Source organism: Silene latifolia, chromosome 2 (assembly GCF_048544455.1).
Source record: "Silene latifolia isolate original U9 population chromosome 2, ASM4854445v1, whole genome shotgun sequence".
NCBI classification, from domain to species: Eukaryota; Viridiplantae; Streptophyta; class Magnoliopsida; order Caryophyllales; family Caryophyllaceae; genus Silene; species Silene latifolia.
This window is the reverse complement of record NC_133527.1, coordinates 118,407,628-118,464,563: the sequence shown is the minus strand read 5'-3', so window position 1 is coordinate 118,464,563 and position 56,936 is coordinate 118,407,628. Positions and strand designations below refer to the sequence as shown.

Genomic DNA, 56,936 nt, shown 5'->3' with positions numbered 1-56,936 from the left:
ACGTATCCTATAGGTGTGACTTTTAGGGACCAGTTGATCACCGCCATCACTATGACAATAACGTCAAACTTATCTAGCAAGCCAACCGTTATTGATAAACGTGGACCAACTGATAATAATACAAAAGTATACCCTTTGATCCTTTTAGAGATTTAAATGTTATTGCACTAATTGTAGAGGACACCAGCCCTAACAAGCTCCCACTTGTCCGTACAAGTGTATGTGCAATAACGTTATCCGCACTAATCGGAGGACACGTCTCCAACAAACTCCCACTTGTCGTACAAGTGTATGTGCGATAACCGATTCTCATATTCATTTAAAATTTCTCCCACTCAATGTAAAACAATTTGCGGATCCGGATCCGCAAAGGTCGTATTTTACAATCGATCTCTATCAAGAGTGGTTTCCCCGACTAGAGAGTAACTCAACCGATAAAACGAATTCGTATTCGAGCATGGCCATGCATTTCGATTCTGACTCCTCGAGTGGCCCCGAGAAATATCGAGTACACGATAAAGGCTGAATATTTCCTTCAACTCGACTCCTTCCGATCTAAGCACAGCATGAAATGACCCAGAAAAAATCTACTTGGCCCCCTGTTACGGATGACCGTGAGAAAGAAACCAAAGTCACCCAAAATCTGCCTTAGTCTCAAGAGACAGTCGATAGTCAAAAGAATCGACTCTTAGGATCACCATGGAGGTCATATCCACGACCTGGCACCGAATGTTATAAAACATTTAGGACTCCACGTCGATGTCACAATTGTGTCCTACGAGATATCCGTATAAATCGCCTCGTGATTGGTGGTCAACCTTTTGACTTATGGCTCGTTGAACCCACCATCAACCAACGTCACAAAATAATTGCCGAGTTATCAGCTCATGTGGGCAATTAAGGACCAAAAATATAATGTTTGTTCAGTTCACTTTGTGGTGTTCAAAATTGTCGTACAAATCCACATGAAAAACAGAATATATAAATATCAAAACGATGATGTCGTATAGAGTACAAAGTGAATGAATCTAATCCATAAAAGAGTACTACAACTCAGGAACACGTTTAATTCCCATGGAATTAACATGCCCTTCATGCTTATCTTGTCGTAATGGTTTAGTGAGAGGATATGCTATGTTATCATCTGTAGCAATCTTTTCTATCACTACCTCCTTTTGCTCCACGTAATCTCGGATTAGATGAGCTTTCCGTTGTACATGTCTAGACTTTTTGCTAGACTTAGGCTCCTTAGCTTGGAAGATGGCACCTCTATTGTCGCAATAGATGGTGATCGGGTCATTCGAACTAGGCACTACAGATAGTCCTTGTAAGAATTGACGCATCCATATCGCTTCCTTTGCAGCTTCAGACGCGGCATAGTACTCGGACTCAGTCGTAGAATCTGCTGTAACACTTTGTTTGGAACTCTTCCGGTGATCTGCAGCGCCATTAAGAGTAAAAACAAATCCGGATCGAGATTTCGAGTCATCACGATCCGTTTGGAAGCTAGCATCTGCATAACCGGTTGCGCATAGCTTTTGTTCGCCTCCATAAGTCAATGCCCAATCTTTAGTCCTCCGTAGGTACTTAAGAATATTCTTGATGACCATCCAATGTGATTCACCTGATGATCTTTGTTGGAATCGACTTGTCATACTCAATGCATATGCCACGTCCGGACGTGTGCATATCATGGCATACATGATTGATCCTATAGCCGAGGCATAAGGAATCCGTGTCATGCGCTCTTTCTCTTCCGGTGTCTCTGGTGCCTGAGACTTGCTCAAATGCACCCCTGGAGCCATAGGAAGAAACCCCTTTTGGAGTTAGTCATCTTTGAATCTCTCTAGTATCTTGTCTATATAAGACTCTGATCGAGAGATAACATCCGATGTGATCTATCTCGATAGATACGGATGCCCAAAATTCTTTGTGCCTCACCCAGATCTTTTATCTGGAAATGGTTCTTCAACCATACTTTTACCGAAGTTAAGACAGGTATGTCATTCCCAGTCAGGAGTATGTCATCGACATAACAATATTAGGAAGACAATATTGCTCCCACTCGACTTGATATATAGACATGGTTCCTCGACCGATCGAGTAAATCCATTTTCTTTTATCACTTGGTCGAAACGATGATTCCAACTCCTAGAAGCTTGCTTAAGTCCATAAATGGAACGCTTAAGCTTGCACACTTTCTTAGGATGTTCAGGATCGATGAAACCTTCGGGTTGTACCATGTACAACTCTTCCTCCAAAAAACCGTTTAAGAAGGCAGTTTTCACATCCATCTGCCAAATTTCATAGTCATGAAAAGCGGCAATCGCTAAGATAATCCGAATGGAACGCAGAATGACTACGGGTGCAAAAATTTCATCGTAGTGCAGACCTGGCACTTGGGTGAAACCTTTAGCAACTAGTCGTGCTTTATAGATATCTTGTTGACCTTCCACAGAATGCTTTATCTTGTAAAGCCATTTGCATTGAAGGGGACGAACCTTAGCAGGAAAGTCAACAAGATCCCATACGTTGTTCTCATACATAGAGTCCATCTCGGATTGCATGGCCTCAAGCCATAGCTTTGAGTCGGAACTAGTCATGGCACCTTTATAGGTTGCGGGTTCACTACTCGTTAAGAGTAGAATGTCATCTAAGTCATGTTCCTCGACCATACCAATGTATCTGTCCGGAGGAATAGAGACTCTTCCCGACCTCCTAGGTTCCTCGGGAATATTAATCTGGCAAGGGATTGAAGGAATTGGTTCCTCCAATGGTTGCTCGGTATTTGGTTCTGGAATCTCCGACAGTTCGAAGGTTCTATTACTCTTTGCATTCTCGAGAAATTCCTTCTCTAAGAATGTCGCACTAGCCGCAACAAATACACGTTGTTCGGTTGGCGAATAAAAGTAATGACCAAGCGTTCCTTTAGGATAACCTATAAAGTATGTCTTGACCGATCGCGGGCCGAGCTTATCCTCGTGTCTCCATTTGACATAATCCTCGCAGCCCCAAACCCGTATAAAGGACAAGTTAGGGACCGTTCCCTTCCATAGTTCATATGGAGTCTTGTCAACAGCTTTAGACGGACTTCGGTTAAGTATTAGAGCGGTGATGAAGAGCATAACCCCACAATGAGTCGGCAACACGGTGTGACTCATCATGGATCGAACCATATCAAGTAGTGTTCGATTTCTCCGTTCGGACACACCATTCAACCGAGGTGTTCCGGTGGAGTTAATCGTAAGGCAATCCCACAGTCTTTGAGGTGTTGATCAAACTCGTGAGAAAGATACTCGCCACCACGGTCCGATCGCAGTGTTTTAATATTTCTACCCAGAGGTTCGTACCGATTCTCGGTATTCCTTGAATTTCTCAAAGGATTCACTTTTGTGCTTCATTAAGTAGACATAGCCATATCTACTTAAATCGTCCGTGAAAGTGATGAAATACCTATAGCCTTCTCGTGCGGTGATTGACATAGGTCCACACACATCCGTATGTATGAGTCCTAATAGGTCGGCAGCGTATTCCAATACCTTTGAAGGAAATTCGAGTCATCTTTCCAATGAGACATGATTCACACGTGCCAAATGATTGAAAATCAAAGGCCGAGATAGCTCTATTCTTTATGAAATGTTTTACGCGTTTCTCATTAATGTGTCCCATACGGCGAGTGCCATAGGTACGCGTTTGATCTTTATCACCAACCTTTAACTTCTTATTCATTACGTGTAATATTTTCGGTGGTCCGATCTAAAACATAAATTCCATTCATGGAGACTGCCTTGCCATAAATCATATCGTGTAATGAGAAAATGCAAGTATTATTCTCTATTACAAATGAAAAACCAAGTTTGTCAAGTGCGTAAACCGAAATAATGTTTTTAGAAAGATGGGTACATAATAGCGATTATATAAAAATAACTCAAATCCGCTAGGAAGTCGGATCACGTATGTTCCCCTCGAGACGGCAGCCACTCGTGCTCCATTCCCGACACGCAGGTCCACCTCACCCTTTACGAGGGGTTCGATGTTTTGAGCCCCGCAAATGATTACACGAGATGAGAACCACAACCAAGTATCTAGTACCCAAGTTCCGTAACTTGCGTGGTTAATCTCAATCATATGAATAAAAGTAGAAGAGGAAGAAGACATACTAACAGGTTTAACGCGACCTGCTTTTATGTCCTCATGGTAAACAGGACATGTACGCCTCCAATGCCCAGTCTTGTGGCAGTGATGGCATTCCATGTTTTCGGTCTTTCTCTTTGTCGCGCCTGATGAGTTGCTTGCCTCACCAGGCCCACTCTTACCTGATCCCGACTTCTTAAACTTCGGTTTACCTACCGCTAGGTCTGCCTGAGCTTTGCCCTTACCCTTGCCCTTGTTTGACACAACGAGAACATCCTATTTCAAGCTCCCACTGAACTTCATATCCTTCTTGGTCTGTACGAGTAGGGAGTGTAGTTCATGAGGACTTTTCTTCAAATCATTCATATAGTAATTCGCTCTAAAGAGCGCAAAACCATCGTGGAGTGAATGAAGCATGCGGTCAATCACGATGTTCTCGCTGATTTTACAATCAAGGGACTCCAGTCTCTCGACATTCTCAATCATGGTGAGAATGTGTGGGCTAACCGGTTGGCCCTTCTTGAGTCTCGCATCAAAGAAGCGAGTGGTATGCTCATAGGTCACGATTCTCGGTGCTTTCGAGAATTCCTTAGTGAGCATGGTGAAAATCTTGTTTGCACCTTGGGATATGAAGCGTTTCTGCAAATTGGATTCCATTGCAAAAATGAGTACGTTTTTAATCGCACCCGCTTCCATGACGAAATCGTTATACTTGGCGATCTCGTTAGCTCCAGCCGTGGGGCCTGGGTTTGACGGGATGGGCTCTGTCAGATATTTGAGCTTCCGTCCGTCAGCGGCAAGCATTCCGTAATCTTGCCTCCCGATCCGCGAAGTTTGATCCATCATTCTTCATTCGAGTAGACTGATTCATCTGATTCATGAAGATCCGAAGCCAGGACTCACGGTCCAATGTGGCACTTGGCATTGGGTCGTCAGCACGGCCAGCCATTTTGTTATTAGCAGTTTAAGTGATCGTGATCTACACTGAAAAAGAAAGGGAAAACAAAACGAAATAAGCAACTCATCGAGGTGATTTAAGTCTATTTAAAATTCATTTTAATCGTGTAGACTCATTGCACTTGCATAATTGATCTCCCTCAAGAATAATACAAGTGATCCCAAGACTCAATTTCCGTAAATTGATAAGCCAACTGTTTAGCTAGTTCTATCGTTAGAACTCCTGGTCGATAGATTTCCGTAAATCCTATCTATAGTCCACCATAATCACAGGATCGTACGAGTGACCATAGTGTTGAGATAAAATAGGTCAATCAGTTCCAACTTACCCGACGTAGAAGGGGTCATATTATGCCTACCGACGAAGAAGGGATTCATTGGAGTTTGACCTATAAAGACTATTCTCAATTTTGGTTATACGAGGAAGATCCCATCAACTTAGTTTTAATTCATTTTAAGTGAACGAAAAAACTAGCATTGCGTGAATGAATAAATTTAGGTGATGGCTTATAAAAACGTGTGATATCTGTATATCAAAGAAAACTAACGCGTGACCTCTATATGAGTCAGTTTTCATGCAATTATTAGGTGGTTTGGTTTTAGGCGGAATATGATGCAATCTATCGTTACGATAAAATAAATAAAAGAATGCAAAACGTAAATAAAAATTCCTAGTGTGGCCTATCCTAGTAAAAAGAACATAATACAACTTTGGAATCCACCGTTGGACCCGAGAAGCTTGTCTTGATGTTCCATCTTTGTCCATGCAGCGGGAGTGAGCATCCGATCTCCATCTTTGGTCTTCTCAAAATTACAATTAAAATTTACAAAAATAAACCTATTTACATTCTAAATAAAAACTATAATTACAAGGAAAAATTAAAATGGAGATGCGAGATCTCAAAATACAACCAAGACCGTGTTCCATCATTACGGTAACACGTTCTACTAAGGCCACACTAAGTTACAACTGTTTGTAAAAATTAAATACGTAATAAAACATTCAAGGCATTCAAAATAACGATAAATAAAAATGCATCAACTAAAATAAAAATTATTCGTGACATAATTCCGTAATTATGTTAAATTTATCCAAACCACCTTTTAACAATTAAAATTATGTGACAAAACCGCTTCTATCAACTTAATTTTAATTCATGATAATCCGTTACTTTAAATCGCTTTAAAATAACTAAATGGTACGTGAGTGAACCGTTTCACTATCAAGCGAATGCATAAAATCCGTATTATGCATATGTTAAGGCCGAAAAAAATGAAAAAAATAAATTTTTTTTTTCTTTTTCACGGCTGAACCGTGAACAGTGCAGCAAAAAAAAAAATTCTTTTTTATTATTAGCTGCTGATTGCCGAGAGCTCAAAAGAGCAAAAAAAATTTTCCAGCGGCTCAAAATCAAACAAAAAAGATTTGATAAAACCAATTGCAAATAAACCTAATCCGTATAGAAATGAATTTACAATTGATAATAATTTAACATATTGCCATGATTATCGTTTAAAATAACAATATGCAAAGGACAAATTGAAAACAAAACATCGTCTGATCAGCATAAAGCCGTGTGGCACGATTACCAATGCAAAAAAATGTCACGGTTTGCTAAAAAAAAAAAAAACAGCCGAGACAAAAAAAATTCTGCCGCACGGAATTTTATGCAAAAAAAAAATATCGATTCAATTCGTTTAATGAAAATCACAATGAAAAAATTACGTGGCCTCGCTCTGATACCACTTGTGGGGTAATATCCGTATAAAACCCTTAAATTTTAGGACTATAACGTAAATTTAACATGCGATTTATGGTCATAAACGAAAACAATAGAGAAACGATAAAGAACAAGAATCAACCTCGGGTCCTTTGAAATGCGGCCTAAGAACAGAAATCAAAGTAGATTTCCTCCTAATCGTTGCACCCAAGACCGTCTGAGACTATGCCCCTTGCGCTAGAAATACTCTCTAATTGACTTGCAATATTGAGAGAGTTTTGTGTGAATTTTGGTAGATGTGAGATCTAGGTTTTTCAGAGAAGAATGCTCTCAAAAACCTAATTTTTTTTCAAATGAAAATGAGTTAGGGCCAAAAGGAGAGAAAACTCTCCTTTTGTTCTCTTGTGTTCGGTCCGTGGGTTCTCAAGGGGAGGAAGTGGGCTTTCCACTTTCTCCTCATTTAACTCGTGGTCCGACTCGTCTCGCTAATATGTATACGACGGGTTTTTAATTATAAATCGTCATCGGTTATCGGTTATTAAAATATCAACTAGTAACATGACTTAGTCGAAATATTAATACATGTCCGACAAAGACAATATTGTATAATTAATTAAATATACATCAATTAAATATAATCGTTTATATTTAAATTACGAATTAACCGTTTAATTCGTTTTAGCCATTATTATTTAATCCGTATTAAATAATTATCTCAACATCGCGTTTGACTAATTATTAGTCAATAACTCCGACGAACTGCTTAGTCAACTTAGGCATCAACATGACTGTATTTTCATACCGTCACATCTCTCAAACGTATCCTATAGGTGTGACTTTTAGGGACCAGTTGATCACCGCCATCACTATGACAATAACGTCAAACTTATCTAGCAAGCCAACCGTTATTGATAAACGTGGACCAACTGATAATAATACAAAAGTATACCCTTTGATCCATTTAGAGATTTAAATGTTATTGCACTAACTGTAGAGGACACCAGCCCCAACAGTATTCGTGACCGTAGTCGCATGTGTTCCGGGCTAAAGATAAATATTAGTGTAATTTTATCGACCAAGAGTTCTAAAAGTAGAATCGATTAAAGAGTTAATCCACCGAGTTATATTGATAAGGGATTCATCGGCCACACCGTGCCCAAGTTAATATGAATTTGGATCTTGGAATCATTTATCATAGTTGGGTAGAGGTCACTATGTAAATGCTTTACTTGTTATTTACAAGTATTAATAAAACGATAGATGTTGAGTTTTCCACTATTCCGTTATCATATTGTTCTATTTCTCTACCGCAATTCATATACGATATCATTTCGATTTTTGATTCAAATCTCCATTAAAACATCGTAACTAAAGACAAAATTTGAATTTTTCTTCTAAAAACCTCGTATTATCCATTGTAAGGATCTCTTGTGAAGAGTATAGATAGAATTTATTCGTGATTAAAAGGGTTTTTTTTTATTCTTGACTAACATATCTACTTACAATGAATTGTTTCTCATATGCTTAATTAAGTTAAGTACTTTGAAACGTTAAATCATTTTGGTAACTAGATTTGTTGAAAATCAAAATTGACCAAAATACCGCAACCACTTCAATGAAAGTTTTAAGACTAAACGAACGAATGAAGAGTAGTCTTCATGAAATTAAATTTTGCTTCTCTAAGCAAAAACTCATTGAAATGAGTGGGAGCATTCTCTTAAACCGTTAAGAAAAGGATAAAGTTCTAAGAAGTAAAATTAGAATGGAATTGATACAAGGTAATGTTAAAAGTAACGTTATTGAGAATAGCAATACTAAACCTATCAATCCCGACCGATAAAGTTTCCATTGTCTTAATTGTTGGACGCTAGAAAGGAAACTACCCCAAATTATTGAAGAATCAACAAGTTAGTTGTGGGACATCTAATGGGACCTTCTTCTTTAAATGTTTATTTGATTGACATAAATTTTGCTAATACTACTTCGTCAATATTAGAAACCGATGGTGGTTTTCATCATTGTATTTGATACATAGAATGATTAAAATATGACGACTAACAACAATGATGTTGAGAGATAGAGTAATTGTGTACTTAATCTAGTTTTTGGATTTAAAGTTGTACTTAATTGTGGCTATTAAGTGCATAAACTCTAAATAAGAATATAAACTTGTTAAGATACAAAAGAGGTCTCACTTTTGTGACCCTATACACCATGATTTGATGTATGGCTAGCCCATTATCAAGGTGAATATATATTCTAAACCAAACTAGAATGATACATCATGAAGATGATGCAAGACTCAAATTGGTATCACAAGATTAAACCTTAGATTTTGGAATGATGAACGCAAAGAGTTATCAAGTACTCTTGAAACCATTAGATCTTATGGTATATGCGTATCTTGTATTCAAAGCAAGATGTCTCGTGCCTTTTGGTTGAAAAGGAGATCGAGGTTGTAAATCATTGATTCAAAATAGGTTGATTATTTTCTTTTACCAATGATTTAAGTTGACGCTAATGTGTTCACTTAATAAGGTAAATAGAGAAATCTTTGAAGAAGTTCAAAGAGTTCAAGGAATCAAGATTTAGTCGTGATGGGATTATCAAAGTGAAGACTTTGATATAATCCAAATGAAATGTGATATAGTATCACAAGTTAATCTCTCTTAACACACATTATGGGATAATGTGTGGTTGGATAAGAAATCAAACGCTATTCGATATGGTTTGGACTTCGATCAAGTTACTTTGAGTTACTTGATCCTTTTGGGGATTTTATCATTTTGTCTAAATTATTTTTCCACTAAATCTAAAACGAATCATATGAGATATGAAATGGTAGGGTACCATGGTTGTAAGTTTTCAAAAGAAACAAATGCTCATTTTTCCTTATTATAATCACGAGTACAACGGGTTTGTGGCTCGTGAAGCTGTCTTTCTAAAATACAAGTTTATTTCTAGAAGACAGAGTGGGAGAAATTATTCAAAGAGCCACAAAGAATGTTATGTCACAAGAAACTGGTCTTTCTTGGCTACACAAACTGGTCTTTCTTGTCTACATGAGACGTTTTGTGTAAGACATTGTTTCTTCAAAACCTAGGAGGTTAAAGTCATCACTTGTTGAAGATGATGAATTAGTGTTACTTTTAGAAAGTAAAGAGCTTGCAACTTACAAAGAAATTGTTTGATTCAAGTTGATTACTTCTGGAAAGTAATGAACATATGACTTACATGAGAGTGTTTAAGTCACAACTCAATACAAGGCTTAGTGCCATGAAAATCCGAAATAAATTCCAAGTGAATTGTTAGATATCAAAGCTTGATTGGCAGCAAAGGGTTTTGCACTAGTTGAAATGCTTAAGTCTATTTGGATCTTCTTAGAGATTGTATTTCATTATGATGATATACATATAGCGAGTGAATCTAAAACCCACTTCTTCAATTAGAAGGAACTAGGTTTGGTGCCTGGCTTCGCTCGGGCTACCTCTATTTACCGTTAAATTTTATTTTTAACGAAATAAACTATGTTGGAGTTGTCTAACTCACACGTAAACTATTTGTAATATATTTTTCTACGGCATATCTTGTAATTATGATGAAATGTAAAATTTATTTTCAAATTATGAGACACGTTCACTACCCCGTTATTAATATTATTACTTTCACGACATTCTTTCTTAATATCATTACGTTCACTACTCCAGTGGTTACTATTGTTTCTTTTACTAATTCCTCTATTTTTTTTCTGTTAAATTCATTATTCCCGTTAATTTTATTCGGCCTATATTTAAATAAATAAAATATTTCCTTGAGTCGATTGGTTATTTAATTGTTCATACTTTTCTCATTTTTACCGCTGTTACTCTCACTACATTCGTAGTTACTTTCACTACTCCCACTATCATTATTATAACTGTCACTACTCCCACATTAATACCGTTAATTTTATTAATCTCGTTGCTGCTACTATTACTTTTACTACATTTAATTTAATGTATAATTCTATGATGATACTAATTAATTCCATAAGTGGGGCATGTTAATTTTAAGGAAAATCACTATATTCTCGTGTTTTCTAAATTTAATTACTTTAATATAATGTAATTTCCATAAATATTCTTCATCAAGGCATCTTTATATTATACTTTTAACCAAAACTATATAATATTTACAATGAGGTCCCTTTATCAGGTCCATCACACGGTGCTATCAATCTAAAACTATATAGTATAATTAATTTGTATAGATTTCTTTAATTACATTGAAGTCCCTTGGTTTCTGGAATTAATATATAGTATTGATGTATTCAATACATGTCTTGAGTTTTGTAGATTCTTGTCATCCTAAGATAAAGTGAAACTTAAGAGAGAGTCTTAAGTAGGACATCAATGAGTTGGAATCAATGTTTTGATCATGTTATAAAACTTTTTTCGATAAGTCGAGAAGTTGTGTTTATACATGGAGTTTAGTGGGAGTTACGGAAATTTTAATTAGTCTTATATGTGGATGACATATTGATTATTGGGAATGATTTAAGACTAGGAGAAAAATAATACATCTTAATATCCGGATTTATGGAGATAAATCCACATGATATTAATGTCAAATAAGGAGTCTTATGTTGATAAGGTTCATAACTAGTTCAATCGAATTGAACATATTTGATTGATTCTATTTGCTTCCGCTGCCAGATCAATTAAATAGGAAATGATGTATAACACTTCATATACTTTGAGTATGATGAATTGTTTCAAATCGAATTTAAGTAATAGTTACCAAGTAAGCCGTAAAGATTACCCTTAAGTGCTTGCAGAAGCATTAAGGATGTAAAGCAAAGTGTTTTTGATGCAATTTTGTGTAAGAGTGTTACACAAATGACAATTGACAATTGAGATTGCGTATGGTTTCCGACAAAATCATAATCAAAACACATTAGGATGGTTAGGATACCATTGTGGCTATGTTATTTAAGAAATAGATTTTCTAGAATCGTTCTAGGCAATAAAGAACAATGAGAAATATTTACAACGGAAATTGAGTACACTTGCAATCATGGGATGTGCAAGAAGGATGAGTCCCGCATTAATCGTGAAAACAGTGGGAGCTATTCTAAGGCTAGAGGGCCTATGTCTTGATTGGATCTCGACACGTACTCAGAAAGTTTTGTAATGCAAATGTATACATTATAAAGGAAAACGAGTATCTAGTAAGGTTGAGTAAGGTACAAGAAGTTGATAAAACCTACTAACCAAAGCCTTCTCATAGGCTTAACATGATGAGTCATGTCATTTCAATTGAATTGAGATGAACAATTACATACAAGATCTAAATTGGATATGAAGTAGTAATCAAGTATTGACTACTCATATGATAATCACATTTGTCGTTCGAGTTTTTAAAATCTATAAACTCCTTTTATACTTTGTTATATCCAAACGGGTTGTAGAGACAATATTGAACCTCGTTAAAGTGAACCCGGATTAACATGGTATTTGCCCATAGTCACTTGTATGAGGTGACGTCTCGAAGTGACTAGAGTGTGATGCGATTGATGGCAAGTTCAAATTCCATATAGTCATATGAGATGACTAGTCGATCACATAGGCAGACTGTTAGGAACACTTTGTCGGGCCTTATGACCGCTTATAGAGTTCTGGCAAATTTATATAGCCTGGTCGTGGCGAGAGCTACTATAGTATTCTAATGAGTCAATTCTTTTGACTAAAGACTGTTCGCCTAAGATGGCACAGTTTCAGATTAACTTTGATTTGTGTTACTACGACCTTCGTAAATGGGGTCAAATGGGCATATTTTGGGTTATGATGGCTGTGGGTAGTCGAAGGGAATAAGTGCAATAGAAATTGTCCACCCCTTGTCAGGGTTATAACAATATCTCAGGGCCACTCGAGGAGTAATGAACTGGAAATGCGTGGCCACGCTCAGAAGGTATCTATGGTAGATAATTTCGGTCAATTAGTTATTCTCCAGATCGAGGAAACCACTCTCGATATGATCACTTGCAAGTACGACCTGAAAGACACCTTGCATTGAGTGGGAGATAGTAATAGGACAAGAGAAATGGTGACGCACACTTGTCGAGGACAAGTGGGAGATTGTTGGAATATGTGTCCTCCGACAATAATGCGATCACAATGATCATGATGATCACATGTTTAAGTCTCGTTTAAGAATACATGTGGGATGTAATATTTTACAGATCAATGGTCCACACATATCGTAATGATTGGTGACTAGAGTTTGACATTACGTCGTGCGACGGTGGTGATCATTGATCCCCTTAGGTCATACCTAAAGGGTAACACTCTTAATTGAATATTTAATTGATCGTATGACGATACGAGTTAATTAAATTACTTTAAATTGACGGACGATTTTGGAAGTAATATTTACGTGTCTCATTGTAATTTGATTAAATAAGATACGGTCTAAGTAATTGAATTGTTTTATTACTTAGATGAAATTATTGTTTACGGAAACAATTGAAACTGAATGAATAATTTATTATAAATACAAGATGTTGTGATTTATAAATTGGTAAACCATTTTGGTACAAGTAATTGTGAATTACTATGTTAATTTTTATAAGTGACATATTTTATTGATATGTTGATTTTTAATTGTTAAAAATACATTTTATATATAAGATGTCATGTAATGTGTCACATGTGACATATTGACAAAATCACAAATAAAATGGACTCATCCATTTTATGTGTGTATACCGAAATGGAGGGTGTATTAGGATAAAATTGTGTTGATTATTTATAAGTGGAAAACATAATTATGAAACCTACACCTAGCCTTGCATGCCTATATTCTTGGTTAGAGAATCAAGCCCATGCATAGGGCACCCTCCCCACACCCACCGGTTTTGCATTCTAAAGAGAGCCAAATGGGTTCTTTCATTATTCATTCATACAATTCTTATTTCTAGTGTAAGAAATAAAAACTCTCTACATATCTTATGAAATTAGAGAGATAAAAACTCCAAAAATTCCTTCCTCTATTTTACCGAAATAATAGAGTACAAAATAAATAGGGATATTCTCTCGTGTACCCCTCGGCTTTTTCATTTTCTATGATATACCCCTCTTTTCATGCAAAAAAATTTGACTGTCAATAACTCTGGGCTACAAGTTCACAATACGATAAACTTTTTTTCCAAATTTACCGTCTTTAAGAGGTCTTCCGTTTGAAAAAAAATTCACCGACGTCTCAACTCGTAGACGGGAATTATGGTCGGTCAAAGTTTATTCGTTAAAAAATGTTTGACCAACCATAACTACTGGCTACGAGTTTAAAAAGCGGCGAATTGTTTTTCAAATTGAAGGCCTTGACGAGATAATTGGTTTGAAAAAAAAAATAACCGTTTTCTGAACTCGTAACAGAGAATTATTGTCGGTCAAAGTTTTTTTTGCGAAAAAAGAGGGATACACCATAGAAAACGAAAAAGTTCGAGGGTACACGAGAGAATATCCCAAATAAATATTTTGGGTCAATTTTTAGTAAGATTATTATTATTCTAGATCTAATAATATTAATCTATTAAGGGGTTATCTTGGGTATTCATCTTTGGGAGAGATTCTATCTTTGAATCTTTGCTCATCCATATAAGGAAAGCTCAAGAACAAGTAAGAAGGAGATCTTACTTGTGCCCTTTGATCCGAAATTTTATAGTAAGGAAAACGATGTCTTCTCTATATTTATTTATGTTTGCATGCATAAGATCTAAATTTATTTTTATGACAAAATTAAATTATAACATATTTGAATATGTTGAGTATAATGAGATATAGATTTCTAACACCTGGCAGGGCTACACACTTAGGTGTGTAGTCGGTTACTGGTTATGAGTGGAGTTTAGAGGATGGTACTGCAATTGGATTGGATTGTATTGGTTGTGTTTGTGGTTTCTTATCTTGATTATTAAGTGAAATTACCCCGTTTATGTTTTATAAAAATGTGGTGATCCATTAGGGGATGATGAGCAGATATTGACAGGTGATGAGGTTATGCTAGCTGCAGGATCAAGGATGGGAGTGTCATCACCTAGAGTTTTAGCTTTCGTTGTCATGAGTTTTTAGATACTTTATGAGTTGTAGTTGGTTTACTTTTGCTTATACTTTGGTTTTGGAGACTTGTAATTAGTTAAACTTTATACTTTAATAATTGTTCTTTGATGGTCACTATTGATATACTTGCCTTGGGTAACCGAGATGGTAGCACCTTTATATGTTAGGGTGGTCCTTGGTAAGACACCTTGGTATATGAGGGTGTTACAACCGGTCCATCAAATAAGTTTTGGAAATAATTAAATAGTATATGCTTGACCACATCCGCATCCAAAACTCAATTTTTATTAAATTCGCCTTATTACTACTGTAGTTATTAGAAGTAGTATTATTTCATTATCAATTTTGGTTAAGAGTGAAAATTAATAAACCATAGTGATAATTAGAAGGAAACTAGGTTTTCTTTGTTCCTCTCTTTAAAAATTTTTCTTCCCCTTCTCTGTTAAAAAAAACCCCCAAAACCTAATAAACCTTGTTGTCGTTGCCTCCTCTTTCCACCCTCTATCCTCCCATCTTCTCCTATCCTTTCACCGAAGATGGAGTCATCCCTTGGCTCATATCTGGCGATTGATTACATCTCCTCCTTTAATCCTACCTTTCTTTTTTTATCCCACTTTTTTCCGTTTTCAATGGCTTCCCGATGATCCCGTCATTTGGTGTTGATGGAGTTGTCTGCTCCGGTGGCCCGCCCTTGTCCCAATATGTCTTCTGTTTCTCGGTCCTTTGTTATATGGTCTTGCATACAACCCCGGGGCGTGTTTTTTTACCCCTCGTCTCCTCCCCCACCCCTAGTAAGGCTTTTCCGGGTCTGATCTGTTTCAGTCCGTCTTTAGAATGGGCATAACCCTTCTTTTTCGAGTCATGGTATTTTATGTGTTTGTGCTATGGGTCGATTTGGTGTTCTTATCCCCCTCGCCTCCTCCCCCACCATCTAGGTCCTCGGGATGGGCCTATTCCATATGTTTCGAGTCGTTGTATCTTATGTGGCTTTGCTTTTTGGACCAATATGGTGTTCCCTTCCCCCTTACCCCTTCCTCCACCTATCGGGTTCATTTTGGATATCTTATGGTGTTAGGTTGGGTCTTCGTCTCTTTGTCTGGTTGCATGTAAGGTTGTTTGTGTTGTTCTAGGGATTTCGATTGGGGTCAATGGTGGTTGTGTCCTTTGGTGTAGGCAGGTTCTTTGTCAGCTTTTGATTGGTTCTGTGGGTATGTTGTTGTCTTTGATGTAGTGGGTCAGAGTTTGCATAGGTTGGTCCTCTTTGAGATGTGATCGGGTAGGTCTAAGTTGGGTCGGATGTGGCGTTGGTTTGGTTGGATTCGGTGGTCTGCCTCTCATCACCCATGCTGCTGTTTATTTGTTTTCTGTTCTTTTTGTTGTCCCTAATAATAATCTATCATAAGAATAATGAAGGGATGAGGTTGTGTCCGGTCTATGTTGGCTGCATCCTAGGATGGTTCCCTATGGTGTTTATGGACAAGCGTTTAGTTGAGGAGCGATTTGTGTATTGGTCCGTCTACTGGTGTGGCTACTTGGGTTATTGGTTTTTGGTCTGTCAAGTTGGTTCTTCAAGATGTACGTAGGAGATTTTTCTCCATCAGAGGCAAGTCTGTTTGGCTTGCTTTCGCCTTTCCCTTTCTACGTCCTTGTGGCGTAAGTGCATCTTGTTCCCGTCACTCGTCAGAACAAATGTCTCGATGGTATTTGGGAGTCTCGTGCCATGTAGAAGCCACACATGATGAAGCTCATGTCCAAGCTACCGCACTCCACCAACATGTTGTCGTTACCCAACATCTCATCTACCTTACTAGTTCAATAGGAAATTGTATTTTGTTTTTCAATAATGTTGGAGTATGTATGTACGGCTCTTTAGAGTCGTACTGTTACTCTCTTAGTATGTAAACATTATAATTTTATGGTTGCTAAAAAAAATAGAAGGAAAGCGAATACTCCGTATGTGGGTACTAAGAGCATCTCCAACAATGAATATCCACTACGCGTTTCTCCTTGTCGTACAACAAAAATGCCAGGTGGATCAAAATTTAGGATAAGGAACATATTACAACATGTTCCGCTATTATGTGAGGAAGAGAACGCGCAGTGCAACTCAATTAAAATAATGGCTATGTGAGTGCAGGGATAAAAGGAAAACAAGAGAGAGTAGATAGGTGTGCAGTAGGAAAGATAAAGTGAGCATTTTTTTTTTCTTTTATTACCTTTTTCAATATTAAATCAGTAAATAAAAATTATAAAAACTGTATTAAAATGTTTATTTTATTTCTCTCTACAATTAGAGACAACTATTATATTTGGAAAGATTTACAAAAATGTGATGAGAAGTAATTGTAAATCATAGTTGGGGAGATATTTTTGTGGTAAATTGAAAAGTTGAGTAATGTTGAGATGGATGTGTGAGAAGTAGGGATGGCAACGGGCCGGATCTGGATAGGGTCCAATAGGATCCAGATCCAGATCCGTGATGCCAACGCTGGATCCAGATCCTACCCTTATCCAGCGGGTCCAAATCAGCAAGATCCAGATCCGGACCCTACGGACCCGGGTAGGATCCGGGTTACTCGCGGGTCCCAAATCCAAAAAAATTATTTAAAAAAAATGATCATAAACTTCCAGAAATTAGCAGTAGGGATTTTCTTGGCTCATTATTTAGCCATTTTGACTAATTACTGGCACTAGGCACTAGGCACTAGCTGTAACACCCCGTAAATTTGAAGACCTTTATTATATTTTAAAAGTAATATTTTAATCTATTTTAATTTAATATTAATTTATTTGAAATAAAATTTATTTGATAAAATATAATCTTATTTTATTTTGAAGAAATGTAATTATTTTTGATAGTTTAGAAATCTTTAAAAGTGATTTAAACTATATTTAAACCTTTTCTTTTGATAAAATAGATTTCGGATAAAAGTCGTAAAATTGGGATTTTCCCATTTCTTACGGTCGTTGGGTAAACGAGTTTGGATATTGGGCATATGAGTACTTAATCTTTCAGTAAAATCGGGTTTAATAACTTTAATATTCTCGGAAATCGCGTTCGACGAATATTTCTAATTACCGTCGAAGCAAACCCCAAAACGTAAACAAATGACCCATCTCCCCATGCCTTTTGGCTGGCCACCTACCCTCTATTGTCCCCTCTTTCAATTCTCATTTCCTCCATAATTTACTCTCTCTCTCTTCCTTTCATCAAACACCAAATTCATCTCAAAAATCCTCTTTACAATCCCTAATCCACCATAAATCCTTCATTTCTCCACCAAATCTCATAAAAATTATATATTTGGAATCCTCTCTTCAATCCTCATCTCCTAGTAAGCTTTATTTTCATTTCCCCCAATTTTGTTTTAAGACTCATCTTTTTAGGGTTTCGAATTTAGGACTAATTTATGTGTTTTTGTTGTTCTTATAGGTGAAGAATATGAAGATGAGTTAAGAGACTCATATATTGTAGAAGATGATGAGTGATTTCGGTTTCTAGGGCTCTTTCTCAAGTGTTATTGTTCTCTTTTTCTAGCTTAAGGTAACTATTCCGAGTTACTCGACGAATTAATGTCACATTAGTAGTTGTATTTGTTGTTTGTTGTTGTTTGTTGTTGTTTGTTGTCGTTTGTTGTTGTTTGTTGTTATTTGAGACGATCTTGTTGATAAATGAATGAATGGAGTAAGATGAGTATGTTTATGTTTAATTTATGTTACACATTTGTATATTATTGTTTGGAACAAATTTGGATGAGGAATTACGTGTTGTGACAAGTCCGTGTTTTGGCTGGGACGCGTCAGTACTGGACCGAGACGGTTTCTAATGTTTCCAAAAATATGACAGATTGAACGGCATCGAAAAATTAGGTGGTTTAGTCACTTGAATCACTCAATTCGGAGTCCGTATGAGTAAATGGCGTCGTTTTATCGATTAAAAATTTATAGAAAAGTTTACCCTTGTGTGAGACGGTTATTTATGCTATTTTATTATGCGAGAATTTTGTGGAATTAGTTATTTTGTAAGTTGGAATATATTTCCTTATGTTAATAGTTTTTCACATGATAGAAATTGGAAATGGTATGAGAATGATATTGTGATGAATTTTGTGATTTGGGCCAAAGTAGGCCAAGACTACGAGTGCAGTGGGCAGATTGACCGAACGAGTTTGGTCAAAATAGGTTTAAACCGGTCAGCCTCGATTTGACCGATGACCCGTCGCGGGACTCGGGTCGAGGGTTTGTCTTTGAGGTGAGATTGGTTGTTATTGGATGTTTTATGTTATGCCTTGATATTTGTGATTATCATTTCACATGTTGGTTGTTGGATGCTTTGGATGCCTTATGCTTGAGTCTTGTTGCCTCTTTACCATTTTAGCTTGTTCTCATGGATTATGGTACTGTTGGTTAGCTAGAATTTGGGTTATTATAGATATTGGAGATATTGTTGGATTGTCAGCTGAATATGCTCTTGCGTAACCTTTCATATGCTAGGGTGTGTATGATCATTTGTGTGTGCAAGTTTGGACTCTTTGCCCCTCTTATGGTTAATTGGGTGTCCTACTTGTCTTGTGTGGTGTGGGCTAAAGTATTCAAGATGGGACTAGGTCCTAGGTGAGTGTTTCGGCCTTCGCCATAGATAGGCCATTATAGTCTTTGACGAGTGTATGTTCATCGCTTAATAGCCTTTGTGTCTTAGCTTGGTGGGTTTATATCCAAGTTAGGGCATGACCTCCTGACGTACTCTTAGATGTATGTGGTCAGCTTAACTACTAGCCAACCCTTTGGTGGACTCCTTAGGGGTACTCATGTGTTGTTATCATGGGTCTTGGATGCGGTAGTTTTCCGCATGTCGCTAGGTTTGCGCAGGTTTAGGACTAGGGTGTTTACCTCACCTCGTGGTATAGACTCGAATTACAGAGTGACTATTGACGGTACTAGGAACTTATGCCTGTCTCTAGATATATTGTCCTTTCTTGTTTGATGATTCTATGAATCATAGAAGGTGAGATGCAAGCCGGCTATGGTTGATAGAGTTTGGATTCCTGGATGTTATGTGATTCACATGATAGTGTAGTATGAGTCGGTCTAATATATTCACATGCTAGGACTATGTGTTGTTATATTGTTGTTCACATGATAAGCACGATTGTCTAGCATATATATGCTAAGGCTATGTGTTGTTCGTATTCATATTCTTATGTTTACATGTTACATTAATTATGACATTTCGTGGCTGGGAGAACTCGGAGTTACTCCCCACTGACTGTGGCTTTCGTATTTTTATAAAATGCGATTGACAGGTAGGTGATGCATATATGGGGTATATGGACGAGCTAGCGAGCAAAGTAACCTTGGGACCTGGATTGGCTTTATTTTATTGTGACCCTTAAACACTTTTTATGTTATATACTTTTTAGGGACATATGTCTCCCTTTTTCATATTTGGGTTGTATAACTTTGTTTCGCGACTTTAGCGATGTTTTATTTATGAGATTTATTTTAGACCTTGCATGTTTGACACCTTCCCATTTGGATATCTTTATAACAGGTTCAGGTTTCGTTTTCGGTTTTAAAAATTACAGGTTTTTACCCAAATGAACCTATTACAAACATATCCATGCAATTTTTATCTAGAATTATATGTTTACTTTTCCGCAATGAATGAGGGTGTCACACTAGCTTGGCAAGAGCTCACAAAATCAATGTTGAAGAAGAGAAGTATTAACAACTATGAGTAGCAGTACTCAAGAACAATCACGACCATAGTTATATCACAAAATTAAGTTCATCACGAAATTAAAGCTACAACAAAACAATTATTAAAGTTACATCAAAATAATAAGTAAAGCTTCAACAAAACAGCATAATCAAGAGACTAATTATCATCACGAAATTAACATGATTATTGCGAAAATAAAACAATTAACATCGTACAAGAACAATTATAGTTTAATTATAACAAATGCATCACAAAAGTAACAAGAAATTGGAAAAATTAAAGACAAACTAATTAAATTAACAACATCACGACAGGGTGGAATGTTCAGGAAGCTTAGATCTGAAAGATGAGGAGGCGACTAATTGTGAATGACCTAATTTTGAATTTGTGAGTGTTTGTGAACTTGTAAGCCTGTAGTGTACTCATTGTTGCCGGCTAAGTCGGCCTCGGGGAGAGGTGTTCAGGCGGTCGGATTTGAGGTGTTTTGGCGGCGGGACTTAGGGTTTGTTTGAATAAGTGAGGGTTGGTTTGAGAAGTTGAGGTGGATAAATGACCAAATTAGAATTGTGATAGTTGTGTCATGTGTGCAGTGTGTGTAATACGCATAACTAGAGAAGTCAACCATAATTTTTTTTTTATTAATATTAAAAACGGGTCTTAGGGTCGGATCCGGGTCTAGCCGATTAAATCCAAATTCAGATCCGTTTTTAAACTGGTGGATCCAGATCCGGTTCAGATCCGTAGGGTCCGAAATATTAGGATCCATATCCTATCCATCAGGGTAGGGTCTAGCGGATCTGGACCGGATCCAGGATCTGTTGCCATCCCTAGACTGAGAAGTGATGAGGAAGAGAACTCAACATGATTGGAGATGGTGTAAGACTAATTGTTGAACATAGAGATAGGTGACACCGTGACATTGGAGTGACGGAGTCAACTATCCCACATGCAACATTCCCCAATCCCCACCATGTTATTCTTACTATTAGTCCGACGTACTAGTTAAGAACTTTAAAGATGAACTACAACCAAGTGAAGAGGTTGGAATCATTCATTGGCAATCAGTTCATTCTATTGATTGGAATTATAATCAGCAAAATGGTGACTCAACATAATTAAGATCCAGCAGATATTTGTTGTTTAATTAATTTGAAGCATGACACTTTGTTCTAGTGTCCACTTCACAAAAATGGCCAACCCCCTTCCTCTATTCACTCTCCTCCTCTCTTTTCTTGTCTCTCCATCCTCCTCTAAGCTACTCCAATCTGAAGGTTAGCTACTTGTTATCTTCAATCATTTTTTTTTTAAGAATCTTAAGCGTAATACGGGTCAAGTAGTTAGAATAAAACAAATGCAGAATATATAGGGAAAACAATATACTGGATTTTGTTTTTATGCACAAGTGGGATGATACTTAGATGAAGACTTATTGTATTGAATCCCAAATATTGATTAGTGGGTGCTTACTGGGATTAAAAGTAATTAGTTTATTGATTTGTAGACCGGAGATAATAATGTTAAAATGAGAATTGAGTTTTTGGTTGGTATTTAATTGGAGGGTTCTTCATCATGAATACTTTCACTATATGTGATATAATCACAGTATTCTTCTATTAAATGCTTCCTTTTATGGATAAATGTGGTCGCAATCTATCTACTTCTTACTCCTTCTTCCGCAAACTCTACACTAGAGTAGCGTCTCAAATGTAGCTTGCTCGATAATGATCAAGTAACATGGGTGATCAAACATTCCTGAAAGCTGTCGTAGGCATACCATATTTTCACGGCCTGACGGGACTGCCTGTTGTTGGGTGGCAACTGGCACGAGTTATTTTTTAAAGGAAAGGAATCATCTTTTGGGAGTAGTAAGACACTTTCGTCTCATTGTTGCTACAAGTAGCGGTTTTAAGAATCATTCTGGTTTAGTATTCCTGATTCCCAAAACCAACACAAATGTAGAGAGCTTAAATGGATGGATACGAAAGATACAAGTGCCAAGAGTTTAGGGCTTGCTGACTGACTTCACTTAAACCAGACAACTAATAGTACATCAAAGTGAAAGCGTCACTTGGTGAAATAGAAATAACCCAATCTGCACTCTGTGCAAACATACCAAAAATGGGCCGTAGCTGAAATGCCCGTTTGTAATCTTGAATGGCTTGGATTTAGATGTCACAGACTTTTCGGCATAAACTACTTCTTGGGCTAGAGGGAGTATTTTCCTTTGCTTCTCTATTTATAAGTGATGATTGTGGGACGAAGGTTGTTTTTGCTGTCTTATAAAATGTAGAAGTTCCTTTGATCACCTATAGCCCGTGGCTCTTTCGAGAGAGACCACTGCCGTAGTCTGGCTTTCGCTGAGCCTTACTCTTGTATGTCATGAATATTTAAAGCAGCCTAGAACAGCTGATACCCATCCCATTTGTTGCACTCTTCTGGTTGAAGCTGATACCTATCCCATTTGTAATATAAGTGGAACTAGTGAAACCTTAGGGTACGAAAGCGAATTAGCCCAAACCTCAGAACACTGAATCGGAAATATTCCTATAAGAATCACACTTAGAGCTTCTTCTGGCTAATAATCTTCACGCACAAACAATACTCTTTTGTTCTCAAATAAGGGATTCTTAGAATCTAATTTAAGGGTTTCCACAAAGTAAAGTTTGATTTGAAGAAACATTGGGACACTTCTGAAAATAAATGGGGACACTTAGTAGATAAGTATATTTAAACTAGAAGTTCCATTGTAAATACCATAGATACTAAAGAAAGGATTCAACTGACGTCGCGATTTATATTTAAAATGCAGTGGAGATTCTTCAACAAATAGTTCGAACAATGGGTGCCACATACTGGAAGTTTGATGATGTTTCTTGTCAAATTGAAATGGTTGGAGTATTGCAGCTGTCAGCATCGGATGCTGAAAACAACATTGAGTGTGATTGTCAACTTGTGAATAACACTTGTCACGTTGTAAGCATGTACAGTGTCCTCATCTTATGTACATCAGCTTTTATCGCATGCTTCTACTACGATATTATATTGATCTTTCTTTGGTTATTTGGTTCAACTTCTGGAGCATTATATACTTGTTTTCTGAGGGGTTAATACTAAAGGACGTTGTATTGATTTCAGAACCCTCAAAGGTTACAGTCTTCCTGGCGTGCTTCCACCAGAGCTGGTGAAGCTTCCTTATTTACAGAGAATGTAGAAACTAAACTTTTTTTTAATCCATTTTCCTTTTATAAGTTGCATAGTGTTTTGAAAATCTTTAAATTTTTTTTTTCTTGTAGTGATTTTGCCTATAATGATCTCTCTGGTGGAATACCTTCAGAGTGGGCTCCAATGCAGCTAGAATCAATGTAAGTATATGGTTCCGCCATTGTTGATGTTTCAGAAGCTTATATGTCATAAACTCATGTTGGCAAACTCATGCAGCTCACTTCTTGTGAACCGATTATCTGGAGAAGTCCCAAAGATGCTGGGGAATATTACCACTCTCACTTATTTGTATGTCTCTTATCTATAATTGTCTACTGCTTGGCAAATAATCTGGTAGAAATCAAAGAGACAGTGAATAACCAAACGATTGGTCATAGACTGTCACTGAAAGTTATGAGTAGATAAGTGAAACTTTAGATATAAGTGGTGGCGACATAGTTAAGGGACTGAGGCTGACCTATTATAATTTGTTCATGGTGTCTCATTTTTCTTTTGGTCTTGTCTCATTGAATACCTGTAGAATCGTTATTATGTACTCCCTCCATTTTCTATTTTCTTCCCAATTGCTTTTACGTGGTCGTTGAGACGGAACTCTGACCTTATTTTTCGACATGTATATATTATTTTTTTTTTTTGAAAATAATATTTTGTGAAAGATGTTTTGATAATAAATGAGAACATTTTAGTTTTATGTATTAATATTTTGTATTTCCAACTCTGTAAAAGCAAATGGGAAGAAAATGGACAAAAGGAGGGAGTAAAAATTTAATTAAACCACACCAAAGTGTCTTATAGCGTTGAGGAACACAACTGATTACAGACGGATCCGCTAATGATAAGGGTGATATTTAGCTAGGTTACTAAACTTGCTGAACCACTTGTGAATAGCGAATAGCAAATCGGTTCAAGTGTATTTCGGCATGTTCGCTTAAAAAATCTACGTCAGATATCACTTTCTAAAAGGGCGTAGCGCGAATTGAATATCATGAGTACCTATCGAATTAGGCAAACTAGATCTGGAGCACCCTACAAACAATTTTTTTGTTTTCTTTACAGTTAATTATTATCAGTGAGTCACTTTCCTTTGTTCAAATTGTGAGTAGCTTCAGTGTCTTCGTTTGTAGGAATCTTGAGGCGAACGGGTTTACTGGAACAGTTCCTGACGAGCTTGGAAAATTAGTGAACTTGGAGTCTTTGTAAGCATTCATACTTGCATTATGTATTTGTCATAAGAATTATTTTTTCCTTAATTTCAATGATATTAACTCATGCTGTTCACACTTTTACCTACACTGTGGCATTGTATTCAGAATACTGTCCTCAAATAAGCTAACTGGGATGCTTCCTGTAACACTTGCTCGCCTGAAAAACTTGACAGATTTGTAAGTTTGCTACAACTTTAGATCTATTATTGCCATGAATTATATACTCCGACACATTTGCAAGTGTGGAATGCAACACGAAGTCATGTGGCAGATATGGCTATTTTGTAAAATGTGTTCTTATTTTATCCTAAATGAAGTGTCAGACAACCATACTGAAGTGTTGGAGTAACATAGAGCGATACTAATGTTTCCCACTTTCACATATGCAGTCGGATTAATGATAACAACTTCAGGGGAGTGATACCTAGCTTTATACAGAGTTGGAAGCAGCTTAAAAGATTGTAAGAATATCACATTGACTAGAAGCAGCTATTTTATTCTGTTTTGAATCAAATCCCCTCACCCAATACAATTTGTCATTACAGAGAAATGCATGCCAGCGGGCTGGTGGGGCCAATTCCATCTGTGTTATCTCTCCTGGACAAAGTAACTGAATTGTGAGTAGATCTTATAATTCCGTCATCCCATTTATGTTGATCTGATTTGACTTTGACCTAGATGGTACAAACTATGTTCACTTTAACTAATATTCTGGCAAAAACTATAAATAGGATGAAGGTAGTACACTACGGCAACAGATTCCTCTGTCTGTTACAGTATGGCAATTACTCATTAACGTCAACCCTTTCATCTTTCATAGGAGAATAAGTGACATTTCTGGATCTACTCAGGGCTTTCCAGATCTGAGCAATATGGCTAGCCTTGATACAATGTATGTTAAATCTTTTCTCTGTTATATGATTGAATCCCACCACCATTTTTCATATAATAGGTTTTTTGTGGATTCCTAGTGTACTGAGGAACTGTAATATTTCTGGAGAGATCCCTGCTTACATATGGAAACTGAGGAGTTTACTAATGCTGTAAGTGATGATATTAAACTGGTACTTCTAAAACTTTCCAACGTACTTGATACTGAAATTTGTTCATATGATTCATATCCCGTGGAAAAATATATTATCTTTCTTGCTCATGCTTTAGTATAACCCATCTTATAAACTTCCCAGAGTTTTCCGTTCGTCTTTTTACTGGAATACACGGATTAATGTCCTGATCGTGGATTTATACCAATTTTCGCAGAGATGTTAGTTTCAACAAGTTATTCGGAACAATTCCAGATGACACAGCTACGAAGTATCTGAAATATATGTGAGTATTAATTAAATATGTTACTGGCAGTGCTAATAGTAAACAATAGAAGTTGTATCTCTAGATTTGTTAACTAGTGGAACATGAGAATACAAAATTCCCTGAGTAATTGTTTTTGAACAATTGGAGTAAAGCAGAGTTGCTCACTAAATTCGATGCTCGTCTTGTTTTTTGCGATGTATAGCCATTCAATGCAGTTATCGATTAGTTTTCATTCTGAGTCATCTGGAAACAGCTTCTCTCACAGGGGTAACACTGCCAACATCTGATCCCTTACCTTGCAATTTGCGGGTGCCTCTGAGGTAGACCTGTCAAACGGGTCGGGCGGGTGGGTTACGGGTTCGGTCATTTCGGGTTCGGATAAAATACGGGTCGGGTAAGTTTCGGATTTGTAAAATACGGGTTTATAGGGGTCGGGTTTATACGGGTTTCGGGTCGGGTTAGGGTCAATTTCGGGTTTGTAAAATACGGGTTCTGCGGGTCGGGTTTATACGGGTTTCGGGTCGAGTTAGGGTCAAAACGGGTCTTAGTGACTCCTTAAATAATTGTATAAATTATTATTTCTCCATCTCTTTTTTCGAATTTTTTTGTATCCTTTTATTTACTCTTAAATTCATGATCAATTTCTCTTTTATTTTTCTACCTAGTAGTCTCCCTTTTTTACATAATATATATAATATATTTACTAGTTTCATACCCGTGCGTTGCAACGGGGTAATTAACTTAATTATAATGTAAAACTTGTGCGTTGCAACTGGTACAATAATTGGAAGATTCAAAATATTTTGGTCTGATACCTAAATTCAATGATACTCTTATTTATAGGCATGAGATCATCCCACCTTATAATAATCTTTTGATGTGGGACAATTTAACTATTTAGATGTTGTATATTCATCACAATTACATAATTTTTCAATGTGGGACAATAATATAGTTAGAAGTACACCATATTTTTCGCACCTAATTCGACATCAAACATGGTTTATTAATAAGCAAATACTCCCTCCAATCCGCTATTTTCTTCCCATTGTTTGTGGCACGGGTATTAAGGAGATGAATAAAATAAGAGTAAAAGAGTTTGGATGGGGTTTGGTGATAGAAGAGAGTGATGAATATTTAGAAGTTAAATAATGAATTGTGGGCCACAAACATTAAAGATGCTTATTTTCTTTAATTTTAGATCTAACGACATGGTTTTTGTTAATTTTTTTTTGGGTTATTCTACGTGGTAACCCTGTGTTTGTTTGAATTCTAGCTGGTAACTCTTCGTTTTTCAACCACCCACATGGTAACCCTGAACTTATTAAAAAAGATTCTCCGTGACCCTCAACATTTATTCGGTTAAAAAACTCCGTTAGTTTGAATGTTTATTGGGACTTGGGCTTGTCTTTTACACTTCAAATGCTTAAATGGAGAAGTAACTATGGTCTTCTCAACTCAATTAAATAAATAAATCCCGAGTTTTCCAAACAAATAATTATATTATAGGTGTGATAAGAGTATAATTCATAATCTTTTATTATCATTGTTATTATTATCATCATTTTTATTGCTTAACAAAGAATACTAAAGTAGTAAATATATCGAAACATGTCTTACTTTTGTTTTTGTTATAAATTAGATTGAATTATAATTGTTAATATTGATATTATGTTATTATTATTTTTATAACAAAAACAAAGATAAGATGTGTTTCGGTATATTTACTACTTTAATATTATTTGTTAAGCAATAAAAATGATGATAGTAATAATAATAATGATAATAAAAAGATTATGAATTATACTCTTAAGTCTTACTACACCTAGAATATAATTCTTTGTTAGGAAAATTTGGAGTTTATTTATTTAATTGAGTTGAGAAGACCATAGTTACTCGGCTATTTATGCATTTGAAGTCTAAAAAACAAACCCAAGGCCCAATAAACATGCAAACTAACGGAGTTTTTTAAAGCGTTAAAAGTTGAGGGTTATGGAGAACTTTTTTTGATAAGTTCAGGGTTACCATATGGGTGGTTGAAAAATGAAGGGTTACCCGCTAGAATTCAAAAAAAACACGGGGTTACCGCGTAGAATAACCTTTTTTTTAATTATATATTTAGATACATGGTATAGTAAGAATAATTTTTTTTTGTCTAATATATGAAATATCTCAACTTTGTGCGAAATGTTGAACTGATAAGTTGTTATACGGTGCGTGACAAATAGTGAGTAGCGACTATATATCTGCTAATCATTTGATTAATTAATCATGTGCTAAAACTATGCTTTAAAACATATATCAGCATGCTTTATTTAATATTTTAAAAGTTGGAATATTTTTAATCATTTTATATTAGTATAATTTGCTTTAAATACTAAATTTTAATAAAATTTCCCATTAACGGGTCGGGTCGGGTCTTGACCCTAAATGTGCGGGTCATTATCGGGTTCACATTTTTTCGGGTCGGGTTCGGTCGGGTTATTTTCGGGCGGGTTTCGGTCGGTTTTTCGGGTCGGGTCATCTTTTGACAGGTCTACTTTGAGGCATTGGGATAATGTTGTGGTACTTTGTTGTGTCTGAGCTAGGATTTGGTAATCCAGCTTACCTACATGTCTTATATAGGTGACATGTCACCATCTCGTCCAATATGTGGTTGATTGGTATTTACCGTCATCGCTGCATGCAGTTAAGCTTTAACCTCATGGGTGTATGTGCTTTATGGGCAGATTTTTGACAGGCAACTTGCTTAGTGGCAATATACCTACTTCATTGTTGAAAGATGGGAGAAATATGTAAGCTGCATTTTGTATTACTATTGCCCTTCATCGTCTGTCACCTCTTTTATTTCTTAGAAGTGCTTCACCTTTTTTCTTATCTCCTGTATCGAGTTTATGCTTCAGTTTAAACGCCTGTATGAGTGAAAAACAATGGTTTAGCTATTTAACGTTCAGAGTCATGTAGACCTCTCAGGAATTGACCTTTCGGTTTTTGAGGAGTTCTGATCTATGTCTTGTCTGTTATTGAACGAGGACTTTCATCGTGTATGATCATAGCGCCACTTTACCAACATAAAGCTATATTCATTATCTTACTTTAAATCGATGGCCACATCCCGCAGGTAGCTTATCCATATATAGTGCTGTCTGGGATCTGTATACACATGTATTTCAAAATTTTGGCCAATTTGTTGCTTGAAAAGTCTAGCATAAAGCCATATTATTGATACTTGTTTTTGAGATATCATTAGTATCCAGAAGGCTATAAAATGTTGGTGTTAGACTGTAATATATACCGAACTAGGAGTAATATTGAAAGACTAGCATGCTAGATTTGTATAGTCTCTGCTACATAAACTCCCTTTTGTTTATATGTCTCATATGATTTCAAAATCCAAGTTCAGCTAACGTCGCTCCGCAACTTGAATTTCACTCAAGACACATTGTTCCTTTTGAGTTCCATTTGATGAAGCTTATGAATCAGTGTAGCTCTTTGACAATCAACACAATGCCTATTTACTAATTATTCTCTTAGAATAATTGTATACTCAGTCATGAATAAGATTGATATATGCAAGAGCTATTTCGTATTTTCTGAATTAAAACTTTTGTTTTCTTTCATCCTAAATTCCTAATACTTGTATGCTAGAAATACATATAGGCGCTACAGCAGCTGTCCAAGTATGTATCACTATTCACTTTATAAAAACAATTTCATGATTTTATTTGGCAAAATTCTTGTCTGCAGACTTGTACAGCTGAATCTTTTCTGTTTGTCTGTCATAGCCGGTCTATCGTCATCAAAATTAGTAAATTATGCATAAGTAGGACATTCTTTATATGATGTATCTGTTTTTAATATTCCTAAAAAATTATTATATCTTTTGTTGCGCAGTGATCTTTCTTACAATAACTTTTCATGGCAAGGCCCTGAGCAGCCGACTTGTAGGCAAAACATGTAAGTGTTTGACTTGTTTCTTTTAGCATAATTTTTCAGCCATATTTTCGGGTGATTCTGACACATGTAGTTTGTCTATTCCATTTTCTTAGGAATTTGAACATAAACTTATTCAGGAGCTCTTCTGCTGGTGTCCGCTTGTAAGATACCGACCTTTATATCTTTTCAATAAAAATTTAAATTTCAAGGTTCTATTATGAGAATTAAAAACCATTGTACCACGATACAACATTAAAGACTGATATGCTTTCCCTTGTTGTCTTCTCTTCAGAAAAGGAGTGCTCCCATGTTCAAACACTATCAACTGTCCACGATGTAACTATTTTATCCTACACGTATTCTTAGATAGCCCAAATTTATTGTCTCCATGTCCATTTGACTTTGGTGTTAATTGATGTCTACTTTGACAATTAATCTTTCCAAATATATGTAGCAATAAAATGTAATATTAATCAAAACAATTTCATAATATCATTTCTAAATAGGAAGCTATCGTATGTGAAAAAATATCTTTCAAAGTTGACATTGAGAATTATATACATGGATGGAGGGAGAGTATTAAGCATCTAAGGAACTGTCCAGAATCCTGATGTATTACTATGGAATGCTCTATGCAGATACCTGCTCCTTCCATGTCAATTGTGGTGGCAGTGATTTGTTAGCTGAGGATAACAGCAGAAAGGTCTTGTATGAAGGGGATGGTGCAGTTAATGGTGGAATTGCTACATATTTCAGGAACACTAATAATTTATGGGGATTTAGTGCCACAGGAGACTACATGGATGATAACGATTTGCAAACTATACGTCATACAAAGAATCTGTTGGGAAGCAATTTATCTGAATTATATGCCACTGCCCGTGTTTCCCCAATTTCTCTTACTTATTTTGCCTATTGTTTGGAGAATGGTAATTATTCTGTAAGACTTCATTTTGCTGAGATACAATTCACAACCGACAAATCATACAGCAGTCTTGGGAGGCGTATTTTTGATATTTACATTCAGGTAATGAGTTATTTCGTCAAGACATATATGTAGTACATATATTTGCGACAGTTGCCCTGATGATGTGTTTGTCTACAGGATGAGTTAGTGCACAAGGATTTCAGTATTGAAGATGAGGCTCATGGTATTCAAAAGCCTATTGTCAGAATATTCAATTCAAGTGTGAGAAATAATGTTTTAGAAATTCGGTTTCAGTGGGCTGGTAAAGGGACAACAAGGATTCCTTCTAGGGGAGTTTATGGGCCTCTCATTTCAGCTATTTCTGTGAATCCTTGTAAGTGAGGACCACTCTGGTACATTCCCTTCTACTTCTTCTTTAGTATATGATATGAGGCCTTGTAAGCTGAAATGGGAAGGAGAACTCTGGGGTAGAGCAAGGGATGTTCCCCTCCAAACCTTTGCTATGTTGAGAGGATTCTGAATTTGTCTTGGAAGAGGGGAATTGGATCCTCGATTTCCCTCCAATTCTATTTGCTAACCAAATAATGGAAATTGCATTCCGTTCTTTCCTTTCCCTCGCTTTTCCTTCAAATCCCTCCATCCAAGCAAAGTGTTAAGAGTTTTTATTTATTAAAGGAAAAACTGCAGAAAGCTGCCAATAACCTGTTATAATTTCTCTTTGCATAACTAACTAATAAGTTATGTTTGTATCCATTTTGGTACAAAATTCACTTAAATCAAGCACTTTATTTTACATGTTGGACCAGTCTAGGGGTTCCCCTAAAATTATTATGTTTGTCATACCATATAGTCCCTACTAGTAATTTTTTAGTCCCTAATAGTGTGTGCCCTTTTTTCAGATTTTAAACAGTGCTCAAGTGGCAAGAGCAAGACAACTGTATATATCGTCATTGGGGTCATGTCACTTTTATGTATTCTAGCAATCCTCTTTATTCTCTGGTGGAAAGGCTTCTTAAAAGGCCGAACAAGGACAGAGGGTGAGTGTGCATTATAAATTTCTGCAGCATCCTTCAATTATTGCAGCATTTCCTGTGGGTTACGCAATTAATTTAGTTATATATAAGTTGCCAAGGGCGAATATGAATTTGAGCAAATGTCAGCTAAGCCCTCTTAAGTCATCAATGGCTCATACTCAGTACCTTAGGTTCACAGCAAACCGGCATCAAAATTGGCCGTATGAGCTCTTTTTAAACCAATCAAAAGGAAAAAAAAAACAGGTTATTTTGATAAGATTTTATTTATTTCTAGAAATTTTAGCCGACCCCAATTCATGGTGAGACTAAGGCTTTGTTGTTGTTGACTAGCCACCTAGCAAAACATAGCATTTTTTTCTGGTTATATGTTATCGATGAGACATTAAGTAATTCCTATGTATCCTTTTCGTAATCAAGGGATTCACGGGTATACTCTTGCTTCAAGATGTTTTGCTGTGTATGGTCTTATTTTGCTATTTGGCAGATTTTAAAACTCGGGAATTACAAGCGGGTGGCTATACATTAAAACAGATTAAAACAGCCACCAACAACTTTGATCCCACAAACAAGATAGGTGAAGGAGGTTTTGGACCTGTCTACAAGGTATTCACGTGGCATATCAGATGGATATAACTCATATTTGGTGTAAACTAACTACACCTAAAACTAATGGATATATCTTATCGCAGGGTTTTCTGTCGGATGGCAGTCCTATTGCAGTAAAGCAGCTTTCTTCCAAGTCAAAGCAGGGAAATCGTGAATTTATGAATGAGATTGGCATGATATCTTGTCTACAACATCCAAATCTTGTCAAGCTTCATGGATTCTGCGTTGAAGGGGATCAATTGTTGTTAATATATGAATACATGGAAAACAATAGTCTCGGCCGTGCTTTGGTTGGTAGGGTATTCATTTAAGTAAAAAGGTTAATTGCGTTGAGTAAGTCTCGCAGGAGATTGTCTCGTTTTGAGATTGGACAAATTAAAAATTAAAGTTTGATATTACTCATTTGATTATAAGAGTAATTAAAATTGTCTCACGCTAAGACGGTCTTGTACAAGAACTTAAGAAAACTTTGAGCAAATCATGTTCGACTCATTGTTGACAAGGATTTCTAAACATGACTTTGTAGGTTCTGAACAGAATCAGGTTTTCTTGGAGTGGGGAACAAGAGTCAAGATATGTCTCGGAATTGCTAGGGGTTTAGCTTTTCTTTACGAAAACTCACGGCTGAAGATTGTTCACCGGGACATTAAAGCTTCAAATGTGTTGCTTGACGGAAATCTGAACCCCAAAATTTCTGACTTTGGATTGGCGAGACTTGATGATGATGATGGCAATACCCATGTTAGCACCAGAGTAGCTGGAACAATGTGAGTACTACGTAAATCACAGAAGGAGTATTTTGCCCTTCACGTTCATTAAATACCTCTGCCTATATGTAAAAGAGACTTTATAAGAACGAATATAATTGCATGAAATCTAAAACAGATATTTTGCTTAAGCACAACGTTGTTTTATTCGGAGTCAGAAAGCCCCTTATAACATTGTCTTAAAGTGACCCAGATTGTCATGATATTTGATTCCTCTTTTAATAATGGGTTGGTATCACAATAAGACTGTCTTATAAAACAATCTGTGATTATAAAACTTATCAACTGACATGTTTTTCTGTATATCGTCAGCGGATATATGGCACCAGAATATGCAATATGGGGTCACCTCTCCTACAAGGTTGATGTCTATAGCTTTGGAGTTGTGGCTTTGGAAATTGTCAGCGGAAAGAGCAATAGCAGTTACGTCCCAACTGGTGACTGCTTCTGTCTTTTAGATTGGGTACGCGTCTCTACCTCTCTAACGGTATAGATTAATTACTTTGTCCGGCTCATTGGATAGTTAACATCTCTAATTTGGACAGCAAATTGTTGCCTAATTACCTACTTGCCTTTACAAACCCCCCTTGTCAATACTGCATTTTGCCTTTGTCTTACACTCCTTGGTCTGTATGTAAATGACAACTTTTCAATGGGTTGGTGAGGGTACCTACATTTGGCATTCCACGAAAACACGATTTTCTCGCTAAACGCAGTGACATGAATTTTGTGGAAAGCGATAAGGTGCCTCCATGTTGTTCTGGAACTGCGGATCTGTTTACCACCTTTTTGCATGTCAAATTTATTGTCCCCATTTGACTTTGGCGGTTACTTGATGTCAAATTTCACCATCAATTTATCTAAATAAGCAGAGATACAGTGTCAAATTTGTCAAGTTTGATTTCTCTAACAAACTTTTTATTTATCATCTTAAAAGTGTAATAACTGTAAATCGTGAGAAATATTGGTAAAGCCACCTAATTTGAGCATCAAAGACAAATGGGACAACATAAACGGGAATACGGGATAATATCGTATTATCGTGGAAGTCATTTCATTTGAGCATCAAAGACTAGACAAATGGGACAACATAGACGAGAGGTGTAGCCGTGTAGGTACTCCGTTAAAGCACTATTTGGTGGCGCTAATCATCTTCCTAAATTTGTACCTATTAGGTATGTCAATTGCAACAGAGTGGAAACTACATGGAACTTGTTGATCAAAGACTAGGCTGTAGTTTCAATATTGAAGAAGCGGAAATCATAGTAAAAGTGGCACTCCTTTGCACAAATGCTTCCCCCTCCGCAAGACCTACCATGTCGGAGGTAGTGGACATGCTTGATGGTAAAACGGCCGTTCCTGATCTCATTCCGGACATCGAAGCTTACACTGATGACCTGAGATTCAAAAGCAGGGGAGATACCCGACGTCAGAGACAATGTCAGAGCATTAGTGGTACCGAATATCAAATTTCGACTATGCTTTCCGACTCTCTTGCATCTTCCTCTTCCCAGCTGAACTTCGGCCAAATTAATCCCAACCGTGGTACTCTACACTAGTGTTATTCTGTCTCGACTGCAAGTTAAGGGACTGCATTAGTGGTACCGAATATCAAATTTCGACTATGCTTTCCGACTCTCTTGCAACTTCGGCCAAATTAATCCCAAATTCTCAAAATAAAAGTTATGGGGCCTAATTTCACAATTGATCAGAGTTAAGGGGCCTAATTACCACTTTCGCGGCCTACAATGAAGTGTTGAAATATAGTGTGTTAAGGTGATAGGCATACAACACGATGTCAAACTGAAGTGACGTAGTAACATAGCTTTATAAGACTTTAATATAATACGGAGTATTATTTTACCTCATTGGTTGCAATTATTTAGGATTCTGTAATTTGTACTGCAATCTGCATCAACTCTTTAGAGCTTATCAAGGCCATCGTGCAAGCCTTGTTATCTCTCTAGAGCATATCTGTTGTTTGGCTGTATATTCAGAGTGTACTGGTACATAGAAAGAGTGTGTTTGTAAGATTGTGTACCAAAATTGTAAATATAAATAAGATTCTTGGTTAAGTTTATGTATTTGATGTTGTATCCCGGAAATTGTATTAATTCCGTCATAGGTACCCTGTTTAATAACCCGGGTAAAATAAAGTAATAGTTGATTCAAACTTAAAGGTGAGTTTGACCTAAAATACATGAATCTATTACGACTAGAAAAGCAACACGATGAGCTCCGTAGAAGAGAGTAAACCAATAAAAGAAGTTGGACTAAAACTGAAAAATCGAATTACACTCTACCTCCATTTCTTTCTCTCCATTTCCTCTCCATTTCCTCTCTTAAACTCATTTAATAATATTTTTCTCACCAAACCCCATTATCCCTTTATTTTTACCCATAAATTTTGAGTCATTCGATGATGCCAGAATACGATCTGGACCACCGAAAGGAAATGGCCTCTCCATTTCTTTTTAGGAAATGGAGAGAAACTCTCCTCCTCTACTTAACCCCCAAAAACAAAACCTGCGTGGCTCGTCCTCTCAATTGCCATAAAGTGAACAATCGTACGATTCGTACCACATCTTCACAACCCCAATCAATTAACCAAAAAAAGACGAACGGATCGTTTTCGTCAATAAGGTATGGAATTAGATTTTACAAGTGCTGGTTAGAAATATATCCTCATATCGTAATATTGTATAAAATTCTATCCCTTATTTAATAAAGTAACAACCAAAAGGAGGGTTCTAGGTCGACCCGATGATACTGAGTGGGATCATCATCATCAAGACCCAGACGATGGTTAGGTTCCATAGGAACCGAGGCAGGCTTCGAGCCTAGCAAACCTACTTAAGTAAGACTATCAAGGGCATATTAATTTCCTTTGGGAAATAAAAATTTCAGAAGAATTTCAGGCCAACTAGAGGTCCAAGGAAGTATTTAAAACGACTCGAGTCCTTCATATGGAAACAACGACTTAGATAAGCTTTGAACTTTCGTATTTCGTCACCATGACTACCCACCCCCTATGACCAGATCGTCAACATAGATTAGAACATGGAGACGAACATAACCGTGAACAAAAGTAAAGACCATATAACGATTTATGAAGCTTTCAGACTTTGCCTAGTATAGTGGACGAAAACCCAAGAGGAAATTTAATATACACATGTTCTTCGGGATCGCCATGAAAAAAGGCGTTATGAACATCCATCTGATGAACCTCCCAATTACGAGCGACAGCGATACAAAGAACACGAACCGTAACAATTTTAATTATAGGAGCAAAAGTCTTGATATAATCAATACCTTCGACCTGATAATCCTCCAAGATTACAAGACGGGCATTGGAACCCTCAACTGTACCATCTACATTATATTTAATTTTGTACACCCATTTACAACATATTGCTTTTCTTTCCCAGGGGTAACACTTCAATCGACCAGGTTTTATTTTGTTCAAGAACAACAATTTCCATGGCCACGGCTTGTTGCAATTTTGTGCCACGCATGGCCTCGGAATAGCTAGCGGGTTCGGTCTCTGCACTAATTGAAGCAAGAAAGACACGATATGCATTCGAAAACTTGTTATCGTAAATATATTAAGGGGAAAGGGCGTACCTGAGGACGAAGGAGACAAAGATGACTCGCCTGAGGATCCACTACTAATAGTATCAACAATGAAATTACGAAGATGAACACTAGTACGTTTAGTGTGCTGCCCTCGTCCAAGCTGATCAGGAGGCATGTAATCCCTACCTGGAGAAGTCACGGCTTGGTCTGTTGGTCAAGGGCAGATGAGTGTGAGTCCGTAGCTGGAGTAGTCGTGGCAGTAGGGGTCAGGTCGTGCAATGGGAAAATCTCGGGGACACTACAACATCACGAGAATCAAAATACCCCCTTAGATAGATCATATACACGACACACTTCTTTGCCATACGGATATCCCAAAAATAAGCACTTAAGACTTTGGTTAGAGAACTTGTCACATTCCCGATTCAAACTTTTCACGTTACAAAGACAACCAAACACCCCGCAAGGAACGCATATCAGGAGCTTTCCCATAGAGGATTTCGAATCGAGTTTTCCTTGATAAGGGGCCGTTGGGATACACTCGCCCCAAAAATTGAAAGGAAGATTGGCCTGAAATCTTAAGGCCCAAGCCACATTCAAAATATGGCGATGTTTCCGTTCCACATCTCTGTTTTGTTGCGGTTTTCCAACCATAGAAGTTTGATGTAGTGATAGATGAACCATCTCAACCAAAACCTTAAGGTGATGGTTGAGGCTCAACTATTATAAATATTTCTATTACGCTCCCTCACTCAAATGCCCGTTGGACTTGAAGAGTGGTTAGTTGTGCACCGGCTCCCCCGTACCGTGTGCTGGGTTTCCACTTCGAGTTTTTGAGGAGTTTTGAGGTTGCCAGGATTCGAACCCGTGACCTTCGGTCACACTGGCTCTGATACCATGATAGATGAATCATCTCAACCAAAAGTTGGTGGATGATGAAGGCGAGTTTGGCTGGTGGTTGTATGACGGGGTTTGATTGGTGTAGTTGGGACGAGTGTTTCCGTGATAGTTATTGTTTTGGCGGTAAGATAAATTGGCAGTAGGTTGGAAGAGGTCGTTGGATGGTTGTTGCTTTAGAACAAGCTCATGTTGGAGCAATTTTTCATGTAACAGTTCAAAAGAAATTGGGTTATCTCGTGCACGGACTGTGTCCATGACGGGTTTATAAAGGTTGTAGTCGAGGCCTCTTAAGACCTTCGAAACTAGGTCATCGGGGTCGATGATTTTGCCTAGTAAGGCAAGTTGGTCGATGCATATTTTGAAGGTGTTCATATAATCAGTGATTGACTGATCGATGGTTTTAACGATTGAGTTGAGACGATCTTTGAGTTGTAAAATATGGGCGCGAGATGGGTTGACGTAGGTGCTAGCCAAGATGTCCCACGCCTCTTTGGAGGTGGTGGCGCAGACTATTAGGGCTTAAACCGTGGCACTTAGGGTACCCATGAGGGCACCAAGGATCAAGTCATCTTGCTTAAGCCAAGTGAGGTAAGCGGGATTCAGCTTTTCTTGTTTGTCATCACCGGAAAAGGTTGGTGATGGTGCTTTGATGGTGCCGTCGAGAAAGCCAAAGAGGCTATACCCGAACAGAATATGCATCAATTGAAAACGCCAAGATACGTATGTAACACCCCCATACTCCAAGTGCCTTACCAGGACCACTTAAGGTATAAGAACGTCACCATCTCGGTTACCCGAGGTAATGATAATCAAATGACAATGAAGAAGAAATATAATTTAAATAACAATATAACTTAAAGTGATTACATGATCAAAACCAAAACTGTGAAACTGATATACAAGGTTCTCAGACGGTCTACTTCTAAAACTATCAAAGCTATAAAACCTCGTCTGACACAGCGGAAGACTTCTAACTGCCACGTGATGACTCATCCCAGCTATCCCATACGCGTCATATCATACCTGCTCAATAACTGCTCACCACCCCCGAATGGATCACCACAGTTTTTAAAACATTTAAACGGGGTCAGTACTAATTACACAAAAACACGGCCACAATGAAACTAGTACACAAACAGTTTAAACAACTCAACACAACCTTAGTCTCCATCTCCAATCTCCACACAACTGACTACACACTAAAGTGTGTAGCCCTGCTAGAGTACCTATCGCAACAGGTTACTCCTCGCCGCCAGTGGGGGACCGCAGCCGTTCCCACCTAAGTCTCGCTCATCTCCATCGAGCGATAAACCCATGTTCATTAATGTGCACATCCCTCCTGTGGCGGGTTCCCCAGAAGGCGAATCAAGGGCGTGAAGCCACTCCCGCAAGTGACTCCACTCAGCCAGGGACGCACCCCGAAGAACACAGACAGATAAACAGCAACCACAATATTAATCAACAACCGTCACAAACACCAGCAGTATACTTTAACAATAATCAAAACCGTCTGAATCCAGCAACAATACGAAATCACAACCGTCTGAATCAATCAACAATACGAAATCACAACCGTCTGAATCAATCAACAATCACCACACATTATGTAATTAATACCGAGTAGGGAAACCCTACCTGAAAAAAGCCATCACCAAGATCGTCACAATCAGCTAATCATAATCATTCTTCAACGAAATCACCTCCTATAGACACACAATCATACAATCACCATCTACAACAACAATACTCCCCAAAACCCCCAAATTACCCAATTAGGGTTTTAAAGAAACTCAACGAAACACTACATAAATTATACAAGGAACTTACCCCTGACACGACGATCACAACGGTGTAAAGAATAAGATGATCCGACCAACCAAGCCTTGGGATTTGCCACTAATGCGATGAATGCGAAAAACGTAACTTTCAATCTTCTCTAGAAAGGTTTTAGGATGATAAAAGTGTTTAAGAAAAGTGACGGAACCTTTTTATATTAATCCCGCATTAGTAACAAAACCCATCAAAACAAACCCGTAAAACACACTTACTCGATCGAGTAACTAACGTACTCGATCGAGTGCCCCTTACTCGATCGAGTACCAAGGCTACTCGATCGAGTACCCTACAAGCAGAATACCGTTTCTTAAATCAAAACATGCTTACTCGACAGAGTAAGCCCCACTCGATAGAGTACCCAGAGACTCATAAAACCGCAGTATTACAGTCTTCCCTCCTTAAAAAGAACTTCGTCCCCGAAGTTCAACCCATACATAAAAACAAACATACTAACTCGGTCAAGACGCAACAACGCAACTAAGAACTCAAAACGAAACCCCAACCTATAAAACATGAACTCTTAACACCAACTCCACCAACTACGACTACGCCTACCTCCACAACATGTCTCACGATATCGTATCAACTACATTATATCTCTCTCGACACTAACTCCATACACTACCAACACAAACGCTGCTAGCTCCGTAACATATCATCCACTAGAAAATCCAATATCAAGATACTCATAACATCAAACGGAATGTTACATTCTACCACCCTTAAAAGGAACTTCGTCCTCGAAGTTTACTCACACTCATAATATCATCATCCAACTGTCAACACTATTGAAATATTCTCCCATTCCTAAACATCACACTACTACAAGCACGGTCATGACCTTTAATAAAATCAATCAAAACAAATATCCGTCCTTTATGCTACACCAACACTCTACTTCCAATTATACTACCATATGCATAACCATCAAAATCTCTTTTATCACATCCTACTCCCCTTAAGATAAATGTTACGTCTGTTGGAGCTTGTGTCCTCCACAAATTAGTGTAATAACATTTATAAATCTCTTATAGGTTCACAAGGGTATACTTCGTATTTTATCAGTTGATTAACGATTACCTAATAACGGTTGGCTTGCTAGAAAGTTTGACGTTATTATCATACTGATGGCGGTAATCAACTGGTCCCTAAAAGTCACACCTAAAGGATGTGTTTGAGAGATGTGATTGTATGAAAATATAATCACATTGATGCCTGACTAAAAGGTTAGTCCAAGTAATTGACTAAACAGTTAGTCAACGTGTTGATGAGACGATTATTTAATGCCGATTAAATAATGTTAGCTGAGACGAATTAACCGTCAATTCGTAAATTGAATATAATATGTTATATTTAATTAATGTATATAACGTTAGCTTGAACGAATTAAGATGTTAATTCGTAATTAAATGTAATCGGTTATATTTAATCAGCAAATTATAAATATGCGATATTTATAGTTAAAGTATATATTATTCGATATTGTCATAAAAATTATTATTGACCCGTATTAATAAATCAACCGCAAGCTGTTGTGTGTAGACTTGTTAATACGGAATAATATAAATGACAATTTATATTTAATACATTTTATACATTTTGCATACTGCCAAAATAAGAAGATTTAATCTCCTTATTTTTGGGTAGGTAAAAATACCGGAAAAAAGAGAAAATAACTTCTCTTATTTTTCGGAATTATGGGCCGAATTAGGAGAGAAAAATATCTCCATTTAACTTCTCTTTTTCGGTTTTTATAAGAGAGAGGTGAGATCATTTTTAATCTAATTTTAGACCTAGCTTCCTCTCGTCAAAGAAAAACACAAAAACCTAAAATTAATCAGTTAATCAGGGATCGATTCTAGCAAGAACACAAAGGGCATATCTCATATCATCTTGGGTGCAACTGATAGGTGAATATCATTGCGATATTGTTCTTAGGCCGATTTTGCTAGGACCGAAGGTTGTTTCTTCATTCTCTACTTTTGTTTATGCAATTTATTTTATGACTCGTAATCATCCTTATAAATTCGTGATAATCCTTAATTTTAAGGGAAGTATACAGATTATTTCCCACAAGTGGTATCAGAGCCAAGGCCACGAATTTTATTTTGATGATTTTCATAATTTGAATTTAAACAAAGTTTGTTGAATCGAAAAAAAAAGAAATAAAAAAAAAACGACTAAATTTTTTTTTTGCCGAGGAGTATTTTTCCTTCCAACCGGTTTTTGTTTTTATTTTCGATGCTATTTTTCCATTTTTATTTTTCATATTGTTGTTTTAATCAGTTAAAATAATTATATGAAGAATTGGTAGATGTTTGATTTAATGAAGATTAAGTTAAAATGTAAATGGAATCGTCTTGTTGATGATGTTAAAATTGTTTTTGCTATATAGTTTTTGGCATATACGGTTAATCATGTTTTTATTAATTCATATGCTAATCTTGTTCTAATAGCAACCATAAACGATTTGTTCATCTATTTTTGTTTTAGGGTTTGTGCCGAATGCACAAAAAGAAAACAAAAATTCTGTTTTTTTTACTGTTTGCCGAGAACAGGTAAAAAAGAAAAAAAATTCTGGTTTTTTTTTGTTTCGTTTTTTTCTGATATGCCGCAATAAAAAAAAGGGGGCTGTAGGATTCGGTTTTTGCAGAATTACCGAAAGAAAGAAAAAAAAATTAATTTTGTTTTCTGTTTTTTCAGCCGAGCTGAAATATTTAAATTTTTTTTTTTTGTTTCTTTATTCAATTTTGCCGAGACCAAAGAAAAAAAAAGGAGTTTTTTTGTTTTGTTTTGGCCAATTTTGATTATACATTAAATTTATAATGTATGATAATTTTTGTGAAGCGGTTCACAAATTTTAAGATACCTAATTATTTTAAAGCAGTTTAAAATATTGATGGATTAAATTCATATTACAAGTTTAATATGAATTAAGATTAAAATTAATGTGAGTAATTGAGGAATTGTCACTTAATTTGATCATTTAAATAGGTGGTTTGGATAAAATTAATCTACATAATTAAAGAATTATGTCTTGCATGTTTAATTTTTTTTTTAGTTGATGATTTTCTTTTGTTGAATGAATCGTTGAATGAATTTATTTACGTATTTTTGCAATCGGTTGTAATTTGTAATACCTAGTGTGGCCTTAGTTAATTATGTTTTCGTAATGAAGGAAACATAATTTTTATGTAATTATGAGATCTCGAATCTCCTTTTATTTTCTTTAAGTATTATGGTTTTGAAATTAGAATGTAAATAGGTTTTTTATGTAATTTAAATTGTAATTTTAAAGAAGACTGAAGATGGAGATTGGAGCTCACTCCCGCTACATGGACCAAGATGGAAGATCAAGATAAGCTTCTCGGGTCCAAGGATGGATTCCAAATTTGTATTTAATGTTCATTTTGGTAGATAGGCCACACTAGGACTTTTTATTGTTTTTACGTTTTCGTTCTTATTGCTTTTCATTCACATGATAGTTTATGCATCATTTTCCGCTTAAAACCAAACCACCTACTAAAATGCATGAAAATTGACTTATATAGATTGTATGTTAGTTTTCATAGACATACAGATGTCACTCAGTTTAAGCCATCACCTTAGTTTATTCATTCACGCATGCTAGATAATAGTTCACTTAAAATGAATTAAAATAAAGTTGATGGGATCTTCCTCTAAAACGGAAATTGAGACTAGTCTTTATAAGGGCACACAACTATGAATCCCTTCTTCGTCGGTAGGCATAATATGACCCCTTCTACGTTGGGTAAGTAGTTTGTGTTGACTTAGTTTATCTCAACATTATAGTCCGAAGAGTTTCTCGTGATTATGATGGACTAAAGATAGAATTTACAGAAATTTATCGACCAAGAATTCTAACAGTAGAATTAGCCAAAAGGTTGGCTTATCAATTTACAGATAATTGAGTCTTGGGATCATTTATATAATTCTTGAGGGAGGTCAATTGTATAAATGCTTGAGTCTTCACTTATAACAGTTTTGCATTAAGACTTAAAATCAAAACGATACACATGCTTATTATTTTTATTCTTCTTTTCGCAGTGTAGAATTCATTTATTTCGATAATACTGTTACAACAAATGGCTGGAAATAACGAAATCCCAATGCCGAGTGCCACACTTGGACGCGAGTCTTGGCTTAAAGTTTTTATGGACAACATGAATCAGTTCACACGACTGAAGAATGATGGGTTCAACTTTGCGGACTGGGAGGCAAGCACTACGGAATCTTTGCCATTGCGACGGTAAGCTCAAGTACTTAATCGAGCCAATACCGGTAAACCCAGGCCCAAATGCAGGAGTTAACGAGTCACTTGCTTATAGTGATTTCGTCATGGAAGCGGGTGCGATAAAGAACGTACTCATCTTTGCAATGGAAACCAATTTGCATAGACGCTTCATTGCTCAAGGGGCAAACAAGATTTTCACCACGCTCACTAACGAGTTCTCAAAAGCACCGAGAATCGTTACTTATGAGCATACCTGTCGCTTCTTTGATGCGAAACTCCAAAAGGGCCAACCGGTTAGCCCACACATTCTTAACATGATTGAGAATGTCGAGAAATTGGAGGCACTTGATTGCAAAATCAGTGAGAGCATTGTCATTGACCGAATGCTTCATTCTCTTCATGATGGTTTTGCCCTTTTCAGGGCGAACTACTACATGAATGACTTAAAGAAAAGTCCTCATGAGCTACACTCACTTCTCGTACAGACAGAGAAGGATATGAAATTGAGTGGGAGCATGAAGCAGGATGTTCTCACGATTTCCAACAAGTGTAAAGGTAAGGGCAAAGCTCCAGGCGACCTAACTGTAGGTAAGCCAAAGTTTAAAAAGCCAGGAAACGGTAAGAGTGGGCCTGGTGAGACTAGTGGCTCACAGGGCAAGGCAAAGAGCAAGGGCGGTGACATTGAGTGCCACCATTGTCACAAGACCGGACATTGGAGGAGGAACTGTCCCGTGTACCGTGAGGACATAAAAGCGAGCCGCGTCGTTCTGTTGGTATGTCATCTTATATTCATATGATTGAGATTAACCATGCAAGTTTCGGAACTTGGGTACTTGATACTGGTTGTGGTTCTCATCTGTGTAATCATTTGCAGGGCCTAAGAAACATCACACCTCTCGGAAAGGGTGATGTGGACCTGCGAGTCGGGAATGGAGCTAGAGTTGCTGCAGTCTCGAAGGGAACATATGTAATCCAACTCCCTAGTGGTTTTGAGTTATTTTTAAATAACTGTTACTATATACCCAGTTTGTCTAAGAACATTATTTTAGTTTCCGTACTTGATAAGGACGGTTTTTCATTTTTAATAAAGGATAATAGCTGTATTTTCTCTTTCAATGAAATGATTTATGGCAAAGCAGTTTCCATGAATGGAATTTACATCTTAGATCAAACCACGGAAATATTACACGTGAATAATAAGAAATTAAAGGTTGGTGACAAAGATCAAACCTATCTATGGCATTGCCGAATGAGACACATAAATGAGAAACGTGTAAAGAAACTCGTCGATAATGGGACTATTCCCGCATTCGATTTTTCTACATATGGCACGTGTGAATCATGTCTCATTGGCAAAATGACTCGAATTTCCTTCAAAGGTGTTGGAATGCGCGCTAGTGACCTATTAGGACTCATTCATACTGATGTTTGTGGACCTATGTCAATTACCGCTAGAGATGGCTATAGATATTTTATCACTTTTACGGACGATTTGAGTAGATACGGATATGTTTGCTTAATGAAGCATAAAAGTGAGTCCTTTGAGAAATTCAAGGAATACCAGAACAGGGTTGAGAACCAACTGGGTAGAAAGGTTAAAGCACTCCGTTCAGATCGGGGTGGCGAATATCTTTCAAATGAGTTTGATCAACACCTTAAAGACTGTGGAATCGTTTTACAGTTAACTCCACCTGGAACACTTCAATTGAATGGTGTGTCCGAACGGAGAAATCGAACCTTACTTGATATGGTTCGATCCATGATGAGTCACACGGTAGTACCTGATTCATTATGGGGTTTTGCTCTTTTGTCAGCTGCTCTTATACTTAACCGAAGTCCGACTAAAGCTGTCGATAAGACTCCATATGAAATGTGGAAGGGAACGGTCCCTAACTTGTCATTTATTCGGGTTTGGGGCTGCGAGGCTTATGTCAAGTGGAGACACGAGGATAAGCTTAGCCCGCGATCGGTCAAGACATACTTTATAGGTTATCCAAAAGGAACGTTTGGTCATTACTTCTATTCGCCTACCGAACATCGAGTTTTTGTTGCGGCTAGTGCGACGTTCTTAGAGAAAGAATTTCTCGAGAACAAGACAAGTAATAGAACCTTCGAGCTGTCGGAGATTCAAGAACCAACAACCGAGGAACAGATGGAGGAAGTAGTCCCTCCAACTGATGATACGGTTAATATTCCTGAGGAACCTAGGAGGTCGGGTAGAGTCTCTAATCCTCCGGACAGATACATTGGTATGGTCGAGGAGAATGACGTTTTGCTCCTAGAGAGTAATGAACTCGCTACCTATAAAGGTGCTATGGCCTGTTCCGACTCAAAGCTATGGCTCGAAGCCTTGCAATCCGAGATGGACTCCATGTATGAGAATGACGTATGGGATCTAGTTGTTTTACCTAATAAGGTAAAACCTCTACAGTGCAAATGGCTTTACAAAATAAAGCATTCTGTAGACGCGCAACCAGATACCTATAAGGCACGACTAGTGGCAAAAGGTTTCACTCAAGTGCACGGATTGCATTATGATGAGATTTTTGCACCTGTAGTCATGCTACGTTCCATTCGGATAATCTTAGCGATTGCCGCATTTCATGACTATGAAATTTGGCAAATGGATGTGAAAACCGCCTTCTTAAACGGTTATTTGGAGGAAGAGTTGTACATGGTGCAACCCGAAGGTTTCATATATCCTGAACATCCTAAGAAAGTATGCAAGCTTAAGCGTTCCATTTATGGACTTAAGCAAGCTTCTCGGAGTTGGAATCATCGTTTCAACCAGGTGATAAAAGAGTATGGTTTCACTCGATCGGTCGAGGAACCATGCTTATATATCAAGTCGAGTGGGAGCAAGATTGTTTTCTTGATATTGTATGTCGATGACATACTCTTGATTGGGAATGACATTCCTCTCCTATCTTCGGTTAAAGAATGGTTGAAGAACCATTTCCAAATGAAAGATCTGGGTGACGCACAACGCATTTTGGGAATCCGTATCTACCGAGATAGATCACGACGGACGTTATCACTTAGTCAGGAGTCTTATTTGGATAGGATTCATGAAAGGTTCAGCATGACCAACTCCAAGAAGGGGAACCTTCCAATGACGTCTGGGATGCAGTTGAGCAAGTCTCAGTCACCCACGACGCCTGAAGGGATTGAGCGCATGAGTCGTGTTTGTGGACACCTCATTTCTGCACCTCCCGCAAACCACCCGGTGATGATTGGGCCGCATGTTTGGTACGCGGAACGATTTGTGACAGTTCGTAAGTTTATCGTCAAGTGATCGCTCAAACATTTATGACTACCTCTTAATTGTCATGTACGTGCCGTTACGGTCGTTTTGGCAGTAATTAGAGTACATTTGGAGTCCGGGTCAAAAACCGTCTTCATTTCCTAAAACCGTCAAATCCCGAGTCAAAGCAATGTGCTTGTCTACCTAAGGTTAGGATGTCATAAAATGTTGAGATTATATCTCATTTTGAGTCTCATGTCACTTCTTTGGTCTAAACTAAAAGTTTACATTACAAAATGTGCATTTCATTTAGCTAAAATGATAACTCGACCTTTAGGCCCGTTTTACGAGATGATAATGACTTTTTTGGGTCAAGCCTATTTCACAGAAAGTTCTAGATCTTTCTCTTATCTTTCCAACGCCACCGAAATTACCTTATTCCGAGTCTTGTAGAGAAAGTTATGCCTAAAATACGACAGGCTGTCAAACGCGCTTTCTTGCGCAGGAGGAACCCACTGAGGAAAGGACCCAGCAAGTGCTGCGCCTCTTCCAAGGGACGCAGCACCTGCTGCACCTTTTCCTCAAGGTTTTCTTTTTGTTCAAGTTTCCGTGTTTAACCTAAGTCGGTTATTTCCGGATCTTTCTTTCCTAACCCCTAATTCCGTCGTGTGATTAGTATAAATAGAGACCTTCGGTCTCACATATTTTTCACGCGAGTGTCCGCCCTTCTCTTCTCCCTTTGCATTCTAGACCACGTTCTTACTTTTTGGCGTCTACGTGCTTGAACATTCGACCATGTAAGCTCGGATCCTTCTGAGTACCAGCCTCGTTTGCATGACCGACCAATTTGACCAACTCCACAATAATCAACTTAATTAATCTAATCGTTTTCCTCTTACGAGGGCACTTTCGTTACATTCGAGTCGAGCATCACTAATCGATAACTTAGTTCATCTCGTTTCGTCAAACATGTAAGTCTGAGGGTGTATAAATCTCTCTTTTATTATTGTTATTTACTCTTTGTATCATTAATGTAAGGTTTATGTCGAAAATACTTCTTAAAACCGATTTATAAAACCATGTTTTAAAACCCTTTTTACGGATTACCAGAAGATGACCGTCGAGAAAGGACGCAGCAACTGCTGCGCCTCTTCGAAGGGACGCAGCACCTGCTGCGCCTCTTCGTGAGGCTACCGCAGTTCCTTCTTCCTTTCTTCTTCCTTCGTCCTCTGTCAATTCATTGTTCGTTATTTGTTTTCGTTTGTTCTTCAATTCTTTGACATACAAGCACAATAATTTCACATGTATATTATTTATCATCATTAATGCGTATAATTCATCGTTAATCCCGACTTAAATCTCAAGTAATCCAATATTTGCGGGTTTTCGTCATTAAAATCAATCCGGATTGTAGAGATTCGATTCTTTCATATTGAGTTTCTGGAATTCGATCTTTGGTATATTTCCATCTGTCTATTGTCCTATTCGTCATTGATTTGTCATATTTAACCTATTTAGTTCACCTATGTCACTAATCAATCCTTCGTTCATGTAATTAATTCGTTTGCATTCGTTTCATCCATGTTTTATCGTTTTTATGACTCATTCACATGTAATTAACCCATTAAATCACTTTCATCCGAGTCGAATATCATAATCAATCATTAAACTAACCCAAAAATGTTAACAATTTGCAGTTCCGGCTTCACAGCCAGAACTCACCCTTGGAACAGACGCAACAACTGCTGCGCCTCTTCCAAAGGGCGCAGTCCTGCTGCGCCTGTTCCAGGTTGATTTCTGTCTCTGAACTCCCTTTCTGCCTTGACCTGTTTAATTAGTCTACGTATAATTAACTATTAACCGTATTATCGCCTACTGATTTGTTCGTTAATTTATTCTTTTATTTTTTTCTCAAATTATCCGTTTTAGGAGTATTTTCGACATAAATTGCTAAACCCAATGTAATTATTGTAATTTTCTTCATTGTATTATTATTGTAATTTTCTTTATTATATTTATTCGTGTGCCTTCACATGTAATCAACTTAAATCTCGACTTTGACATTTATTGTATGATAAATTACTTGTTCACCGACTTAGTTAAATCTTCACATGTTAGGATTAAAACTTGGATGTTGCATTGCATGCATATAATCGACGATATATCGAGTACGAATAACTTCGCTAATCATTAGTAGAGGCCGTTATCGAGGCGGGCGGGATTAGGTGTTCGATCAAAAGAGCTTCCTAATACGTACCCTCACCCCTTACTCCAGATCTCTGTGAACACCCGTGTTCATTGGCATCCACGAGAGTCATTCTAGACATAGAATGCTAAGGGTAACGAGTTCTTGGTGTTCATGTCACTACTTTGTGTCTTGACATGGCATGAGGTATTCGAACGGTTTCCAATTTTCCACAATAAATTGATGGCGACTCCACAAATGCAAACGCTTGTTTCCCAAGTGCCCCCGTGGCCCCATGTCCACAGTTTGGCGACTCCGCTGAGGATAATACACTTACGTGTAGCCAAAAGGGTGAAACTTGAACAAGGTTAGGGAATAGTTTGTACAAGACAATTGTCGGTTTTCATAACTCGGTCTTCCTAGATCGTTTCATTCGGCCTTCCTAGGCCCAACCCAACCCATTCGACCAATCGTCTCGTCTAAAAGGTCCTAATTCTTATTTGGGCCTAAGGATGGATAGCGATTGACGTCAACCATACCATGGTACTTACTCTTGTTTGTATCAAGGACTTTCACTACTTGAGGAAATGGACTACGAATCGGCCTTACTCTTGTTTGATATGAGACTCTCCACAGACTTCGGGTTTGATTGTTCGGTATGGATACCCACCCTTTAAACCAAAACCCTTTTAAATGCACTCAGCATCCCGTTATAATGCTAGTATATATACTTGTATCATATGTGATCACCATTTTGTAAAATAAAATCCTTTTCAAAATGTAAATATTTTCAAAATAGCGCAAAATAAGTCAAAACTCTGTCCATATGTCGAGTCAAACTTTGGGCCTAATACCCATTTCAAAATCCGTGTAAAATAAAAATCCAAAAAAAAATCGAAAAAAAAAACAAAATATTTTCAAACCGTGTAAATGTAAACATGTAAATTCAATTGGGCTAAGTTAGAGTCAAAGTTCAAAGCGACTATCCTAGTCGGAACTCTGTCAAGTCATAAACCCGTCTTCCTTTACATTTTGGGTCTTTTCAAAATTCAAGTCAAGTCCTAAGGCGTCACGCCGTCATTTTGGACCCCCTACCCCAATTCAATTAGGATCTAAACATTTCCACACCTAGTCTCACACACTCGAGGCTAACACATCGATTCACTCCAAAATCCGTCTCTTGAATTCTCCTAATGACACGTTCGGGACACACATACCTGAACCTCGAGTCAAGTCTGTCTTAAACAACACAAATTAGAATTAACATGTTTCATCAATTCCGTCAACAAATTCAACCATATAAGGGTCACTCCATCAAAGTCAACACTCGAGTCTAAAATTTATAGTCAAGCACCGTGAATTCAAACACGAGAAGTCGCTCACGACATTTCACGAATTCACAAGTCAAGTCTAGATTTGTCATCTTGTCCCTTCTTTTGTTTGTTGCCTTAGTATGCGTGATCCCATGTCGAATTGAGTTGTAATGTGCGTCATTTCTGTCGAGTAGGAATCCAGTAAGTTCCGTCAGTCAACAAAGTCATGAAGCAGTTCAAGCCACAATCATTGTGTCTCTCTAAGACATTTATGCCATGGTCGTAGGAGTTCAAGCTACAGTGGAAAATTTGAGCATTCGCGTCCTCACCCTGGAGAATGGAATGGTGGAAAAGAACATGCCAACTAGGGAAACCTCTAGTCTAGGTCATCCAAAGCTTACCTCTTGCAATAACCATCGTCCTAGAAAGCCGAAAACAGCTGAAAGGAAACCTGGGAGGCATCAAAGGGTGCTTACCAATTTAGGCATGTCTTATGCCGATGCTTTGAAGAGACTCTCTGCCTAAGGCATGCTACATCCAATAGGGCCAACTCCGGATCCACCTTTAGAGAAACAGGTGAACCTCTGGAAGGGCAACAAATACTGCTTATATCACCAAGGTAGAGGCCATGATATTGAAGAGTGTTTTCTCTTGAAACACACCATCCAAGATATGATCGAAGTGGGCAAGCTTCCTAAGCCACCTTCTGTCGGAAAATCCAAGAAAATCGACCCTCTTGGGTCTAATATCATTAAGCATGATGAAGAACCATCTCTAGATTGTTTTCATCTCCTCAATCATCATGATGATAAAGAAATCAATGTCCTTGAAGATGAAGAGATCCAAAATGGAATGCTCATGCTTTCTATTACCTTCAACAATAAATTCTCCAAAATAGAAGGAGCCATTGATAATCTAAACTTCCAACTTTCCAACATGGAGAAACAGTTTGCTAAAATGAGTAAGAAGCTTGATGCCCGACCTCTCAAGATGAAAAGTGTCCAGACAAACCCTCAGCTTGACAGTCTTAAGGAGAAAGCAACAAATGGACAATCTATTCCTAGTTCTTCTCATCCAAGAATCAAAATCAACAAAAGCAACCTCATGGAGCCTTCGGGGTCATTTACAAAGGCATCCGAAAATAAGGGCACACCTCCTAGGAAATTTACCAACATTGGTATTACATACACCGATGCCCTTCAGAGACTCATGGAGCGACGAATGTTGAAGCCTATAGGACCTACGCCTAACCTAGAGAAGAAATCCAAGTTCTGGGATGAGAATGCCTACTGCAAATACCATAGAGGCAAAGGGCATGATACAGAGAAATGTTAAAAATTAAAAAACGACATTCAAGATATGATCGAAAGCGGGGAATTGTCCCTCTCGACCCTTAACTCACATGGCAGGTTAGGCAATCCTCATGGATATACCACTTATCAAAAAACTTTTCATGACTATTACCCTTTCAATGTTCCCAATGACGAAGATGAGGTGCTCAAATGGGTGAATGCTCAAAGCCGGATGTCAAAGCCAGTTGCTGGAAGGGAAAATGCTCAAGCATGGGCCGATGATTACGAGTCTAGGTCTAAGATCGCGTCAAAGTCCGGGTCCGAGTCCGAGTCTTAGGCTTTCTATCTCATATTTGTTCTAGTATCTTTCTCCATTTTCATTCCTAGTGACAACCTGGGGGCTGTCCCATGAGTCACGTGTCTTCTCATATCTATGTTAAATATACTTATTATTCATTTCAATAAAAGCACACTTTTCAATCCACATATTCTATCATATCTCTTCCTCTACCCATTTTCCTGTGACAACAAGAATTGGTTTGAGACATTTTTTTAAAATGACAACAACAACACATGACAGTCAATGTGAGTGCACTTATATGATGTTCCGTTCAAAGTTATAGAGGATCTGAAACTCCGTGTTCTTTTCTTACCTATTCCATGTCTGGCAATAGAAACCACAATATACCCCAGTTTAGGACGAGCCTATCTCAAGAGATTCTAGGACGAATCCAGACCATCTCCCTTGTTGACAATCCATGACGGAAGGCAAGCCCATTCCCCACAATAAACAACCTGTGTTACTAAAGACCAACCCGTTTCACACCAAAGGTGCTAGTCTGACCCAAATCCATGGTAGCAAGCAAATCCAAGACGATATGAGCCATGATCAAAGACAAAGGCTCATTCAAGAGAAATGACCAAGATCAATACCCAAGACGAAAGAGTCGAAATAAGAAGGCTCGATCAAGCAAGTCAATGTCAATATCCAAAGTCAAAGTTATCTTCAAAAAACCTGAATCAAGAATAAGCCTGAAATCAAATATAGAATACTGCTGAAGTCTATATAGAATCAAGACATCAATGAAGGTGGTCACTGGTCAGCTAGTACCCTCACTTAGCCTTTCACACATCACACCCTAAGTCCTTCTCGAGACCGTTACGGGGGGATAGTTAGGAATTTTGAGAATCCTATCAAACTCGTCAAATATACCCATCCTTTAGGGCCAAGACATGGAAACTTGATCCCACGTCATTTCAACCTACCTTTACTGCTCAGGCTACATCAAGCCAAGAGACTCCATTTCCAAGCCACATTACAAGCCATAACCCCATCAAGCCTTAACTCCACAAAAGCAAGCTCCAGAGATTTGTTCATCAAAGCCTCTTATTACCGAGCTCCACATTCCAGATATCCAATCCAGTTTCACCTTGACCCATACACGGAGTCTTCAAATACTATGCTACCTATAACGGGACATACCCATATCATCCTTAGGGTCCACTTTTAGATGTGCTCACATGACAAGGAAATTTTTACAAAATTAGTTACACCTCTTTGGTTCATGATCAGAGGGAGTTATCTCAAATCAGTTCTTCGAGTCACCAAAGGAATACACCCTTGTGACCCTGCACTTTAAGGCCCTAACAACATAGCTTAGGCACACACTTGAACTACGAGCATGGTTTGATTTCACCTTTTCAGGTGGATACGTAGGCAGTCTTTTCTTACACAAGAAGGATACAACCACAACACCCAAACAAAATTAACCAAACCTCAGAACTACGATCTGGTTTGATTTCACTTCACGTGAATACGTAGGTAGTCCTCAAGGACACAACCATCTCAACCTCAAATTTAACATCCCTTCCACCTCTTTACTGAGGGCTCCTTCTTGTCGCCCAATCTCCTTTTTACCAAAGTCCAAAGTCATCTTCTCATCCTGGGGGCTTCTCTTCCGAGATGCCACCCTTCCTTTATTCCTCTAAGTCTAGCTTTTACTCGGTCCGGACCATGACAAAGATCTTAGATCAATTCTCCAAGTCATCGTGCCTCAAGAGGAGTCTCTTTTTATAACAAACGATGTCCAAATATGTCCTAGTAGACAACTGATCCATGGCTCATGCCTTGTCTTTATATGCCGTCATCATTCTTGCAATTCTTATACCTTTGGAACCGATACGCATTGTCACCCACACTTGGCTAGGGGTTGTGCATACTCAAGCAAAGTATGTCAAAGTCATCCCCGTGTCGCGTCAAATCTAAGTTAGTCTACATTTTGCGTCGTGTCCTAGTAGGTCTGTGTTATGTCAAGTCCTATGTCTAAAGCCCATTTGAATATGCATAACGCCTTACAAACGACAAATTTGTTTGAACAAGTTTTAAACGACTTTTAAAAAGAAAACGACTTTTGCAAAGCCTATGTGTTTCCTCATTCGAGGTCCATGTGATAATCGCTTACGTGCATATATTATATTGCATTCTTGTATGGCTACTAACCATGCAGGTAAGTATCAGAAGCAGTACTTTATCAAGACCTCACTTGCCACAACGAGCGAATACTCTTTGACAGGTGTTTCGACACACCTCTGTTCTGTTCCCCCAACGAGAGTACACGGATAGACATTCCCTTTCGAGACATGGAGATCAGTTCCCAAGAGTCATCACCCAACGAGAGTTTGCTTTAGGACAGAAACATGCAGATTCCCCAAAATCATCGTTTTATTCCCCAGTGAGAGTTTGCTTAAGGACAGAGACAGGCAGATACCCCCAGGCGATCCTTCATCCCTTTAGGTAACCCTTTTCAGGATAAACCTTCATATCTTTTAGGTAACCCTTTTTCAGGATAAACCCTTCAGATCTTTCAGAAACTTACCTTCATATCCTTCAGACAACCCTTTAGATAACCTTTGGGATAATCCTTTCTTCAGCCTTCCTCCCTTCAGATAATCCTTTATTTCTTCAGACACTTCAGGATAATCCTTTCAGTAACCTTCAGATAACTCCTTTTCAGTTAAGTCCCCTTTCAGTCCTTTAGAGAGAGTTGTCCTTCAGCCTTTCCTTTAGTGAGAAATAGCCTTTGGAAGTGTTAAGAAGTTTCTTCAGAATCCCTGTGACCCCTAGATTCTTAGATCCCAAAATGGCTTCACATAGGTTCATAAGCCTTTAAGTTCCCACACCAACATCCTTAGGTTCATAAACCCATAAAATCTTTTTGGAGTTCTGTAGACACCTCGTTTCTGCACCTCCCGCAAACCACCCGGTGATGATTGGGCCGCATGTTTAATACGCGGAACGATTTGTGACAGTTCGTAAGTTTATCGTCAAGTGATTGCTCAAATATTAATGTCTACCTCTTAATTATCATCTAGGTGTCATTACGGTCGTTTTGGCAGTAATTAGAGTACATTTGGAGTCCGGGTCAAAAACCGTCTTCATTTCCTAAAAACCGTCAAATCCCGAGTCAAAGCAATGTGCTTGTCTACCTAAGGTTAGGATGTCATAAAATGTCATGATTATATCTCATTTTGAGTCCCATATCACTTCATTAGGCTAAACTAAAAGTTTACATTACAAAATGTGCATTTTATTTAGCTAAAATGACAACCCGACCTTTTGGCCCGTTTTACGAGGTGATAACCACTTTTTTGGGTCAGGCCTATTTCACATAAAGTTCTAGATCTCTTTCTTAGCTTTCCAACGCCACCGAAATCACCTTATTCCGAGTCTTGTAGAGAAAGTTATGCCTAAAATACGACAGACTGTCAAACGCGCTTTCTTGCGCAGGAGGAACCCGTTGAGGAAAGGACGCAGCAGGTGCTGCGCCTCTTCCAAGGGACGCAGCTCTGCTGCGCCTTTTCCTCAAGGTTTTCTTTTTGTCCAAGTTTCCGCGTTTAACCTAAGTCGGTTGTTTCCGGATCTTTCCTTCCGTATCCTACTCTTACCATATTTCCGTCGTGTGATTAGTATAAATAGGGAGCTTCGTTCCTCATATTTCTCACGCGAGTGTCCGCTCTTCTCTTCTCCCTTTGCATTCTAAACTTTGTGCTTACTTATTGGCGCCTACGTGCTTGAACTTTCGACCACGTAAGCTCGGATCTTTCCGGGTACCAGCCTCTCCGTTGCATGACCGACCAATTTGACCAACTACACAATAATCAATCTAATTAATCAATTAATCAATCGTTTTCCTCTTACGAGGGCACTTTCTTTGCATTCGCGTCGAGCATCACTAATCGATATCTTAGTCCTTCTCGTTTCGTCAACATGTAAGTCTGAGGGTGTAATCTCTCCTTTTATTTATTGTATTTTAATTATTGTATCATCAATTGTAAGGTTTATGTCAAAAATACCATTAAAACCGATTTCTAAAACCCTTTGTTAAAACCTGTTTTTGCGGATTTCCAGTAGATAACCGTCGAGAAAGGACGCAAAGAATCGCTGCTGCGCCTCTTCGAAGGAGCGCGATTCTCGCCTGCGCCTCTTCGTGAGGGCCGCAGATTCTCGCTTCCTTTCTTCTTCGTTAAATCCTCTGTAAATTCGTTCGTTATTTGATTCTTGTTTCGCTTGTTTGTTAATTCATCATGTCAGTATATAATTCTCATGTATATTTTAATCATCATTCATTAATATGTTTTAATCATCACAAATCCGACTTAAATCCCTAATAATCCAATATTTGCGGATTTTCGTCAT

At 37.7% G+C, this 56,936-nt stretch overlaps 1 protein-coding gene across 4 annotated transcripts; it reads left to right on the top strand.

Annotated features, from left to right (window-relative positions):
- The first annotated feature begins 21,497 nt into the window (after positions 1 to 21,497).
- On the top strand, positions 21,498 to 35,744 carry LOC141642912 (putative LRR receptor-like serine/threonine-protein kinase RFK1). 4 transcript variants are annotated; one of them, XM_074451906.1, is made up of 24 exons: positions 21,498 to 21,901; positions 23,440 to 23,603; positions 23,766 to 23,837; positions 23,924 to 23,992; positions 24,069 to 24,140; positions 24,977 to 25,048; positions 25,163 to 25,234; positions 25,447 to 25,518; positions 25,603 to 25,674; positions 25,878 to 25,949; positions 26,029 to 26,100; positions 26,318 to 26,386; positions 29,098 to 29,163; positions 30,263 to 30,325; positions 30,418 to 30,465; positions 30,597 to 30,640; positions 30,943 to 31,331; positions 31,410 to 31,605; positions 32,132 to 32,269; positions 32,751 to 32,869; positions 32,956 to 33,166; positions 33,399 to 33,639; positions 33,952 to 34,102; positions 34,815 to 35,744. In XM_074451906.1, the coding sequence occupies exons 4-24, from the start codon at positions 23,976 to 23,978 to the stop codon at positions 35,196 to 35,198; spliced, it is 2,640 nt and encodes an 879-aa protein (XP_074308007.1). In that variant the 5' UTR covers positions 21,498 to 21,901; positions 23,440 to 23,603; positions 23,766 to 23,837; positions 23,924 to 23,975; the 3' UTR covers positions 35,199 to 35,744. The 4 variants fall into 4 exon arrangements, with proteins under 4 accessions (XP_074308007.1, XP_074308005.1, XP_074308008.1 ...); XM_074451904.1 differs by having other exon boundaries at positions 21,504 to 21,901; positions 23,440 to 23,611; XM_074451907.1 differs by having other exon boundaries at positions 21,577 to 21,901; positions 23,440 to 23,611; positions 23,766 to 23,811.
- Positions 35,745 to 56,936: the final 21,192 nt, after the last annotated feature.

Bases quoted from the DNA above. Each gene is read 5' to 3' on its own strand.
- LOC141642912 (XM_074451904.1), top strand. From the start codon at position 21,787: ATGACACTTTGTTCTAGTGTCCACTTCACAAAAATGGCCAACCCCCTT. The intron at 31,332-31,409 runs GTAATGAGTTAT...GTTTGTCTACAG, and splicing joins TTTTTGATATTTACATTCAG to GATGAGTTAGTGCACAAGGA. The intron at 32,870-32,955 runs GTATTCACGTGG...ATCTTATCGCAG, and splicing joins GTTTTGGACCTGTCTACAAG to GGTTTTCTGTCGGATGGCAG.